Raw genomic sequence first — 72,089 nt, forward strand, 5'->3', positions numbered from 1 at the left:
TTCGAATACATGAAAGAACTGTGAGTTGCCCCACCATATTGTGATCTGATCGTGTTACTAATCATATCTTGAAGTTGTTGGACAGACAACGAAGCGATAGAGGGGGCGAAGTTGGTTTGGTTTGCCCCTTGTTCGGATGTGGTCGTATGGTGAGTCTTGTTTGCCATGGTTGCTTGTGGCGTGAAACCAGGAGGGTGCGTGGGTCCTTGACTTGACCCGACGGGCTTTTGTACTTCAAGCTTATTCATTAATGAAGTAATCTGCAAGTCTTTGTCTTTCACAGTCTTGGTGAGTTTCTTAATAGCACAGGCCATAGTCACCAGTTGTTCTTTTATTGATGCTGTGTCGGCCATCATGACTTGCATGTAAGTTAAATGTGAAGGATTCAGAGAATCAGCATACCTTGGTGAAGTCGCACCTCTTGGGGATACCGGGGATGAGGCTAACTGTGAGCCCGTGCTTGAACTGGAATCCAGAATGGACCGAGATAAATGCGGCGACATACTTCTCGAAGAGAAGCCTTCCATACCAGTAAGGTCTTCCTCAGGGCTCGTGGTGTTGATCTTCATGGCTCTCAATGATTCAATGGTGATGAACGGCTAGTTCTTTGTATTCGTAGGCTTCGTGGAGTTGACACGCACTGTGCTTGGTTTTTACGCCAAAGAAGTGGCTGCCATTGCTTTGCTGCGGGTCGTTGGTCCCGTGGAGGTGCTGCTATCACTTGATGGAGCGATGGTGTTCTTGGTGGCCTTCGAGGTGAGAGGCTTGTTAGTTGTTGTAACTGTGACATTCTTACCAGCATTCTTCGAGCCATGAGCGATTTGAATCTTCTTGGAGGCCATTGATGCGAGTAGGGGAAAGTGTTGATAAAGTGATTAAGGAGATAGAGATGAGAAGCAGAGGGGTCCCACCAGGTGTGCCAAAAATTTGTACACATAAATTTTGATTCCGAAAATTTTGGAACGAAAATAAATACGACAAAAATAATTTTATTAAATAAATGATATCAGAAAATAAATGAGTACAGTTCTCTGTGTTTGATTCTATTACAGTATAGAATCTTCCTCTGATTGAATCTCTTTGAAACATCAGCGCAAGGGCTTCTGAAGCTTGATCTTGGGCCAGTGGTTGGATTGTATTTGAGTTCTTCGAAATTAAAGAAAACTCGGATGGATTTCTGAACGAGGACCGGTAAGGCTTAATCCCGAACAGTGGATTTGATAGTCTTTGATGAAGAATGGCGTATGTGTGGCACGCTTGTTCTTCTTCTTCTTTAGAAATTTCGGAGTCTCTGTTGAGTCAGGGCTTTGGCAGAGCTTCGATGTTCTGTTTGTCTCTTTCTCTGTGTCTTCTGTGTCTGTGTAGGTGTGTCCTTAAAATGTGAGGGGTAGCCTTATATTTATAGGCCAAAGGGTGGGTTGTTCAATTTGGAAACTCCCCAATATTGTGCGATTTTTCCATAAATAAAGGATTCATTTCCTTTTATATGGAAATCAATTCAAATTCAAATTTGAATTGAATTTGAATTAAACCGCCATTTTCTTTAAAGGTATGCCCCTTTAGAATTTTGACATGTGTCCATTGATGGGACCCATGTTTGTAGAATTTACTTGATTAAGGAATATTTGACTTTTTGACCAATCCGACGGTGATTAGACCATCATAATTTTTTAAGTGTCTACAAAATTAATAATTAATAATTTAAAATATTAATTAATGTATTAAAATATGCCTTTAATTAACAAATTATGAGAATCACAAATAAGCTTATATGGAATTTCCAACTTAATTCCAGTAGCTTAAATTATCATCAACCATAGCCATCCTTAAACATAACCTACTGATCTAGTCATGTAATTTTATTTATATATATAGATATATATATATAGATATATAAAATGAATAATCATGTGGTTTAACGATCACAATCCAGAACACCTTACTCACTTTTTCCAACAAACATATATAATAAATTAACATCATACTAACATACAAACTCTATTGTTTAATGATACCTTGATATAACCCATCACATATAATTATGTTTAACTAATTAATTGTCATTCTTCTTCTTCTTCTTCTTTCTTCTTTTTTTTATTTTTTTATTTTTTTTATTTTTTTAATTTTTTTTTTATTATTTTTTTTTATAACAAGAGTGAATAAAAGATACTCAACAATTCTATTACTACAATAACTCTAAATTAATAAGAATTAACAGACGTATAACTATATATATTATATATATCAACTCTCAAAAAACCAATATAGAATCTATTTTAATTACTCAACCCATTAATCTGAAAATTAAAATATACGCGTTTATGGCCATTTATATCCAAGTCTTGATTCTATAACTAAAGGTGAAAGAAAGTGATTCCTTAAAAAGTATCCCTTCACAGTACCCATCATTGTAACCTAGCATAATAAAATGGGTACCTTCCTATTCACTTTAATGAATAATTTATTATAACAGTGGAAACAATTTAGGTTTCATGCCTTAACAGGGAACTTAGTACGTATCACATTAGAACTTTAAGGTAACTAAAATATACTAATTAATTAAATACAAAAGATCACGTTATACCAGTTCATGCAAATCTAATCTATGGCTTGTTCTCGCTTGATCTGTTCGTGATGCGGATCAATCTCCATGGCTTCTTCTTATCTAATCCGTTGGTGATCTAGATCCAAATGGACAGATCCTTCTCAGTTGACTGAAAAAAGTGATGTTTATAACTTAAAAAAATAAAAAAAATAAAAAGATTGTTAGGAATAACGGAGTTTAAAAATTAAACTAACTATAGTAAAATAATTAATTAAATACACGTTTTACCAGCAGTTATGTTTGCCAAGTTTCTTTATCAGTAGTAAAACTCTACCACAAATTACCTTTTATTATGAATTTTTTAATAAAAGAAAATCGAATCACCCCATTTGGGTTAGAAACAAAGAAGTTATGCCTATTTGAAGTTAGAACTTCAACTTCAAACGGCCATATCTTCTTCGTTTCTAATCTAAATGGGGTAATTCTTGAACCTAAATTCATGAATTTTGAGTCAGCTTTCCAATAGTACCTAACATATAATTTTTTTTTAACTATTTTTAATATAATTCCACATTGAGTTACGATTATATATAAAAATATAAAGCAAGATTAACTTGCCTAGAAACGCTAATCCCTTCTACTATACGAATCTCCGATCACCGACTCTCTTCCTAGAAACTGCAGGCAGGTACGCGACATCAGATCTCACTCACTCTATATAAACCCTATTATCTTTATCTTTCTTTGGATTTATAAAAAAAAATTGTAATTTGATATACTGAGCAAGATAAACTTATAAAGAGTAACAATAACTGGTAGGTGGGATAATTAGGAACCCTTTTTAAAATTTCAAACTTTTTAAAAGGAAACCTCTTATCACTAATATTCCTCAAAAAGTCAACTAGATAAAAAAAATATTCCTAATAATAATAATAATAAAAGAAATGTGGGTATTACACCCGCCACTGTTAATTTAAAACAATTTTGACTTGAACCTGACCTAAAAAAATTACCGAGCCTACGGTTAGCCTACAAGCGATGCTTAAATCTCCGACATTTTTGTTGGATTTACAAAGCACAACGTGACACTGATTTAATTATTAAGACCCACTAAGTCAAATTATAGGTTCCACATTCACGTTCCTCATGATACACTGAGGTTGCGCAACCTCTAGTTAAGTTTAGTTTAGCTACATTTAACTAGATCGGGTTTGCCTTAAGCTACACTAGGGATTAACATCTAACATGGCTTGGATTACTAATATTTTAATAAGAGTATTATTACCAAGGTGTAATTAATTCCTTGGAGGTGGGTGTGCGAGTTCCAAGTAAAAAAAAAAAATGCTGATTGAGTTGGGGTCAATTAAATTGTAGAACTCCTTTATCATAACCTAATATGAATCGAGGTTAAGTTGAAAAAAATAACTCTGTTATGGATTAAAGGAAATCCAAAATATTGTCCTTTTGCAAATGATCCTTAACCCTTAAACTGCTAAATGTTCCTTGAACTAATGAATGGTTGCAATTAAAGACAAGCCCATCAAAACACTATTTTACCTTTTCTAATTAATTTTGTCATTTCTTATTAAAGAATTTTTAGTACTTCTCTTTTATCTATATATTAATTATACTATTTTACTTTTATTTTATTATTAGTATCAATTTATCATAAAAATGGAATGTGGTAAGTAACATTTTCTAAAATAATTAAGTTATTATTAAAATTTTATTATTTATAATAAAACTTATTATTCTCGATTTAAATTTTTTTATCGTAAAAAAATACTTTTTTTTCATACAATATATTCATAAAGAAATAATAAATTACTTAAATAAAAAATGCCTCTGTGACGACCTTGATTTTTCAAGTCAGTGCGTCCTGTGATGACCCGTAAGATGACCCGAAACGGATCCAGAATGCAGAAGCAAAAATAGAAATAAGGTCTCTAGGGATATACGACATCCCTAAGACAACAAGGTGACCTTCCATGAAGTCACGAAACTCAAAAGAATTAAATGCGGAAGCTAAGATTATAAAATGGGAAGGGTACTTGACCAGGGGTAAAATGCTCTTTTTAAACTAAACTGGATGCAACTGAGCATATCATTATAAAGACAAGCAAAAATTAATAAATCTAGACTCAAGAATCACTTGATTTGGAGTCCGAATGAAGAAGATATGAAGCTCCAAAGTTAAAAAAAAAAAAAAAAAAACCAACTTTTGGGTTTAAAATCAGTGCGGCAAGGGTATTTGACAAGGGTAAAATGGTATTTTTAGATATAATTGAATGCAACCGTGCATGCCGTTGGATAGTCAAGAAAAATTTAATAAACTTAGACTCAAAAATCACTTGATTTGGAGTCCGGATGATAAAGATATGAAGCCTCAAAGTTTAAAAAAAATCAACTTATTTTCCGGATAAGAAATCTGGGCAGGAATAGTGTTTGTACAGCAAGCAACATTTAATTTTTTTCCCAGAACTGAGGCTAAAAACGGACCTTTAAACGAGTTTTTCTGGAAAAACACGAAGAAGAAACCCCCATAAAATCACGTTTTCTACCCGGTCATGTGGAAGAAACAAAAAAGAACACGCTGTAAAATCCCTAAAATGCCCCTAGATCAGCGTAGGTCAAGAGGGACCCAAAAAGCTGCTATCAAACGAATTTTTTCAGCATCAGTTCACAACTGAGAGTAAAAACGGGCTATCAAACAAATTTTTCTGGAAAAACGCAAAGAAGAAAACCCCCCTAAAATCATGTTTTCTACCCAGCCAAGCAGACAAAAATGAAAAAAACACAATATCAAATACCCAAAATGCCCCTAGATCAGAAAAGGGCAAGAAGGTTAAAAAGCTGCTACAAGCATAGCAGAAAGCTGAACTTTGCACGGGATTTTTGGCACCAATACGACATTTTCTGGAAAAACACAAAAAAGAAACCCCCCCTAAAATCATGTTTTCTAAGTGACCATGTCAAGACCGGAATTTATTTCGCGAAGGAAAACCCTAGAATGCCCTAAAATCAGATTATGCAATAAAAATGTAAAATGAGTCCATAGGAGGCTCAAACCACCAAGGATGAGGTTTTTCTTGAAAATGATCATGCACACAAACGTAACTTACCTATTTGGACGTGCTACAATGGTCCATGGCTTAAAAATACCGCCGATAAAAAATCCGACCCCCCAACGGCCAAAAAGGTGAAAATGAACTAGAAACGGGAAATTTGAAATCCAAAATTATAAAATGGTTTCAAATTACCATTTGGCCCTTGGCCACACTTCATGCATGATTAATGAGACCTTACGGAAGAATCAAAATGGAATTCCCACACCCGATGCAACCATGGTGAAACAATAACTCAACATTTTTCAATATTTTCATAATATTTCATGAAGTCAAAAGTTACATAGGATACAAATTAGATGTCATTGGCCTATGGCCTCATCTCATATATGTCAAATACATTGTAAAGAGTGTACTTATGTACACATTATATGATTAAAATCAAATATACACATTTTGACATATAAGGCTACAAGTGGCATTTCAAGCCAACGTTTACAAGAATTGAAACCTTCAAGGCTACAAATCATCCAAGCAATATGAGAATCTCGAACCTTGATTCCTGTACCTGAAAAATGTCCCCACTACGTGGGTGAGTAACATAAAGCTACTCGTAGGAGATGAGCATGCAAAGACCTAACGTTTTACAAACATATTAAGTTACTATAGTTTAACTCAAATGGTCATGCTACCTAGCGTCTATGTCAAAGGTGAGACTCGGGGAGCATCCTAAACTACCTTAGAGCATTTCTAGCATAAATCACATCATTCATGCAATTTAAACAACATAGGAGCATGCGGTACAACGCAACAAGACAATCAATTTACAAGTATACGTACATAAGTATACACTCAATATTGAAATGTACTTAAGACAAGTATACAAGACACAAGTATACTAGATTAACTCGAAAGTAAATGATCAATATACAAGTGTACACACCAGTATGCTAAGCAATATTGAAATGGAAATGCAACATATATATTTAAGTATACATTTCTAAGTATACTAAGCAATGTTGACATACATGGCATACAAGTATACAAATCCAAGTATACTAAGCATTTTTGGTACATAAGGCATACAAGTATACAAATCTAAGTATACTAAGCAAGAAATGAAGTATCATGCATCCAAACACTAGTTAAAAGTAATCCACGATTTCAACTAGAAATTGAATGCGAAATCAACAATTGGCGGAAAGACAAAGGACATATGGTCTCAATAACCAAACAAGTGGTTCCGGGTTACTAGCCTGCAAGGTACTACCTAGTGCGCAACTAAACCCGGAATAAAACCGTTATATTGGTGATTTTGGGTTACTAGCCCTCAGGGTACCACCCGGTGCGCACTATATGAAATAGAGGGAACTCTCATCCCCCGTACTAGAGCCACGCTATAGTCGTAACAATTTTTAATGTCCATACAAGCTTTCAAAAAATTATCAAGTTATGCAACAAGTATATCACATATACACAATGCACCAAAATCAATCACGACGCACAACCAAGTTATGGAATACACACAAGCCATGCCCTAGGCATTCAAGCTACAATGGCATATTAAATGTCATATAAGTAAAATGTGAACACTTACAAGTTAATCATAACTTCAACTCATGGAATACTATCATGTAATCATATAACAAGTTCCAAACTACAAATTAAGCAAGAATACAATATCAATGCCAAATTACCTCAATGGAAGCATAAAAGGGAATTTAATTATCTTTAGTAATTAATTCTCAGGATTACAAAGCAATTCCAAATATTCTACAAATTATATGTGTCAAAGGTCACATCAAGGCCTATTTTAATTTCAAGTTACAAACCAATTCTACCTTAATTACAACAAGGTAAATTAAGATCAATGCCGAGAAATAATTAAATAAATTTCTCAAAACTCATTTAAATATTCTCAATTTAATATATATGATAGAATATGTCAAGCTCATCAATAATATCAAGTCAAAAATCTAATTAAGTGATTAGAACACTTAGGGTAAAATTAATTAATCTAATTAAATAATTTTCTCTAGATTTTAAAACAATTCCAAATGTCCTCAAATTCACATATGTTAAAGAACATACTAAGGCCTAATTTAATATCACATTACAGGTTGATTCCATGCTAGTTACAACCATGTGAATTAAATTTTCATTCAAATGAAAGATTAATTAAAAGTTGCAATACTTATTCAAATCCTCCCAATTTAATATATGATAACAAGTATATCAAGGCTTAATTTAATAGCATGCTAAAATTTAATTCCAAGCTATATACAACCATGAGAATTAAATCTTAAACATAGAAAATAATTAAATTAAATTCTAGAATTAATACAAAAGCATGCTTACAAGTTGTATATGCTTATAAAACCATCAAGACAACACATATATAAACCTAAAACATCCCCTACCTCATTTTGTGATGAAATCATAAATCTCCACCGAAACGAAAACGCTCCGAATCTGACGATACTTCGGGAATTTGTCGGGGAAAACACGGTGAACAAAAATCCCCAAGAAGCCCCATGAAAATCACAACTTGACTTCAAACCCGAACTCAAAATTTGGCCAAAAATGGGTTCTAATAAGGGGGAAAGGTAGAGCACGTACAATAAATGTTAAGGCCGAAGACTTTCTACCAATGAAATCAAGTGGAGGAGAAGAAAGAGTGAAGGCAGCCCCTTGGGCTCCCATGGCTGCTGGCCAAGAGGAGGAAGAAGGTCTGAAAAATCTAACTTTAAAAATTAGGGCAACCTATTTATAGAAATCTCAAATAGTGCCCCGAAAGGGTCCCGCCGGGTCCGAAAAAGTGGAATTTGAGCAGACACATTCAAATGGAAAAACTCTGTGAACAAAAAAGATTCAAAATGAGAAAATATGAACAATGGAAGAAATAGCATCGAAAACCGAGTCCCAAGCAAAGAGATATGCCCCAAACAAGTTCGGCGCTAACTAGGGTCAGAAATCCCGAAATTAGAGAAAAATGATCAAAAGGAAATTCTAAGAGTACACGACTCGATGAAATGTGAAAATAAATCTTGTACGATGATCCAGGCTTAAAACGAGATATTTTTGTAACAACTTTCATTAATTGCACAATGGCCTCTCCAAAAAGTGAAAACTGCACTAATGACCTAAAATGAAAATATCTTCCAAAAATATTTTCTTAAAAACCCCTAAAATAAAATATCTTCAAAAGATATTTATGAAAAACACCCCAAGAAAAGAAAAAGATTCTGAAGAATTGTGCATCCATGCCCCTATAGACATTGGGAGCAATCAGAGTACTTTCTTTCAAAAGTAAAGATATATATTTCGTGGAAACCATTTCGAATAAAGATACGTGAATTCAAAAACCAACTCCGAGCACGAAAATTGAGGTTGTGCCAAAAAGTGACGAACGGGGAAAAGATGAAATAGGGAATAGGACGAAAAAGTAAATAGTGTCGAAAAACGAAAAATGTGGAAACGTCGCGGTCCTTTAAGGAAGTTGTCAATTTAAGGGAAAGAGTCTTGAAAACCATTTCCGAGGGCTCGAGACGATACTAAGTGATGAGTAACCGTACTCAGAAACGAAAAATCAACGGAAAAAATTTATCCGTAAAAATCTGAGAAAAAGGAAAGGAAGGAAAATGACCGGGTCATTACAGCCTCTCTTTTCATGCAATATATTCATGAAAAATTAAGAAATTACTTAAATTGTTTTAAATTTTCTATTTAAGATTTTATTTAAATAATTAATTTCAAGAATTAAAAGTTAATTTATGAAAATTTAATGGAGAATACGTAATCAAATTAGTATGATTTTTTTTTTTCATAATTTATTTTAATAAGAAAAATGGATTGGGTATAATTCAATAAAAAAGAACATTAGGGTCATTTAACGAAAAATAGCCTGAGCAATGCCGGCATGGTGACATTTTGCAACAAAATGTGATAAATCAGAAGGTATTATGCATATAATGACTTCAAAGAAGTTATATGCAAATTTGTACATAGTTTGGACATTTTTTTGCACTTTACTTATATAATATGTTAAAATATATTATCCCTTATGCTCTTGTAGAGTTCAACGCTCTATGTTTCACTTTGAAAGCATAGGATTGACATACTATCAGGTCGCCGACTTTCATTAAAATTTAAGATTTAATTTTTAAGAGTGAATCTTTAACACGATCCAGAATAATGGAGCTAAACTTTGTCATTCTTTATAGTTTGGTTCTTGTTTACTTCAACCATTCCAAAATTTGATATTGCACCGTGTTGTTGCGTTGTTTTATAAATTGGGTTGAAACTTAAAATATGTCTCAATGTAAATACATTTGGATCAAGTGCCCACTTGATCCTCCACTATATATCTTTATGTGCACAAATTTTGAAGGCATTAAGATCCTCCACATGGTAGCACTAAATTCCAAATCTGTATACAGCCCCTCTTTTGGCACGCGAACTTCTTTTTGTTTTCAAGTCCACGCAAGAGTTTCCCCATTACCTTCCTTCATCACCATTGAACATATTGTTTTTTTGGAAAGTATTTTTTTTAGGTTTAAAGATTATTTTATTTTTACTTTTTAATATTTGAAAAAGGTTTACTACGAAGTTGAAGTTGAAGTTTATTAGACGGCGAATATAAAATAACTTGTGAAAAATTGATAGATAAATTATTTTTGTTAAATTTTAATATATTTTTTTTCTAAATATTTTATGACAACTAAACACCAAAAAATAAAAAATAAAATATTTTACATCTAAACAAACGGAGCCTTAAACTCGCTTTAACTCTATTTTTTTTTTTTTTTTTTGATTCTTAAGAGATAATGGCTAACCATATGATTGGAACATAAATGCAATCTGCTATCCTTGAACTAAATTTGGAGTCCAGCAGTATTACTAATGTGCTCTAATTTCCTTCCATTTTTAACTTTTTTTTTTTTTTTTTTTTTTTCTTCCCTTGCTATACTTCTTTGTTTTGGTTTTTGGCTCTCTCTCATGGTTGATCATCTGAGGGTGTTCTAGCCTTTTTGATGTAGTGGAAACTAAAAGTTAACAAAGTAAAATCTTCAAACTCAAAAAGAGTTAATAATGTTTTTTACTCAACTCTTCATTTTTGGATTATTTTATTTTATTATTATTATTTTTTTTGAAAGTTAAAGCGACTGACATATATGGAATGGGGACTCGAACCTAGGCCATTTGGCTACAAACACCAAAACCCTACCAACTAGGCTATCACACCACCTCCTCATTTTCGGATATGTTTTCTCTTCAAACATAAACCTTTTTACATTTAGCAAAACAATAAATATTATTCACTTGAATCACTTTGCACACCTTTTATACTCACGATGCAAAATATTTTTACACAATTAATTTAATTAGTCACATATATAAGTGCCAACAACTTCAGTAAAATCTGCCTTCATTTACTGCCTAAAATCTGCCGCCACCCCATGCACACATCATTACACATTCACACAGTATGTGAGTGGACCCACAAATGTTGTCCTACATCACTTTTTGATATCAATGCAATCAATGTGATTTCTGAGGGCCATTCGGTCTCATTAAGCTGTTAATGATGAAGCATGGAGTTGATAGAAATCTAATACGCTACAAAAATGTTGTGGAAGAGAGTTTTTTTTTTATAAATAAATGTTGATTTTGAAATGATTATTTTGTATTGCCTATCTCTTGATGATATATAAGGCCATAAGGAGCAGTTTAATAATCATTTGATACATGAAAGTATAAGAACCCAAAGGGATTCCATTCTTTATTTTACTAATTTGAGGGTGGGCGAAGATTCTGTTAAGTTCTTAATGATCATAATATTAATTTTTTTCTTATATTAGACCAAATGGAGCATGCCTTAGGATCATCTCCTTTGGGTTGTTAATACTGAATTAGTAGAATTTGGTGCATTTGTATTGTGTTGACCAGGTGGATCTATGTTAGGCGCTGAATCTTATACATTTTAGTCCCTTTACTTGCATGTTTTATTCTCTTAATAATAGTTTTATTGTTTTTATTTATTTTAGGACTTTAATTGTAAAATCAGTCAAGACCAGTGATTCTGTGTTTTAAAAGATAACATTCCATGGGACCGAGCAATGTTGAAGATCCAAGTCTAATTATACTTAGAAAATAGTCCAAAAAAAGTCACAAGTTGATGAGAATGAAAAGAAAAAGAAAAGGAAAAATCCTTTTCCAAAAAGGAAACGTTCGTCAAAGTTGGTAATTTGAACCTGTTTTGGTAATCTGGCTATATCTCTTTGCTCGAGTGTCAAAACAACTAAATTCTCGCAAAGGTTGAAAGGAAATTTGAAGAGCTACAATTTTGTATTTCACGAGGATTCTATAAAATAGCTGTTTACCTTGTCAAAATTGGCCTAGAGTCTATACGAATTTTGGAATCCTTATTTGACAGAATTTTTATGTATGTCTTCTGTAAGAAAAAGGGAACTTTAGGGCTGATCTGAGATCATACTATGACGGTGAAGATGTCTTCCTCAACTATGAAGAATTTCACTTCAGTCATGCATGGCTAAATGCTTTGCTAGGGTTGTGATATAGCCCTAGCTTAGCACACTGGTTTGATTTTATTTAATTATTGGAGAAACGATTTTTATCATGCATGATTGTGTAATTTATAGGGTTTTTAATTGACTTTTCAATAAGAATCGGTTTTAGAGTTTTAATTTAATTACAAATATTTTTCTATCTTGTCTTAGATATTTTAATCTTGTGATTGAACACAACTCATTCACTTCTTGTAGTTGTGAATGAGATGATTACACAATGGTATTTATCTGAATATAATGTTAGAAATTTGATGGATTATGCTTAAAAAAGATAGATCATACTACACTCTAGAGTAAAGTAGTTAGGTAGATGGTTTATATCAATTGAAGATAATCCATACTTAGCTTTAAATTATATTATTTTATAGCTGAATTAATATGTGCTTGAAGCCATGATTAATTCCTTGTGCATGTTATATGATATATCTCCAATAATACAATGCAATTAACTGGTGGTGCGACGTTAGTGATGAAGTCATTCCCCTAGTTCTCTCTCTCTATTTTCTACATCCTATTTAATCATTGTTCTTTAGTTTATTTTATTTTTCAACTTATTTAATTTAGAATTAATTATCACAATTCGTTTATGCTACTTTTGTAATACCCCTAGTGTTCAAAAGGGTATAAATGGAAATTTAAATTTATTTTTCTTGTGAGTTTTAGTTGTTTACATGACTATGTGGTAATGTGGTTTCGTGTTTAGTGTTTAAATGAATTAACTGTTTAATTTTAAATGTGTGCTTATGTGGTTTCATGTATATGCTTTAAATGTTTTATTTGTTTACTTGGCTGGTGGTTAATTGTTAAATTGTTAAATTGATTTATTTATTTTAATTGAAATATATGCTTATGTGGTAATTAAATCTTAAATTAAATGTATTCGTTTTAGTTTTAAATGGAGTTTGGACTTGGGGAGGATCAATGGACTTTCTGGATCGTGTAAATAGGTATAGCTTTACCCACGGATGTATATGCATGTATTTATGGATATATATGTATATGTGGATTAATTTAATTATTATTAGTTATTAATATTTGAATTTGTAATTTATGTGGATTAATTTAATTATTATTAGTTATTAATATTTGAATTTGTAATTTTAGTCATCATTTAATGTATAAAATAATTCTAGGGTTTTATTTATATTTATAATATCACGAGGCTTGGGGTTGCCGACTAGTATTCATATATTTAATTTATATTAGAGTTTCTTTTATTTTCTCTTTTTCGTCTCCTCTTAAAAGTGGAGTTAGGGTTTTATAAACCTATATATATTCTTATGATGTCTGCAATAGGGTTTGGAAAAAAAAAAAACCCTAGTAGCAGCAGACAGAGGGACGAGAGAATACAATGAGTTTTAAGAGAGAAACTGAGAGAAGGGGATTAAGGTTTTGGCCAAAGGATTAGGCTAGACCAAGGAGGAAGGTTGAGGGCTGTTTGAGGGTTAGAACCAGAACAAAGGAGTCCATGATGGCAGTCACGATCGCCAGGAAAATTTAGGAAGACGACGACGAGGTTTTGATTCAAGACCATACATGCAAGTTCTTTTCTTTCTCTCTCCTATTGGCCTATGTTTTGTGCATACCTAGATGGTCTCTAGGATTTTAATTGAATATTAATTGAATCTGGCATGCGTAATATATGTCAAATTGATTATTTGTGTGTGTTTAAATTTGTCTGAAATAATTCTTGAAAGATTGGTGTTCATTGTCTGTTTTAAAGCTTACAAATTGGTACTGTTTTAATGGTTGAATTAATTTGCACTGTTATAAACAAGGGTCTGGGCTGATATTGAATTTATATTAGATTGTTAAGATCAGTTTTAAGGAAGAACAGGAGGGTAGGAAGAGGCCAGAGACGAAACAGATGATCAGAAACGGAGCAGAAGTGGAGTAGTGCTCTCAAAGAGGGAGAGAGACGGCTTCAGGAGGTTGGGAGCAGGCTCCCCTCTTCACAGAGCCGGCTCCAAGGGCTAGGAAGCCGGCCCCATGGTGCATTGAGCCTGCTCTGTGGTTTTGAGAGCAGGCTCCCTTGGTTGGCCTTGTTTGGACGCGTTCCGGAATTGTTTTGGGCACTATTTTGGACATGTTTGGTGTTCTGGATTGATTCAAAGACTGTACAGAGGATTTTAAATGTAATTTCATGGGAACTCTTTAATTGCATAATTTGTTCCTTAGTGCAAATAGAAGGAATAGTATAAAAATAAGCAATTTTGCATACTATTAACGGACAGAAAGGACTAAACTGTTTAATTTTGTTTTAACAATTTAACGGGTTGTAGCATGGATTCTAAACATGATATTATGCTGTATTAGAACCCACATTACATGATTAATGTTTTTGTACTCATGGATTTAACAGTAAGAAAGTTTAACTGATCTTGCTTAATATTAATGGATAGACAGGATTAAATTGTTAGTTTTGTTTTAACAACTTTATGGACTAGCGTATGATTTATAAAACATGTTTTGGAGGCATAATGGGGTCATTTAATTTTATGTTACTTTGGATTTTAATTGCTGAGATATTAAAAACTCTGTTTGCAATTACATGGATTAAATGTTTTGAATTCTAATTGCTGAACTATTAAATAATGTTCTAGCAATTACAGTGATGTTATTTTGGATTGTAGTTTGATGAACTATTTAAATTCTATTTTTATCAACTATATGGATTATGTGGATTTTATTTGATGTACTGTTTGAGATGTTGCATCATTTACGGATCATATGCATTATATGCAACGGTATGGGACGGTGGCATATTGGGGATGGATTATATCAAAACGTTAAATCCTACCTATTCATACATACGAAATGGATTAACTAAAACAGTTAAATCCTACATGGTTGCATGTCCTGTCAACTAAAACGGTTGAACGACATATTGGATGTTTGTTTATATTTCTGTATTAGGAAGGAAATGGGTTTAATTAAAACATTTAAATCCTAATTATATGTCGTGTCTGGACGACGAACCGTTGGTCGACACAACATTGTATTTGGATGGAATTTATATATATTTATGGTCCCACGATATGAGCTTGAGTCTCAGGATCGTTGGTTAGGGAGCGTATATGCATTGGGATGTGTAACTGGTTATGATGGTTGAGGTATACCCTGTTAGGTCTAGGTACTCATGCCCACCTATAGGTGCGTTTTTGCATGTTGCCTTCTATTCAGGTTGAGACCCCCACTGTAGTCCAGTGAAAGTCCTGTAGTGTGGATGTATATATATTTACGGACTATATAGATATGGTTAAGATATCTATGATGTATCTGCATATCTGGTCTCTGTTTGGATTGTAATTAGAATAGAACTTGTTCGTGAGCCTGACCTATTTTTATTTTTCAGGGATCGGACGGTTCCAGTTTTAGAGCTTATTCGTGTTGAGCAGAGACAGTCACTCACTCTTCCGGTTTCGTAGGACTGCTATTTATATTTAGTTTTGGAATTTCCTTATTTAGTTTAGTTTAACTTCAGTTGGGTTTTGAATAGGGGTCCACTAGATAGATTCTCGAGTTGTATTCATGGAGGATCAGTTGTATCAGAAGAGTTTATTTATTAATCGATTTTATTCTGAGGTTTCAGTTTTTTGATTATCATTTTAGTTTCTTTACAGAAATTTTATTTATTCCTGTTTATCTTAATTGTATTCTGTGTTCGTTTATTGCCATTTGTTTTCTATATCCTCGGGTGTTCGGGCGTGGGCCTGGCCAACCCGCATCTGGAAATCCGAGGGGATTACAACTTTCAAGTTAATTTGGAATTTAAGAAATTTGTTGATAAACTTATTTTACACAAGTCCCTTGGGTACGACACCCTTACAAGTAAACCCTATCTACAAAGATTCGTGCACTTGTGAGTGGTATATATAAATCTCACAACAAGTTTTTGGCGCCGTTGCCGGGAACTTGTTTTAGTTCTTGATAGATAATATTAAATTCTATAATTAATTTCAACTAGGATCTTAGTTTAGGATTTTAATTTAATTTAATTTATTTATTTATTTTGATACTGTTTTCTTTTAATTATTGCGGGTGACATTATATGCTTGGAAGACGTTCTTTGTCACTCCCTCAGCTTCTGTTAGACCCAAAAGTCGAAAGGACTCTCAGAAACTTGAAGAAAGATTTTGGAGGCCTTATAAAGGAAAAGATGGCGGATGATCCACCAGCTGCAAAAGCAGCTCGCTATTTAAAGGATCACTACAAACCAAGTGCATATAACTCTTCATATGCAGTTCGGTATCCTCAAGTGAGGACCCCTCACTACGAAATTAAGGCCAGTACTCTTCAGTTACTGCCTTCTTTTTACGGCCTATCAAAAGAGGATCCATACCGGTACTTGGATGACTTTACAGAGGTGTGCAGAAGAATAAAGATCTAGAACTTTGACGATGATGTGCTCAAGCTACACCTTTTTTCCTTTTCATTAAAGGACAAGGCGAAGGACTGGTTTAATTCATTACCAGTAGACTCTATCACTGCATAAGCTGAATTGCAACAGAAGTTTTTGAACAAGTACGTGAGAATTACTTAATATCGAGATGCTATTACTCATTTTGCTCAAGGGCCTGACGATCATTTTCATGAGGCTTGGGAAAGATTCAGAGACTTCCTTCGGAAGTGTCCTCATCATGACATGCCAAAATGGCAGCTTATCAACTTCTTCCATAAGGGGCTCAATGAGGCATAAAAGGTATGTGGTGGATGCCTCTTGTGGTGGAAATTTTATGTTGAAAAGTGTAGAGGAAGCATGATAGCTTTGCAAAAACATATATGATAATTCTACACAACATGTCTTACCTCCAGTAGCAAGACCTCATACCATATTAAGGAGAACAGAAAGTGTGAATGAAGTAGGAATAAATCAAGGGCTAGTGAGCCAAATGGAGGCATTAACCAAGAAGGGGGATTAATTGATGACTTCACAATCAAATTTTACTCCTTTGACTAATGCTCAAGGCTTTAAAGTGTGCTTTTCTGTTCTAGTCCAACTCACCATGTGTCTATTTGTCTAAGTGCAGCTCAATATTCAAAAATTCCATAAGAGCAAGTTAACGCTACCTATGGAAGTCCCGGAGGGAATAATATGTATTCAAACACTTACAATCTGGCTTGGAGAAACCATCCAAACTTCTTATGAAGAAATCTAGCCATAGGGACATCAGCTCCTCCACCTCAAGTACCTCATATGCAAGGCAATTTTCAATCTCTATTTCAGACTTCAAATCCTCAAGGGTTCACTCCTATGAATGTCTTCAGTTAACCTCAACAATTCTTATCAATGCTCGAGATAATGATAGCAAAGTAGTTAGAGCCTACTAATCAACTTGTGCAGTCTCATTCTCAATCCCTTGCCAAGTTAGAGACTCAAGTTGGCCAACTAGCTCAAGCCTTGAACAGAAGAGAGGATGGCAAGCTTCCTAGTCAACTAGTAGCTAATCCAAGAGGTGTGCGTATAATTGATGACATTACTGGCCAAGAAGTCCACCATGAACAAGTGCAAACAATTACTACTCTGAGAAGTGGTAAAAGAGTTGAAAACAAGGTGGAAGAAGAGGAAGCAAAACAGGATGAAAATTGGAAGAAAAGACTTGAAGAGAAAAATGAGCGTAATGAAAAAGTACAAGAAGTACCTCAAACTATTGAGCCATCTCTTGAGCAGAGGCATGTGATAAGCGCCGAATATTGTATATTCAAGCGCCCTAAAGTACATTAACAAAGTCCATTAATTGATTATTTTATGTAGATTAACTCCATTTGCATGTTTTTATGCATTTTCAGGTTAAAGTGCAAAAAGGAAGCAAAAAAAAATGCCTTGTGGAATTTTGAACAAAAAGGATGCCATTTCTGAATTTCTGGCAGCAGTGATCCTGACTTTTGTCGCCATTTACGACCTAGAAAACTCAAGAACTGGACTTCCCTCATAACATGAAAGATTTAGAGCTCTGAATCAGCTTTCCAAATCTTCAAACGGTTTGTCATTCAGAGCTCGGAGCAGAGAGTTATGGCCTTGTTACCAGAGGTGCACAGAACTGCCTGGCAGCAATGCAATTCTGCCTTGATCTTCATTTTCGACCAACCAGACTTGAGAATTGGGTCTTCATCAAAACATGAAGTTTTTAAAGCACTGAATCAGCTCTCCAAATCTTCAAACAGATCATCATTCGGAGTTCGGGGCACAAAGTTATAGCAGTTTTTCCAAAATAGGTCAGCGCTGAGCAAGAGGAGCATGTTGCACATTGCACTAAGTTAGAGTGCTCGAGATCACTTTTCGAGTGCTCGAGATCACTTTTCGAGTGCTCGAAAATCAGGCAGATTGCACTCGGAAATGGCTCAATTTCAGCCACTTGCACATTGGTTTCCTCAATGCCATCTTCCTTCTTTATGAAGTGGTTGGAGGTGTTCCTTGGAGGAGAGAGAGAGGGTGTTGTTGGAGAATAAAAAGCTACCAAAGGCCACACATTTGCAATCTTTGATTTTAGCAAGATAGAGGAGAGAGAAGAGAGCAAGGAGGAGGGTGTTCTTGAGTGCTACAGTAGGAGCTCGAAAATGGAGATGGAGTCTTCTTCTTCTTCTTCTTCCATTTTTGTATCCATGGATAGCTAAACCTCCATCTAGGGAGGTGATGAAACTCCTCCTTGTAAGCATATCTAGTTTTTGATTTATTTTGGGGAATGAAATGTGTATTTGACTAGTTCCATAATCTAGAGCATGTTACATAATGTAATGGATGTTTTAATGTTCTAAAGATCATGTTGCATTAAATACTCTTGTCTTAGATGATTTAATCTCATGGTTGTATGGCTTGTAGTTTCATAGTGACAATGGAGCTAAGACTATGGAATGGTTTTAATGGCATGATTTTGAGTAGCTTGTTAATTCATTGCTTAAGAATTTCTTTTGATGGATTAACCTTGTGACTTGTTATCATGTGCTCTCATCAATTGATTACTTGTTTGACAATCTCTAGCTTAGTGAGCATGTTGAGGATTGCACCATAGTTTAGGTAATTTAAGCATGTGGAGCTTTGATAGGTTGTTCTTACATTTTAATTAATTGAATTTCTTGAAGATGATATAGTAGTCATGAATTGCTATTCATCATGGTCATTTCTACATTAATTCCCCAAATCAATCATATAATTAGCTTGTGTAGAGGTTTGGAGTGGATTCACTTCCCTAGACTTCCTTCTCTAAATCTTCTCTTTTAATCTCCTTCAATTTATTGTTGTATGCATTCTGAATTTGTAGTTAAGTGACAACAAACACAACCTCTATGAACACCCCTTCATCATCCTAAGGATGACTCTAAACACTTAGGTTGCCTTAGACTAGCACAGTCCCAGTGGTTCGACTTACTCGACCAATAGCCCTATTTTACAATGATTCGTGCTATTGCGAAGGTTGATGTTTAGTTGATCAACCGATCAATTTTTGGCGCCGTTGCCGGGGACTGCAAACGGTTTAGCAACCAAAGTTTAGGGTTAAATTTAGTTTGATTGTGCATATTGTGTCTTGTGAATATTCCTTGTGTGTTTTGATCATCTTCATGTTGTAAGATTCTAGGGACTCGAAGCTCGCCGTGGGATTGCTAGCAAATTGTAAGTCTAGAGGACCCCAGGTAAGTCTCGTGACTTCTAGTTTCGAATTGTGAATATCGTGCATGTGTTAAGCTTAAAAGTAGATAAATTGCAAGCCCTTGTCGAGGCTATTTCAATTGTGTATTTTCAATTCCAAGCATCGGTCCTTGTCGTGGCCATTTATTTTCTGTCTTGATAATTGAGGAGAAAGGGAACATCGTATGTGGAGTTGATGATAAAGATTTGTTGTGATGATGTTGTTGTGAATTGTTGATGTTTGGCCGTAGGTCACTCTCTCTTCCCACACTTGACTCGCCTATTGATATAAATTCACTTGAAAGAACTCGTAGACGGAACCTTAGGGAACCCACTCTTACAAGGGACCTTGAAATTGAATTCAATATAATGGGGGATAACGTAGGAAATCCGGGGAATGAAAGGGCTGAAATTCCTAATGTAGAACCAATGACTCTTAGAGATCATTTCATTCCTACCACCTATGCTTCTCCTTCTTGTATAGTGATGCCAAACATCGATGCAGCTCAATATGAGATCAAGTCTAGTACCATTCAAATGCTTCCATCATTTCATGGCTTTGATAATGAAGATCCATATAAGCATCTTGATGAGTTCCTTGAAATCTGTTCGACCATCCGGTTGAGAGGTTTTCCGGACAATGCACTTCATCTCCATCTTTTCCCATTCTCCCTAAAGGATAGGGCAAAATATTGGTTGAACTCCCTCGCTCCCAACTCTATTACTTCTTGGGCTCAATTGCAACAAGAATTTCTTAAGAAGTATTATCCGGTGAGTAAAACCAACCAGATGAGGCGTTCCATTCTAAGTTTTTCTCAAGTTGATGGAGAACAACTCCACGAGACTTGGGAAAGGCTACAAGATCTTCTTCGAAAATGCCCTCATCATTTGATCCCAAAATGGCAATTAGTGCAAGCTTTCTATGCTGGCTTGACCAAAATCCATAGATTCATGGTTGATTCTTCTTGTGGTGGGATGTTCATGTCCAAGAATGCGGATGAGGCTTGGACCTTACTTGAGAATTTGAGTGAAAATTCACTTCAACACAATTCTCGTAGGGCTCCGACCGCAACCACTCCAAACAACACCAACCCTTGTCAACCAAAGTCAATAAGGGAGGAATCATCTCAAGTGGATGCCATCGCTCATAAATTCTACCAATTGATGGCACCACATCTTCCTCCTTCATTGTCTCAAAATTCGGCAAGTTCAGTTTGTGCTTCATGTACTAGTCCATTCCATCTCTCGGAAGATTGCCCCACACCGGAGCAATTTCCCAATCCCAACCAAGAGCAAGCTAATGCCATGTTCTCGCGGCCCGGGAACAATCCATATTCCAACACCTATAATCCGGGTTGGCGAGATCATCCGAATTTCTTGTGGCGGCAACAAGCCCCACAAAATTCCCAATTCCAAAACCAAGGGCGGCAAAATCAACCCTCTTCTCAATTTCAAGGTAGACCTTTCCAAGCCTCTTCAAGCTACCGTCCTCCTTACAATCCAAATGTCTCCAATCAACCTCCTGTGTGTCCAACTGACGAGATAGTAGCTGCCAACAAGCAAATGATGGAATCATTAAATAAGCAAATAATGGATGCCAACAAGCAACTCTTGACATCCTTGCAGCCTACTCTCCAAATGGTTCACTCTCATACTCAATCCATAGCTAATCTCGAAAATCAAGTGGGCCAAATAGCTAACTCGGTGAATCAATTGCTTCAAAAGGACAAGGGCAAGCTTCCCTCTCAACCTTTTGAAAATCCTAGAGGAATGCATGTGATTGACGAAACCCCTCCTCCGAGTGGGCCGACTCATGAACAAGTTCAAGCTATCACCACCCTTCGGAGTGGTAGAGTGGTTGACAACAAGGTCGATGGTGACAAAAGTGAGGAAGTTTCTCTTTTGAAAAATCCAAATTCAAGCTCTTCTAATCCAAATTCTTGTCCAAATACCATTCACGGAAATCCCACACATGTCACCCCAAATGTGGAAACTACTTATGAGCCAAAAGCTCCGTTTCCTCAACGTCTTCAAGAGTCGACACATTTTGGGAACAAGAATTGTAAAATTCAAGACATGTGGGAAGTTTTCAAGCAAGTGAAGATTAACTTGCCCCTCTTGGATGCTATCAAGCAAATCCCTCCCTACGCAAAATTTCTCAAAGATTTGTGCACTCAAATGCGCACTTCTAAAAATCATTTGCCAAAAAAAGTGAGGTTGACTGAAAATGTTAGTGCTATCATTCAGCACAGCACTCCCCCAAAGTATAAGGATTCGGGTGCCCCCACAATCTCTTGCGTCATTGGTGACAGCAAAATCGAGAGGGCCCTCCTTGACTTAGGAGCTAGTGTGAATTTAATTCCATACTCAGTCTACCTACAACTTGGTTTGGGAGATCTTAAGCCGACTTCCGTGGTTTTGCAGCTTGCCGATAGATCGGTCAAGCATCCACGAGGTATTCTCGAGGACGTTATCATCAAAGTGGACAAATTCTACTTCCCGGTAGATTTTGTGGTTCTTGATACGGAACACGTCCATGACCCAAAAAAGCACATTCCCGTGATCCTTGGTAGGCCATTTTTAGCCACGGCTAATGCATCAATTAATTGTCGAACCGGGGTGATGGACATCGCTTTTGGAAACATGCAAGTCAAACTCCACATCTTTCATGCAACTCAACATCCCTCCAATGAGGATGATTGTTTTCTTGTGGATGTCATTGATGAAGTGGTCGAAGAATCTCTCCCCTTCATTCTAGGCAAAGATCCTCTTGAAACTTGCATGTCCCATTTTGACTTCTCAAACTTTGATGTCGATCAGGCCATTCAAGAAGTCAATTCCTTGCTTGATATCAATGCTGTCATGGACGTACCTCCTTGGAAAATTCCAAAAGAACCACTTCCCCAACTTTCCACCACTCCTCCGGTCCCATCATTGCTATCTCCGCCACAACTTGAGCTTAAGCCGCTCCCGGCCCATCTCAAGTATGTGTTCCTTGGTCCAAAGCAAACCCTTCCGGTCATTATTGCCTCGGACCTTCAAAACGACCAAGAGACCAACCTTTTAGCGGTGCTCCAAGAGCATAAAGAAGCTATTGGTTGGACAGTGGCAGATTTGAAAGGAATTGACCCCTCCATTTGTATGCACCGCATTCATATGGAGGATGACGCAAAGCCTACTAGAGAGGTCCAGCGCCGGGTAAATGCAAACATGAAGGAAGTGGTCATGAAAGAGGTGATCAAATTGCTAGATGCGGGAATCATCTATCTTATCTCTGATAGTAAGTGGGTGAGCCCCATACAAGTTGTCCCCAAGAAATCCGGGCTCACCGTTGTTGAAAATTCAGCGGGCGAGCTCGTGCCACAACGAACCACCACCGGGTGGCGTGTGTGCATTGACTATCGTAAACTCAACTCATCAACTAGGAAGGATCATTTCCCACTCCCATTTATTGATCAAATCCTAGAAAGGTTAGCCGGCCAAAGCTTCTATTGTTTTCTTGATGGTTATTCCGGCTATAACCAAGTGGCAATCGCCCCCCAAGATCAAGAGAAAACAACATTCACATGTCCCTTTGGTACTTTTGCCTGTCGACGCATGCCTTTTGGTCTATGCAATGCACCGGTAACGTTCCAAAGGTGCATGATGTCCATATTCTCCGATATGGTTGAAAGGTTCTTGGAAGTTTTCATGGACGATTTTTCCGTATTTAGCTCCTCCTTTGACTCGTGTCTCAAAAATTTATCTCTTGTGCTCCAAAGATGCAAAGAGACGAATCTCATTCTAAGTTGGGAGAAAAGCCACTTTATGGTCCAAGAAGGCATTGTTTTAGGACATGTCATTTCTAAGCGGGGAATCGAGGTAGACAAGGCAAAAGTTGAGTTAATCTCTAATCTTCCTCCTCCGAATTCCGTCCGTCAAATCCGTTCTTTTCTTGGCCATGCCGGATTCTATCGTCGCTTCATCAAAGATTTTAGCAAAATCTCACGGCCCTTGTGTAATCTCTTAGCCAAGGATGTTCCGTTCAATTTTGATGACGCTTGCATGGAAGATTTCATCAAACTTCGCATTCTCCTCTCCTCTGCCCCGATCATGAAACCCCCTAATTGGTCTCTTCCCTTTGAGATCATGTGTGATGCATCCGACTGTGCATTAGGGGCGGTTTTGGGCCAACGTGTGGATAAACTTCCGCATGTCATTTATTATGCTAGCAAAACTCTCTGCGATGCCCAATTGAACTACACCACCACTGAAAAAGAATTGCTAGCTGTGGTGTACGCCTTGGATAAATTTCGCTCTTATCTTCTTGGCTCCAAGGTCATCGTCTTTTCAGATCATGCCGCTCTTAGGCATTTGTTAGCGAAAAAAGAGACAAAACCCCGTTTAATTCGATGGATCCTCTTACTTCAAGAGTTTGACATTGACATCCGGGACAAAAAAGGGACCGACAATGTTGTCGCCGATCATCTCTCTCGCTTACTTATTGAGAAATCTTCAGAATTCGCAGCCATCCGTGATTCCTTTCCGGATGAGCAACTTCTTCAAGTTTCACATTCTACTCTTCCATGGTTTGCGGATATTGTCAATTATCTTGCGGTTGGCAAAATTCCAGCCCATTGGTCCAAACAAGAGAGGGACCGGTTTTTCTCCCAAGTCAAGCATTTCTTTTGGGAAGATCCGGAACTATTCAAGTATTGCCCGGACCAAATCATCCGGCGATGTATTCCTGAAACCGAGGCCACAAGCATTTTAAATTTTTGCCATACTCTTGCTTGTGGAGGCCATTTCAGTGCCAAAAAGACCGCTAACAAAGTCCTTCAAAGCGGATTCTTATGGCCTACCTTGTTCCGGGATGCATACAATTTTTGCAAATCGTGTGAACGATGTCAAAAACTTGGATCCATGTCCCGAAGAGACATGATGCCCCTCACTAACATTTTAATTGTTGAAATTTTTGATGTGTGGGGGATTGACTTCATGGGACCATTTCCATCTTCTTATGGCTATGAGTACATCCTTGTAGCGGTGGATTATGTGTCTAAATGGGTTGAAGCCGCGGCTACCAAAACCGATGATCATAAAGTCGTGATCCATTTCATTCAGTTTCACATCTTTAGTCGTTTTGGTACGCCCCGAGCAATCATTAGTGATGGCGGATCTCATTTCCGAAATCGTTATCTCAAATCCATCCTTGCTAAGTATTCAGTCATTCATAAGGTTGCTACACCTTACCACCCTCAAACGAGTGGTCAAGTACAGATTTCTAACCGGGAGATTAAGCACATTTTAGAAAAAACGGTTAGACCGGAGCGCAAATATTGGTCATTAAGGCTAAACGATGAGCTTTGGGCTTACCGGACAGCTTATAAGACACCCATTGGCATGTCACCATATCGACTTGTCTTTGGCAAAGCATGTCATCTCCCGGTAGAATTAGAGCACCGTGCTTATTGGGCCATAAAAAGGTTCAATTTTGATCTCAAACAAGCCGGCTCTAATCGTGCGTTGCAATTAAATGAACTTGAGGAATTGCGTAATGACACGTATGAAAGCGCAAAAATTTACAAGGCAAAGACTAAAGTTTTTCATGACAAACACATCGTCAAAAAGTCTTTTGCCCCGGGACAAAAGGTCTGGCTTTTCAATTCCCGCTTGAAACTCTTTCCCGGTAAACTCCGGTCAAGATGGGATGGTCCATACATTGTCACTACCGTCTTTCCTCATGGAGCAATCAAACTTCATGATCCTGCAAGTGGATCACTCTTCAAGGTAAATGGCCAAAGGCTTAAGCCCTGCATTGACGGCACAATTCTAACCCGAAAAGTTGAGGAAGTCCTCTTGACGGATCTAATTTATGAGGATTAGTGCCTGCTCTAGCTTTGTCTAGCTATCGACATTAAATTTAGCAACTCAAGGGAAGAAATTCTTTCAATTTCCAAGCTTCCTTTTCTTTGAAATTGCTCGTGCCTTGCAAATTTTCTGGGAAACGGTGTAGAATTGCCAAAATTTAACTTTCTCTGGAATTATCTTGACGTGTGTTCCACATTTTTTAGACTGGCTTCTTAGACCTTCTCAACTCTTGTTTTCATTCCCGGAAGTTTCCGGCTCTATCAGGCAATTTTCTCGGACTCCCGACATGGCACTCACATGCATAGCCTCTCATCTTCAATGCATTGTTGAAATGTTTTTAAACTCATCCATGCATTGTGGGAAGTGCAAAGTTTGAAATTTTTTCCAATTTGATCAATGCAGTAGCAAGATGTTGCAAAGTCTGACAAATTATCCATCCATGCATTGAATTGGAATAATGTGCCAAGTTTCAAATTTTCCATGCATGGCTTGAATTTAGGACTGACATGCAAATTTTCAAAAATTCTCTATGCTTGAAATATTCATTTTTGAGAATTCCATCCATTTTGCATCATGTTGCAATGCTTTAAGCTTTAAATTTTCTTTTTGAAAAATTTCGTCCATTTTGCATCATGTTGCAATGTATCACGGCTTGGAAAGTTTTCCATTGGCATTTATAATAATAAAAAAAAAATAATAATAATAATAATAATAATAAAATAAATAATTAAATAAATAAATAATCATTAATCAACTCTTTCTATATATACATATGTTTTTCATCATCATAATCATAATATGATGCACAGTTTATTCATGCATGCAAAGGACCTTGCATTGTATTAAGTTCAGGTTCAAGATCTTGCATTGCATGAAATGGTCAAGAAATGTTAGAGTTCAGGTTCACATGTTGCATTAAGGCATCATTGCATTGCATTCATGCATTGTTTTAATCCTCATGCAAGCTTTGAGTGCTCCAGTTTTCCTCCCAAGCTTCATTCATCCGAACTCCTCCTCCCCAACACTCAAGCCACTGCATGCAACAGCTTGCTCGATCTTCAAATGCCCTCAGAAAGTTTGCACTCAAATGCACTCATCAGTTGAGCTCCCTGTCCAGGCTTCGAGCACTCGAAGTTGAACTTCGAGTGCTCGAACTTCTCTAAACCAAAGACCCCAACTCTCTGCCTTACTTTCGAGCAATCCCAACCCCATTCCGAGTGCCCCAGCTTCTTAACCCACCTCATTGCCCAAATTTCGAGCACTCGAAGACCAAGCTTCGAGTGCTCGACCTCCATCAACAAACCCCACCCCAACCCATGCAGCCCAACTTCCACAACCCACCAACCTCAAACCTCCAGCATCCAGCTCCATGCCCTGCATGCATGCTCCTCAACCAGCCACCTCTCCACTCTCCACCATCCACCCTCCAACCACAAACCACACCTCCCCACCCCAGCATGCAACCCATGCATGCTCCATCACCTCACACCATCATCCAACCATCCAAACCACCCTCGAACTTCACCACCCAAGGCATCCTTGCATGCATGTAAGCTCCATGCATGCATGCATGCAAACCACTCTTAACTCTCGCCCTCCCAACTCTCGGTTATCCCCAACCTCCATCCCTCCATGCACCCACATCCAACCACCCAACTCCCTAACCCAAGCACCCTAATCACACACCATGCCTGCATGCGACCATGCAGGTGTCACCACAAACCAACTACCAACCTCGCCACCTCACCTCTCAGCCACCATGGAGGTGCATGCGTGCATGCATGCAAGCCCCATGCATGCATGCACCACCTTTCTTCCTCCGGCATCCAACCCTCATACCCACTTCCACCCTCCCTTGCTCGAACCCCCTCTCAACCCCAACCCACACCAACTACAAAACCAACACACCACCTCACCCCATCAAGCTCACCACCCTAACCCACCACACTAACCTACACCCAACCCTCTCTGCCAAATTTTTGAGCACTCGAACCCAAGCTTCGAGTGCTCGCAACTGCTTGAGTCCTCTCACCCCTCGGCTCCCAACTCTCTGCCCATATTTCGAGCACTCGAAGTCCAACTTCGAGTGCTCGAACCAAGCTTACCCCCTCTCTTTTAAAAACCCCAACGCCCCACCAATCTCACTCAACCTCAACTCCTCTCCTCGACTGCCAACTCCCTCTCCTCCACTAACTCCACAACCAAACCACCCTCAAACCTCACCACCCCATGCAAACCCAACTTCACCTCCTCCACCTTTTTCCCCACTCTCCTCTAACCCAAGCACCATCACCCACCTCCCACCCATCCCCACCATTTATCCCACGCACACAGGGCCTTTGGTTCTCCATTGTGGGGTAAGTTTCTTCCTTCTTTTTCTCTTTCACATTTTTGGTATCAATGGAGGATGGGCTTGCATGCAATGGAGATTTGTGATTGTTTGGGAGTCGTTATTACAATTGCATGGCCAAAAATTTTTGGGTTTCATCCTTCACCCCACTCATTTTCACCTTTTCCTTTTTGTGGTGCACGCCAGGTGTTCGCTGAAATTCCTCAACCAAGTCCACCTCTCTAAATGTCTCGTGTCGGTCCTTCTCGCCCTCCTAGACCCTCTTCGGGTGCCCGTGCTGTCACTCGTGAGCAACCACGTGATCCTTGGGATCGCAAATAACTCAACTACGAACTCTCATTTCCGCTCACGGATGCCTTTGACATTCTACCCACAACTTCGTGGGCTGTAGCCGAATTGACTAACCGGCGTCTGCAACACATCTGCGCACCCCTTGCCAGGGTTGCCTACCCCCGTGTAGTGCGCCTCTTCTACCAGAATCTCCAATGCCCTGAAGAGCCACCCATTTCTCTCACTACATCCATTGATGGCACCACCTATGCTTTCACTATGACTGACATCATTCAGGTTTCTGGTTGCCCCATTGAGTGCCCCGATGACATTGTCAATCGTGAAAATCTCCCTTTATATGAGGAGCCGGATACATTAACTGTGGAGCAGATTGCGGCTGCCATTTGCACTATTGACGATCATACTAGGCTCCGGTCTTTTATCCGCAAAACCAATCTTCCGGAACGCCTATGGTTCATTGACATTGTCTTCAAGCACAATGTCTGCCCTTTGGTGCATAGCACCGAGCGTTGGGGCCTCCTTCTGCAAGCCTTATATGCCATGGACCAAGGCCAATGGTTCTCCATCCCCGAGCTCATTTGGACCACATTTATGAGGTTTTGGCATGATGCTCATAATACACGGGTTCCGCGAGTTGAAAATCGAAAATTGCCTTTGCCATTTTTCATCACTCGGCTCCTTCAGCACAAGGGTTTCGTTGTTCCTCCCTATGAACCAAAAGGCGAAAAGATTAAAATTTTTACCCAGCGCCGGTGGATCAATGTTCTTAGCCATTCTAGTACCCCTCAGCCTCCTGCTCCCCTGTTCATCCACGCTCCTCCTCCTCCTCCTTCTGAGGATGCTTCCACTGCAGCAGCCGCTGCAAGGGTAGAGCCTCCGGTCGACTCTCACTAGGACCAGGCTTTCATCCGGGCTAGCATTGCCGGTATTCATGAGCGACTGGATCGTTTTGAGAATTCTTTGTCCGCGTGCACTCAGACTCTGTGTGAGACTTCTTCACGTGCCGAAGAAGATCGTCGTCTTGCTGCTGAAGACCGTCGTGTCACAGCTGAGGAACATCGTTTGGCTTCCACTGAACGGCGTAAGACTCAATCTCTCCTCCATTCCATCCTCGCCCGTTTACCCTCTGGACCATAGCTTGTTGCGAGTGTGGACCTTATCTTTTTGTTTCATATGTAACTATTTCTCTTGTATCTTTTGTTTTCCTTTTGAACTGTAAGAATTTGCTATCTATAGGTTGCTCTAGTCGACATGATCCCTGTACAGCTCTTTTTGTAATCATGTAAACTCTTTTTGCAATGCAAATTCTTTCTGTTCTGTTAAACTTTCGGTACATTCTTTTTCTGTATTTATGCTTGTGCTATTAATTCTATTTGTGGTTGTTTCTTTTTGTTCTTCGTGATGCTCTCCAGGTTGCGCAGTCCAATTCAAGTTTGGGGGTTTTTGTATCAAAATGCCGTTTCCTCCCCCTGGGTATTGTTGTTCCTTTTTATACTCTTTGTCATTTTTGTCTCTAACTTACATTCATGTCCCACATTGAGGACACTGTGTAGTTTAAGTTTGGGGGTGCATCAAAGCATTCTTGGCATATTTTTGGTTTTAGAATTTTTGCTAAGCGATGATAGTATAACTTGACACTTGTCGGAGATGAAACATATATTTAATACCGTGTGTATAGAAGCAATTGAAATTTTTGAAAATAAAGAAAAATTTGAGTTGAAACGATCATGTAGATTCAAATTAGTCTGTATAAATGTTTCAATTAGATTCTTGCTGGATTTACACTCTTATAAGCTTCACAATGCACAGATGCACATTGGAAACTTAACTGTGAGGCATGCAACTTGATCAACCTTGACCTTGGCCTAGTTAATCTGATTTGATGAACCTAATAGATGAATATCTTTGGCATGATTTAAGTTGTCTAAAAAAAAAAAAAAAAAAAAAAAAAAAAAAAAACTGAGAAAGAAAGAAAAATGACCAGTTGACGTTCGTAGCCTTTCCAACTCGAGCTATTAAGCCCTAGGAGTGTCTCTACACTTAGCACCCTAAAGCCGTCTGGTTTGGGAGTTGTTGGCCTAACGCTTGCTACAAGGGTTGGTTAGAAAGCTTAAAGGACTTAAACATTGCACGGTCATTCAAAAAATTGTAATAAACATGGTTCGCTAGAGTTCGTAGCCTTTCCAACTTGAGCTATTAAGCCCTTTGGAGTGTCTCTACACTTAACACCCTAAAGCCGTCTGGTTTGGGAGTTGTTGGCCTAACGCTTGCTACATAGGTTGGTTAGAAAGCTTAAGGGACTTTAGCATTGCACAACCATTCTATGTTTCGCTTATGAGTTGCAATAAATTGTTACCAAGCAACAAAGGTTGTCTTGTAAATAAAATCATGCCTTAGGGACCTCATTTAAAGGGGAATTCAATGATTTGAAAACTTGTGCTTTGGAATTGGAAAAGAAAGTAAAAGCCGCATGTTGAGAATCCAATTCACTTTCACTGGAGTTTGAGTTATTTCCATTTAAGAGATGACAATTGAATTATTTATATGGACTATGATGTTGATGCATGCATGTTGAAATGGTTTTTCCCATTTTTTGTATCAATGCTTCATATATGCAAGGTAGTTTTCCCAATGACCCCATCTCCAGTTTTTGTCTGTTTCAAGTTGTATTTGAGCTATGTATCTATCTCATTTTACCATGGATGATATTTTTGTAGTAGCATGCCCATGGTTGTCTTTTCATAATGTTTTTCATTGTAGTTTTGCTAAGGGACTAGCAAAATGTAAGTTTGGGGGTGTGATAAGCGCCGAATATTGTATATTCAAGCGCCCTAAAGTACATTAACAAAGTCCATTAATTGATTATTTTATGTAGATTAACTCCATTTGCATGTTTTTATGCATTTTCAGGTTAAAGTGCAAAAAGGAAGCAAAAAATGATGCCTTGTGGAATTTTGAACAACAAGGATGCCATTTCTGAATTTCTGGCAGCAGTGATCCTGACTTTTGTTGCCATTTTCGACCTAGTAAACTCAAGAACTGGACTTCCCTCATAACATGAAAGATTTATAGCTCTGAATCAGCTTTCCAAATCTTCAAATGGTTTGTCATTCGGAGCTCGGAGCAGAGAGTTATGGCCTTGTTACCAGAGGTACGCAGAACTGCCTGGCAGCAATGCAATTCTGCCTTGATCTTCATTTTCGACCAACCAGACTTGAGAATTGGGTCTTCATCAAAACATGAAGTTTTTAAAGCACTGAATCAGCTCTCCAAATCTTCAAACAGATCATCATTTGGAGTTCAGGACACAAAGTTATAGCAGTTTTCCCAAAATAGGTCAGCGCTGAGCAAGAGGAGCATGTTGCACATTGCACTAAGTTAGAGTGCTCGAGATCACTTTTCGAGTGCTCGAAAATGAGGCAGATTGCACTCGGAAATGGCTCAATTTCAGCCACTTGCACATTGGTTTCCTTAATGCCATCTTCCTTCTTTATGAAGTGGTTGGAGGTGTTCCTTGGAGGAGAGAGAGAGGGTGTTGTTGGAGAATAAAAAGCTACCAAAGGCCACACATTTGCAATCTTTGATTTTAGCAAGATAGAGGAGAGAGAAGAGAGCAAGGAGGAGGGTGTTCTTGAGTGCTACAGTAGGAGCTCGAAAATGGAGATGGAGTCTTCTTCTTCTTCTTCCATTTTTGTATCCATGGATAGCTAAACCTCCATCTAGGGAGGTGATGAAACTCCTCCTTGTAAGCATATCTAGTTTTTGATTTATTTTGGGGAATGAAATGTGTATTTGACTAGTTCCATAATCTAGATCATGTTACATAATGTAATGGATGTTTTAATGTTCTAAAGATCATGTTGCATTAAATACTCTTGTCTTAGATGATTTAATCTCATGGTTGTATGGCTTGTAGTTTCATAGTGACAATGGAGCTAAGACTATGGAATGGTTTTAATGGCATGATTTTGAGTAGCTTGTTAATTCATTGCTTAAGAATTTCTTTTGATGGATTAACCTTGTGACTTGTTATCATGTGCTCTCATCAATTGATTACTTGTTTGACAATCTCTAGCTTAGTGAGCATGTTGAGGATTGCACCATAGTTTAGGTAATTTAAGCATGTGGAGCTTTGATAGGTTGTTCTTACATTTTAATTAATTGAATTTCTTGAAGATGATATAGTAGTCATGAATTGCTATTCATCATGGTCATTTCTACATTAATTCCCCAAATCAATCATATAATTAGCTTGTGTAGAGGTTTGGAGTGGATTCACTTCCCTAGACTTCCTTCTCTAAATCTTCTCTTTTAATCTCCTTCAATTTATTGGTGTATGCATTCTGAATTTGTAGTTAAGTGACAACAAACACAACCTCTATGAACACCCCTTCATCATCCTAAGGATGACTCTAAACACTTAGGTTGCCTTAGACTAGCACAGTCCCAGTGATTCGACTTACCCGACCAATAGCCCTATTTTACAATGATTCGTGTTATTGTGAAGGTTGATGTTTAGTTGATCAACCGATCAGCATGCAGTTGTGCCATTCCCTCAGAGACTACAAGAAACATCAAAGCCAACAAAGCAAGGAAGCAAACTTCAAGACATAATGGAGATGTTCAAACAAGTGAAAATTAATCTCCCATTGCTTAATGCAATTCAGCAAATTCCAGCTTACGCCAAATTTCTGAAAGATATGTGTACTCAAAAGAGGCGTTCAAAAAGTCATTCCCCTAGTTCTATCTCTCTATTTTCTACATCATATTTAATCATTGTTCTTTAGTTTATTTTATTTTTTGAATTAGTTAATTTAGAATTAATTATCACAATTCGTTTATCCTGCTTTCAAGTTAATTTGGAATTTAAGAAATCTATTGACAAACTTATTTTACACAAGTCCCTTGGGTACGACACTCTTACAAATAAACCCTATCTGCAAAGATTTGTACACTTGCGAGTGGTACATATAAATCTCATAACAATCTATATAGGAGATCATGAATAAGAAAATGTATCAATTCTTATTCACACTGGGAATAACACAACATGAGCACTAAAAAACAACAAAAGAGATGCACTATACTGAACCAATACGAAAGATATTGGATAAAATTTAAGCTTTGATACAAAACGATACCCATAAACACTTTAAAAAATATGTACAGAGTATTTCTCATCATGATTAGCTTACACAAAATGGAAAATAATATAAATGACAATAAAATATTATTACTGATCATGATTTCTTAAACACCAGAAGTAGGATAAACTTTAAGTGATTATATACTATTATTCAAACAAGAACATTTAATATATGGAAAAAGAAAACCGTAACCATCATATTTACTTAGACAATAGATATTGGACATCGGATGATGAAGATACACCTGTCGAAGTTGAAGCAACATCCCAAAGCCTAGTGAGTTCAGCTACCGAAAACTCAACCTCTTCATAGTTTTGTTGGATAGTACATGCTCCATGTGACATTCTAATCTTTTCCAACTCCATTGCAACTTCTTTCATTGTAGGCCTTTTTCTCCCATCCAAGTTCAAGCATCTTTTTGCAAGATTAGCAACTAGTATAATCTCTTCTTTCCTATCATCTTTCTCAACTCGAGCATCAACAATATCAAATAGATGATCTTCCTCCATTGTTAATATGAAATATGTTGCTAAGCTTCAACATTCTTCAGATATGGTTGATAAGATCGGTTTTTGTCTCGTTAAGAGCTCAACAAAAACTACTCCAAAGTTATAAACATCACTTTTCTCTGTAAACTGACTTAATTGGAAATATTAAGGATCCAAGTATCCAAAGGTGCCCAGTACTTTTGTGGTCAAATGAGTTTGATCAATTGTAATTGATCTTGAAGTTCCAAAATCGGATACTTTTGCTCTGTATTTATCATCCAACAATATGTTTGTGGACTTGATGTCTCGAGGATAAATGGGTATGGAAGCTGCTAAGTGTAGATAGGAAAGAGCTCCTGCAACTTCAACGGCAATCTGAACACGCATGTCCCAAGAAAGAGGGAACTCTTCATTTTGGTCATAGATATACTGAAAAAAGGGTTCCATTTGGGATAAATTCATAAACAAGCAGAGGCATATCTGTCTCCAAACAACATCCATGTAGCTTGACTACATTTCTATAGTTAATTTGTGATAAAATGACCACCTCATTGATAAATTGCTCAAGTTTGCCTTCATTGACTATTTTGGACTTCTTAACCGCTACAATTTTACCATCTGTCAACATGTCTTTGTAGACAGTACCTTGGCCTCCTTGACCCAGTATTCGATTCTCATTAAAGTGGTCAGTTGCTTTTTCCAACTCTTTTGAAGTGAAGAGTTTGGTTTTCTCAACATTACTTTTACCTGAAGACAATTGTTGTTGCAGTAACAAACCCCCAATTTGGTTAAAGAGTTTTTGCTTTAGCTTAATTTCCCTTCTTCTTTTCACTAGTTTAATCATCCACCATATACCAATAAGTAAAAATAGTATTCCGAGACTCGTGCTAGTACCTACAAAACTCAATAAGAAAGAATCACCTTTTCAGTCTAAAAATTTTATGCTTGAGTGCAAAAAATACTTGTATGTTTTTATAATTTCCTAGGCTAGTTCATATCTCATAAGAAAGATAAGTCCAGTATTCTAATGTTGAGAACGGTAGCCAGTTGTTAGGTTAGAGTATTGCAGTGGGACTATATCCTTGCTACATAGTTTTAGTCTGAGTGCAGAACTACCCGACTAAAAACTATCGATAGTAAATACTTGACCTGACCTTGAGTTGAAGCTATTAGTCCACAAATTTGATCTTAGACTATATAGTTACTTTTTGGAGTAACATTAATTGCTACCATGTTTCCTATAGTAGTTGTACTGTTAGAAGAGATTCAAGGTTTGCAAACCTGAATCTATTTATCTTAAAAAATAATGTTGACAAATTAAAAAATTTAGCGTTTTTTTTTTTTTTTTTTTTTTTTTCTCTTATGCGTCGTTTTCTTCCTCTTCAGTTTGGCTCAAATTTTAGGTTTTTATTTTTTTATTTTTACTTATTTTTAATTATATATTACTCAAACTGAATCCATCAATTGTCCTGATTCTGGTCAAGCAATAATTAGTACCTCTAATTTTGTGCTTTTTATCTCAGTGCATGTGCTTACGTGATCGAGGTGTGGGGAGTACGTACCTATAATAATGATCCCATTTCTTCTGTTGCCTAACTTGCCTTGAATGTCCTGGAGTTTATAGCAATAGGATCCATTAAATCCATAAGGTAAGAGCATCTCCAATCCAATGCTATATTGGCTGCTATTTCTACAATATAATAGGAGATGGTAAAAATGAGTTCTCCAATGCAATGCTATATGGGCTGCCAAATTTTAACTTTGCCAAGATTTATGCCAATTATAGCACAAGAAATAACTACTGCTATTTCAAAAAAAGAGAACGGTAGAGGGAGAGAGAGAAAGAGGGGGCGATGGAAACTAAAAGATATGGGTTTTGATTTTTTGAACAATCTGAAATGATATGCCGATATAGATTCATATATATATATATACACACACACACATATAAAAGGTCATAAAAAATTTCACCAAATAGGATTTAGTTTGCAAAAAAAGAATTACAGACCTTGATTAGTTGATTTAGAAAAAAAAAAAAAAAAAAAAAAAAAGAACCCATACGTACAAGTTAGTGTGATCTCCTTCCAACAACACTTCCAAGCACGCAACACCGATCTGATCATAGTCACTATCCCCAGATCAGGCACCACTTGGTCCAAGGCCCTTGTCTTCACCATCGATCATGAACCGGACTCTTTATGGTCCAAATGACAACCCATTGCTCACTGTCAATCCTCATGATCTCTTACCCTTCATGGAGTACTTGAATCTCTACTTTGACAAAACCAACCTCCCGAACCTTGAGGATCGAAGTGACCCGAGAGTTTTCTAAAAAATATATAGAAAAGCAGATGAGAGGGGGCAATGGAAACTGAAAGATATGGGTTTTGAACTTCTGATTCTTATTGATTTTGTAGTTTGTAGTTGCACAGAGAGAGACATAAGGGGCAATTTCAGAGTTGAGAACGAGAATAGAGAATGAGATGATTGGGGAGGCTGAAATGATTTGCCCTAAAAATATATATGGCGATTGGGGAGGCTAAAATGATTTACCCTAAAATTATATATATATTTTAAAAATAATATAATCAAATATATATAATATACATATATATATAAATATCCGAAAAAGAAAAAAAAAATTATATAATAATATAATCAAATATATAAATTTATATATATATATATATTTATTTATTTTTGGGTCCTTTTTTTATGAGATATTTTAGATTTTTTGTTTCTTTTTAATTAAGTTTAATTTTAGTTTCCTTCTAGTGTCTACAACTTGAGTTGGAATGTACTTAATATTAATATTACTGATGCGAATATGAATGGTGGGAATGGTAGTTGAAAAAGAATGGTGGTTGTGTCAAAAAATAGTATTTTGCATGAAATGCACCATTGGAGCAGAATTGCTACAATGTAGCATTTTGACACTGTAGCACATGTCAAAATATAGATTTGGCAGCTGAAAATAGATTTTAGCATTGGAGATGCTCTAAGTACCCAGGTGGACAATAGCACTTGTAACTCCCAGCCGTATTTGAACAGTTCATCTGACAGTGATAGGTACCTCTCGCACATTCATTAATATCTGACATGCACAGGACTATATACAGAGTAGCTGAGGCATATGTTATGCATATGTTGTGTCATATGCAGAAGAGACCAAGGTTGGCTCGACCTTAAGGCGACTTAGGCTATCACCTAAGGCCTCAGCCAATAGGAAAGTCCCTAAAAGTATTATTTTCTTATTGTAGTAGACTTCTTAAAATTTTTATTTCCTTTATCAGTTACGCACTAAAATTATTATTTTTATTTCCAAAAATTTTTATTTCCTTACATTATTAGATAGTCGAGCCAATAAGAAGACCCTAAAATTATTATTTTCTTGCTTTATTAGACTTCTTAAAAAATTTATTTCCCCTATAAGGCCCTAAAATTACTACTTCCTTACTGTATATTATTACTATTTACAATATATATCGGGTTAACAATTATTATAGACTTCTTTATTTTATTTTATTATTATACTCCTCATAGCTAAAGAATTTGATTAATTCTAAAATTTTCATTTCAGTTTCTATCAAAATTCACAATTCTATCCTAATCTAAATTTTTTCCCTCCTCCCCTTCTTCCACGTTTCTATTGAATATATATATAACTAATAGTAAAGCTAAAACAATTAACTAATAATTGTGAAAATTAATTTTAAATAATTTAAAAATAATACAATAGTGAAAAAAAAATATTATTCATTTAGATTTGTGTTGCCCTACTCTCAAACAATTTTATTAAAATAATATTATTAATATATTAAGAGATCACTTTTATAATTTTTGCCTAAGGCCTCAAATTATATTGAGCCACCCCTGAGAGTGATAATATATTATTACTTGTGTAGATGGTGTTGAAAGTTAATACAGACAAGTGGCTAGGTATTTGTTGTTCTTGGTAATCAAGTGATGAAGATATGTTCCAGTATTGTATAACTAAGCTAATAACTGGCAGTGCAAATTTATTAATTAATTGCAGAACTTTACCTTGGCATCCATGAGGCAGATATGGATTTCCTTCATAGCCGCGGTCACATTGGCATTGATAGCTTGAGCTTTGATTGGTATTGGAACTGCAGGAAGCATTAGTACCGCATAATGAGCTATTAGACACTTGTGAGCTGTAAGACACTTCGGCAGGGCGGCATTTGTTAAAGGGATTGCCGCCGTCACATTGGTGAATTGGTTCGAATGATTTGCGCATCCCATATGTACGCCAACTCAGCACAGTAGGGACCACCTCCCTTTTCAACACGACATAGGGGTCGGTCAGCTTATTGAACCAATCTTGGTCCACCATAAAGGCACATTTGCACTTTCTATCATTGTTTGAATCTATGCTTCCAAATGATGCATTGATATACGTGAGTGATGGTGGGATTGTGGTTTGGCAGCAGTTGATGCCATAGTAGCTTTTATCTCATGAAGTAAAATTGCAGTTGGACACGCACCCAATGGCCATTCCTTGGCGCCAGTCGTCGGTTAAGGTGTGGTTGTCACAACCCATGGCCGTGAATCGGTTGTTGGTGTCTGAGAAGTAAAAAGGAGTATCGATCAAGTCCACAACTTGATCATTAACCCTGTTATCACAATTAGAAGTGATAACCGGGTTGTTGACACGAACAGTGCCTTCTGTTAATGAGATTTCAAGCACCTCAAGGTTCATGCTAGTGATGAATGGTTTGGGTGGGGTGAATGATTTGTTGCAGATTATCTCAAATGAGTAATAGGGCTGATCATTAAAAATACAATGAGGGGTTCAATAACCTTGAGTTCATAGCAACTATGTCCACCAACTCCAGGTGAGTACCAAGGTGGACAATAGCACTTGTAACTTCCAGTTGTATTCTCACAAATCTTCTGACAGCGATTGGTCTCTCTCCTCGCACATTCATCAACATCTGACGTACAAAATCAAATAAAATAAGTTATTAACATGTTTGTCTACGAACCTGCACAGGACTACATACAGAGTAATTGAGGCATACACAGAAAAGTGGCAATAGATAACTTTAACTTGTGTTCATACTACATATTGTTAAAACTAGGGTAAATTTGCAGAACCTTACCTTGGCATCCATGAAGCAAATATGGGTTTCCTTCATAGCCATGGTCATAATGGCATAGGTCGTAAGTTGAGCTTTGATTAAAACTGCAAGAAGCATTAGTGCCGCATAATGAACTATTAGAAGCAGTAGAATTGTCGTAATCGAATGTATTGCATCTCCTATATGTACCCCAACTCAGCACAACAGGGACCTTATCCATTTCCCGCACGGCATAAGGGTTGGTGAGGTTAGTGAACCATTCTAGGTCCACCATAAACGCATATTTGCACCCTTTTGTATCATTGTTTGAATCTATGCTTCTGAAAGATGCATTGATTGAGTCAGATGATGGAGGGATTGTGGTTTGGCAGCAGTCGATGCCATAGCAACCGTTAATTGTTGAATTACCACTGCAGATGGACATGCAGCCCCTTATGACCGTATCTTGGTAGGTGATTAAGGCGAGGTTGTCATAACCCATGGCCGTGAATCGGGTGTAGGTGTCTGAGAAGTAAAAAGGAGTATCATTCAAGTTCACAAATTGATTATTAACCCTGTTATAACAATTAGAAGTGATTACCGGGTTGTTGACACGAACAATTTGGGTGGGGTGAAAGATTTCAAGCACCTCAAGGTCAATGCCAGTGATGAATGGTTTGGGTGGGGTGAAAGATTTGTTGCAGATTATCCCAAACGAGTAATAGGGCTCAACATTAACAAAACAATTGGCTCCAATACCAAATGGGTATGGAATGGTAATATTTTCGCATTTGTCTGGACAACCAGGCTTTGCTAGTGATGCTGCTAATGCTTGTGTTAGTGTTAGCCACGCGATTTGCAGCACCAATGGAATAATCATTCTCTCTCTCATCTTTTTCTGTTTTTGGAAGAATGAAAGGAAAGAAAGAAGAGGACGACTACTATTATGTTAGTATTAGTCATTGACTCATTAGTCAATGCCAGAGTCATTAAACAGTTATTCCAAAGTTGCAGCGTACCATAGTTTACCATTATTTTGTAGTTGGGTTGGATTGATCATTGAGTACTGAGCCAGTCGTCCATTTTGCTTCTCAAATGAGAAAAATTACTCAAACCATATTTTGAGTCGCCTTGTCAAATTTGATACTCCCTCCATTTCATATTAAATGTTCCTTGCAATAAATTTAGGTTGATGAATAATATTGACATCGACGTTCTGGTATTCTCTTGATATTTTTTTTTTTGTCTTTGAAAAGATTGTTTTTTAATATTATTTCTTTATTTATTTTATCAGGTAAATTAGAATTCTTAACCTCAAAATATTTTCATATAGGTGCCTTCATGTGAAAACTTTTGCAATAAAATTATAAGTTCAGGACAATGTTGCAAAGGAGGGTGCAATTAAAATGATGTCAAGTCCTCCTGTTTCTACCTTCAATATGCTTGTTTTCTTAACTCTTCCATCTTTTACAACATTTGCATTTAAATTAATTAATCATAATATATATTATTAATAAATGGGGTAAAATGCTTTGACTATTCAGAACTTTTATTTTTATTTTTTTTAGATTAAACTTTTAAAAAAATTGCTTTGATACTCTTGTCACAATTGACAACAATTAGTTTTTAACGAAAAAGACATATTCCCTTTCTTTATTGAATCGGTTACATGCATAATTACTCATGATATGATTAATAAATCTCACAAAATCCAATATTCTTAAAACAAATCCACACTCTTAGAGAAGGAGACCGACACTATACCCAAAGACCCACCCCACCAAACCAAAACCCTCGAGCACTTTACTCAGATAAACGTCATCATTATTGAACTTCGCCGCAACACCACAAGACTATTATTTGATTGTCATTATATGATCCTTTTATTTTTTGGACCAGTCATAACTTATTGCTTATTATTTTTTGGACTTAGTCTTAACTTATTGCTTAGTTTTATTCTCGAGTTAATTTGTACTCATATTAACGTAACACACCTTACCCAAAATAATAATAATAATAATAATAATAATAATAATAATAACCCTCCATACCAAAATAATATCATTCTGATATTGTTTTGCAAATTATAGTAAATTCAAAAATTTAGGTTACAAACTTCAATTGGATTAGATAATTTTTTTTTTTCGGTAAATTACACTTACCTCCCTGAGATTTGGACAAATTATACACCGTAGAGTGTTTGGTCATTATTATTTTGACCTCACTAAAAATGTTAAATGTTTTTTATACTCTTGTTTAATTTAGGACTGATAGGTTTGAACAAGAACCAATAATATGGTATCAAGAAAATATTGCCTTATTTTTAGAGTCCATTAATGCTCATGAGAGAGACATTCATGAGACTAATAGGTCTTATGAACCAAGAATAAGATATTAAGAAAATATCTCTTAATTTTTGAGTCCCAGTGATGTTCATGAGACAAACATTCATGAAACTATTCTTTGATTGTCATTATATAATCTTTTTATATTTTGGACTTAGTTATAATCTTATGGCTTAGTTTTGTTCTTGAGTTCAAATTAAAATTTATACTAATATTATCCTAACACAGCTTACCAAAAACAAAAGCCTCCTTACCGAAAACATATCGTTCTAACATTGTTGTTGCAAAATAGAGTTAATTCAAAAATTTAGGTTACAAACTTCAATTGGACTAGATAAAATAATAGCAACTCCTCACCTTCTTTTGAATATTCAAAACCATGAACTTTCAACTTTTTACGGTCTTTGTCTGAATCAATCTTACTTTTCTTCTTCGAATTATTTCCATTTTCTAAAGAAGCAGTGACAAATTTGGATGGGCAAGGCCCTAGAAAGAGACCCGAGTCTACTAGTCGATTTACTGGTCAATGGTAGGGATGGAAATGGTCCAGTGAGACATGCTCCATTTAAAACGGTTTTAGAGTTTTGTTTAATTGATTTGTCCGCCCTTACATTGTTTAGAATACAAAAATAAATGTGTGGTGGTGTTGCCTTATTGATAAAAAACCATATCTTAAGTTATGCATTCACATCATTCCTGCCTCATAGCGGGATACGAGTCTCAATTGTCTTAAGTTAACTAAATTGCTCGGGAGAGAAACAGTTATGAGATTAATAGGTCTCATGAATCAAGAATAAGATATTACGAAAATATCTCTTATTTTTGGAGTCCGAGTGATGCTCATGAGAGAAACATTAATGAGACTATTCTGCAATTGTTGTTATATGGTCTGTTTATTTTTTGGACTTAGTCATAATCTTATTGCTTAATTTTGTTATCGAGTTCTAACTAAAATCTATACTAATATTATCCTAACACAACTTACAAAAAAAAAAAAAAAAAAAAAAAAAAAAAAGAGCCTCCTTACCAAAAAAATGTTGTTCTAACATTGTTGTTGCAAAATAGAAAATTTAGGTTACAAACTTCAATTGGACTTAGATATATATATTTTTTTCTTTTTCAAATGAATTAAAGAAACATAAAGAATTTCAAATGAATTAAAGAATAGAACGCTGGAGTAGTAATAGAAGTAATAAAGTATGTATAATTTAAATTTTATAATGTTTTGAGTTTGTGTTTGTTAAGTTTTTTTTTTTTTTTTAATCATTTGAATTTGTTAAGTTTACAATGTATGGATATTTATGTTGGTAAAATATATGCCTCATGTAACATTTAAGATATAACAAACCTTATACTAATATGTCATGAGATAATTAACAATATGCTAAGAAATCATTAATTAAATATGCAACTCTATATTTAATTAAATATGCAAAATAAATTAATAAAATAATAATAATAAATAAAGAACCTGGACCGAGGCTAGTATTGAATACTATGTCCTTAAGACAGATTCGTCCCGCTATGGTGCTAACGGACTTAGTGGCGTCTATCTCCCAGTATACAACAGTCTACAACCACCAGTAGCAGCACTACAAACTCGTGGATACGGCAAACCTTCTCCGTGTAATACTCTCTCTGACTCAAAAATGCATCTATACTATATAAATGTTGAATTGGGTGCAATACGAATCAAATGGTTCGGACCAATCTTAATATGGCTCGATGAAATTGGATTAGCGTCTAAGTGGTTCGGACCACTTAACCTATGGTTTGAACCCACTTGGGTTGGATTCAAGTCTAGAGAGGGAGATAGAAGAAAATGAAAAAATGAACCACTTGCAATTGATCCAAAGGGGGTTATTTATAGAAACAGAAATGCCTTTTCAGATTGGGTGTATCTCTTCATTATTGGACATAACCATTGCAACCTATTGCAATGGTTCACATGGTGTCTGTTCACCACTAGACACATTTATTCCAATAGGTTGCAATGGTTCACATGGTGTCTGTTCACCAATAGACAAATCCATTCCAATAGGCTGCAATGTGCCTTTTCTAGTGGGTGCAACCATGGGTTATGATGGTTCGGAAAAAGGTGTAACCCTTTGGAAAAACTAAAAAGTGATTTTTTAATTTAAAAGGTGTAACCATTTAGAAAAACTAAAATATGGTTTTTTAATTTAAAAGGTGTAACCTTTTAGAAAAACTAAAAAGTAGTTTTTTAATTCAAAAAATCAACCACCCAACAAACCCATCCATTTGTGAAACCCATTTAAATAAGCCCAGCCCAAAATTACGCCCAATCCAAAATTCCAAAAAAGAATAATCTGGACTTTACAATTAGGCCCAAGCCCAAGCCCAAATCCTAAACTCAGCTTATTTAAATTTCAATTTGTTTCAACATTTTTTCCATGTGGGACAAACACTTTCCACATTTTGCATACCCATTTAGGCTTATCAAAATACCATACTTTGGAACTAATTTCTCATTCACCCGGAAACTGATTTAAGAAAGTAAACATACCACGTTCATCTTCTTGCGGAGAAAAACAAGCTCGTCTAGAGATCCGCAAAAAATTCTTAGTGGAATCTATTCCAAATCTTATCCAAAGTTTATGTTTTTAATGCCCCCGTTTTCAACAATCCCCCACATGAATGGAAATTTGCGTAAAATGCAACAGATGATCATGCAGACACTAGAGAGAGTATAGTCAAAAATTTACTGCATCAGGATAGGTAGCTTTTGGCTTTGAACCTTCCCTAGTGTATTGCTATCGGATTTACTGGCTAACCAGTGAACGTGATGTCTTGAACTGTTCAGCCGTTTGTGTAAACCAAGATAATAACAAACACACAGTACCTTTCCTCACAAAGTTGTTTCTCATTGTTGTGTTCATTTTGGCCCTGAATAATTCCTGGTATTCAATGAGTGCTCCAGAAAACTTAGCCTTTATAGTTCTTATAGAAGCGGCCCCACTTCACACTCATATAAGTGACTTCTTAGTAAGAGTATCCTACCATACCCCACTTGAATTTTCAAGGTATAAGAGTCATTAAAAGCATAGCTTATCCTAATCCTCGCTTTAGGTAGCACTGTCTCATCATAGAAATGGGCAGAAGATTTATATCTTCCCAGTGCTTCTAGTGAGTCACTCAGAATTTCTATTGTCCCTTTGAACCTAGATCTTGGGATCTTCAGTTAACTAGATTGGGTTTCCATTAAGGTGACTCGTTAGCTTTCAGCTTTTAATCTCATTTCCCTCGATGATCTGTACAATTTCTCTCTATTACAACCCTCAATTTTATATGTGGCCACAAGGTTGTGTTTAGAAATATTACACTTTGCAGAGATTTCTCCAAGTGAGAGCAACTGTATACTTTGTGCCCTAAAATTGTTTATTGTTAGTAATATCATTTTCTTTAATGGCACATGTGTAGACTTACTTTGAAATGTCCTCTAGGTGAAGTCTATTGACTTTCCTATTTGATTTATTCAAAGTTTCTAACTTTGAGTTATATTAAGAACATACAACTACAACTTTAATATAAAAGACATCCATTCTTGGATTTGAAGTCTTTAATATCCCATATACAGATTGCATCACTGTTACACCTCCAATTTAGTTAGATACCTCGATCTATGCAATATTGGATTTAGGGTGTATCTCAACTACCCAATTTATTATTTTTCAGTGATCCGATCGTGGATTAAAAATGTGTAATTAAATACAGTTATTAAGATGCCTTGCAATCTTAACCAATGATATACTTTGACTAGTATTTATATTTGAGATTTATATCTACAAAAGTTAGCTAATCTTTTGTTATCATAACTAGTATTATCTCAATCTCACTCTATTGAGAATATAGTATGTTATCAGATGTTAAATCTTTCATATCAAATATACTAATTAGTATATCATTAATTTTTGTAAGGCATACAATGACTTATACATCACGTTTATGTCATTGTCTTGGTACCAGCTTTAATCCACTCAAGGACTTATAAGCTTGCACACTTTACTCTTTAACTAGAACAAATAACTCAGCTATTCCATTGGAAAAAGAACCCTTCTAGTTGTTCCATAATATTTTCCTTATAGGAAACAACATACACTATTGTTATAATATTATAAATGATTTTTGGTTCTATCCAAAATCTCTTAGAATTAAGAACCCTACATTTATAATTATATCTTATCTGGTGAGGTAACTCATAGTAAATTTCATCTATGGACAGTATTCCCCCACAACTTTGGGATAATCTTGAAATTTTATATATGATATATTTTTATGGTTTTCCAACTCTTGAAATACCAAATATTAAATATTTCACCTCATCTACCTTTTCAAGGTTCTATATTCGCTTCTCAACAAATATGTATACCAGTCTCTAATGCATATGTATTAACTTTATCTCTAGTTTATTCTTATAATATGTCAGAGATGTTACAATGAATTAATGCTAGAGATATTAATTACAATGGGCTCTAATTAATATTTGCTTCTACATCTCTTGTATTTATAAATTAAGTTATTCATGTTTAGGTTCATGTTAAGTCAGTCATATTAACATATCATAACCTTTCATGTGTCACATATCACATAACTCAATCATTTAAGCAAATAATTGTCATATTATTTAAGTTTTGGATACAATCACCACAGAGTGAGCATTCATTTCTCAGCTATCATCACTAGCTTGAAGTTAAGTCTATTTAGCTATCAATTCTAGTAGCTCATAACTTTAGTACACACTTATCTAAGTAGTCTACCTTGGTAGTAGAGTAATTTGTTTTGAAAAATATTCTTCAAAAACTACTACTTTACAAGTAGTATTATTCACTCCTACATGAGCAGATATGATGTATAGCTCAAATAACTTATGGCTAAAATGGCTACTCATCACCCTCATGTTTTTTACTATCAAGTTGAGAGCTAGAACCAACTAACAATATTTCATCTTCCTCTTAGGTTCTGTGCACCTCATTAATCATTTTAGCTTATAGCTGAGCTAATTAGTTTGCAACTCAATAATATTTTAGTTTTTAGCTAAATTGTACATTAGAGCTAACTAGCTTAATTTAGCTTGTCTCGGTGTACTTGCTTAGTGTATCTATAACATTTTCCATTAAACTCTTTAGAGTTATTGGAAAATCTTCTCTTAGTCAGCCCATTCACAGCTATACGTGTCTTAAACACTAATATAGATCTTTTCCTTTGACTATCGGGAGAATTGACATAATTGGATTAGTCAATTTTTGTTTGTTGTATTAATACACAAACTAGTCATGAACTCATATACAAAGTTAATAATATCACACAATAACTATATTGTAAAATTGAATTACTATGCACACTAAGTAAATCAACTACATAGTTCAATATTATAGTATCAAATAAAAGTAAACATTTATAAAAATAATATTGAACTTGCATAACAATATAGGTTCATATTATATCACATGATTAATTATATCACATAATTAATTTAAGAAATAATAATAATCAGGAGAAGACTTTGCTTCCTTAAAGTTTTGTGGCTCATTCTCCAATAAACATGTTAGAAAATAACGACCAAAGTATTTAGACGTTCTAGCCCACCTGGTATGTCTAAGTTCATCTTTATTTTCATTGTATAATTTATGCACAAGAAAATGATATGTACTGATATTATGAGCATAACATATCAAATGTTATATGTAATGAACCACTCCAACACATGGTATGATATTGTTTGTTTTGAGCTTTATCCCACAGTGCCACATACCAATTGGAGATAACACTATCACATAAAAGCATTTTACATTTTCCTTCCCTAAGTGATGTGGGACTGTGCACCTATAGCTCATCCAGTGTGGTAGCCTATCGGTGCCTCTTGCACTCACCCACGGCACACCCATACACAAGGTTGCCACATTTTAGGTCCTACTTTAACTTTCTTAGGAATAGGAACTGCAACTTTAGTTAGACACCCCCCACACTTTTAAGAATTTATAGAAAGGTTTTCAACCTTTCCATAATTCATATGGTGTCACATTCGTTTTCTTTAGAGGTATTTTATTGAGTAAAATAATTTGCAGCAAACAAAACTTCCCTCCACAAATTCTGAGTTAAACGAGAACTTATCAATATATCAATATACCATATTTTAAACAAATATCAGCACATGATGTTTTGTATTCACAAATTCTCAACCTCACTTTTGTAATGTTTAAACATTTCTAAGGTTTATTTTTATTTCGTAACAAATATACATAACATCATCTTATGCAATCATTGATAAAAATAACAAAGTACATTTTTTTTCACCTCTAGTTGGCATATATTTAAGATAATATAATATACTACATAATATCATATTACAGAATTAAAATAATTCAACCAATATTGAATTATATAAATAATTCAATAATCTACTTATATAACATGTTTCAATTTCACATAATATTGAACATATCAATATTTAGTATATTATCATATAATAATGTATATAATATTATTTTATTATATCTCAATTATTAATATAATTTCTATTTCTTTATATCTTAAATAGAAGCATATAATAAAATCTACGCAATGAATGAATCTGTCTTAAGATTGTTGGTAAAATATATGTTTCATGTGACATTTAAGATATAACAAACCTTATACTAATATGTTATGAGATAATTAACAATATGCTAAAAAATCATTAATTAAATATGCAACTCTATATTTAATTAAATATGCAAAATAAATTAATAAAATCATAATAATAAATAAAGAACCTGGACCGAGGCTAGTATTGGATACTATGTCCTTAAGACAGATTCGCCCCGCTATGGTGCTAACGGACTCAGTGGTATCTATCTCCCATGATACAACAGTTTACATCCACCAGTAGCAGCACTACAAACTCGTGGATACGGCGAACCTTCTCCGTGTAATACTCTCTCTGACTCAAAAATGCATCTATACTATATAAATGCTGAATTGGGTGCAATCCGAATCAAATGGTTCGGACCAATCTTAATATGGCTCAATGAAATTGGATTAGGGTCTAAGTGGTTCGGACCACTTAACCTATGGTTTGAACCCACTTGGGTTGGATTCAAGTCTAGAGAGGGAGATAAAAGAAAATGAAAAAATGAACCACTTGCAAATGATCCAAATGGGGGTATTTATAGAAATAGAAATACCTTTTCGGGTTGGGTGTATCTCTTCATTATTGGCACAACCATTGCAATAGGTTGCAATGGTTCACATGGTGTCTGTTCACCACTAGACACATCTATTCCAATAGGTTATAATGGTTCACATGGTGTCTGTTCACCAATAGACACATCCATTCCAATAGGTTGCAATGTGCCTTTTCGAGTGGGTGCAACCATGGGTTATGATGGTTTGGAAAAAGGTGTAACCCTTTGAAAAAAACTAAAAAGTGGTTTTTTAATTTAAAAGGTGTAACCCTTTAGAAAAACTAAAATATGGTTTTTTAATTAAAAAGGTATAACCTTTTAGAAAAATTAAAATATAGTTTTTTAATTTAAAAGGTGTAACCTTTTAGAAAAACTAAAAAGTAGTTTTTTAATTCAAAAAACCAACCACCCAAAAAACCCACCCATTTGTGAAACCTATTTAAATAAGCCCAGCCCAAAATTAGGCCCAATCCAAAATTCCAAAAAGGAATAATTTGGACTTTACAATTAGGCCCAAGCCCAAGCCCAAATCCTAAACTCAGCTTATTTAAATTTCAATTTGTTTCAACATTTTTTCCATGTGGGACAAACACTTCCCACATTTTGCATACCCATTTAGGCTTATCAAAATACCATACTTTGGAGCTAATTTCTCATTCACTCGGAAACGGATTTAAGAAAGTAAATATACCATGTTCATCTCCTTGTGGAGAGAAACATGCTCGTCTAGAGATCCGCAAAAAATTCTTAGCAGAATCTATTCCAAATCTCATCCAAAGTTTATGTTTTTAATGCCCCCGTTTCCAACAATTAACCTCAAGAGTCATTCTCAAGTAGGGGCTTAGCCATTGCCCCAATGTCAATTGACCCGCCCTACTTTGTAAATAAATATTAGATAAGTCGAGCACATCAGTCATTATTATACTTATTCAATCAAATATAACATATTATCTTATTATAAATAATTTTATAAGTAAGTAGACTAACTTTTTTTGAAATGATATATTGCCATTAAATAAATATACTAATTATGCGACGTGCAGAACGCACCCAATATCTACTCCTGCTTTAGACACCCAGAAAAAGAGAAAATGACATCCATATGCCTCATTACAATAGTCATCAGCAAGGAATTGTTTCCTTGTCACTTAACTTTCTCCCCCACCACTAAAACCCAAAAAAGATAGCCAAATAATAGCGACTCGTCACCTCCTTTTGAATATTCAAAACCTTGAACTTTCAACTTTTTACGGCCTTGTCTAAATCAATCTTACTTTTCTTCTTTGAATCATTTCCATTCTCTAAAGAAGCAGTGACAGATTTGGATGGGCAAGGCCCTAGAAAGAGACCCGAGTCTACCAGTCCATTTACTAGGCCAATGGTAGGGATGGAATTGGTCCATCCAGTGAGACATGCTCCATAAAATGGTTTAATTGATTTGTCAACCCCGCATTGTTGAATATATTGTAATATATATGTATATATATATATATACGGATGAATATATGAAGTGAGAGAAAGGTAGTTAAGTGAATGTATCAAAAGTCACGTCTCTTGGGTTTTTACCAAGAGACATGCCTATTGGATTTCAATGAATAGACATACCTTTTGGATTTCTATGAAGAGACATGTCTATTGGATTTCTACGAAGAGACATGTCTATGGATTTCTACGAAGTGACATGACTTTTGGAACTAAAAGTCATAACCTCAGCACCAAGAGTCATGTCTGTTGTATACACCCCTACATACTTTATAAATAGAGGTGGCTAATTCAGATTTGATATACAAAAAATATAATCCATACTATATTCTCTCCTATTCTATATTCAGTTATTCTTACAATAGTTTCAACAGAGTGTTTAAGGTAATTCTTCCATATTACTAATGGCAGATTCTAGCTTTGTTGTATCCTGGAAGTGTTTCGCTACAGAACCCGTTAGTAAACTTAATTTGAGTGGGGGCAAATAACACTTTAAGGAAAGTGAATACACGCCTCAAAGTCTGTATTTTGTGTAACATCAGTGTGCTTGAGAAGGTCTGGTTATCTCCAACAAATTCTAGATCAATTATTTCAACAATCTTAAAGTGTTATTTGGATGGAGACTATATCAGACAATACTACGTTCAAGGTTATGAATCAAGACTTTGTGAAGTTGGATCGATTTGATAGATCTAACTTTACCCGTTGGAAGGATAAATTAATGTTCTTACTCATTGTTCTTAAAATCTCATATGTTCTGGATCCAAATCTCCAACCATTCCCAGAGCCAACAGATAAAGATACTGAGAAAATGATTGAAGATAGGAAGAAACGAGATGAAGATGAATTGGTTTGCAGAGGTCACATTCTGAACACACTTTCAGACTGACTCTACGATCTCAATACTTCTATGAAGTCTCCTCGGGAAATTTGAAATGCACCAGAATTCAAGTACAAAACTGAGAAACTAGGTACGGATAAATTTTTAATATTTAAGTACTTTGAATTTTCAATGGTTGATAAGCTGTCAGTTTTAGATCAAGATCATGAATTACAAGTTCTAGTCATAAAGCTTCGTGAAGTGAAAATTGTACTTCTTGAATGATTATAGAAAGAAACTTCTGCATAAGGCAGAAGAATTTACTTTGGAAGAAATACAGAAGCATTTGCGAATTAAAGAAGAAACTCGAATTCGTGATAAGAAATATTATGTTGAAGATTCTTCCAAAGTGAATTATGTGGATAGAGGCAAATCAAATAAATATCAGAAAAGCCTCAAGTTGAAAAATAAAGGGACTTTCAAAAGGAATCATCCTTATAAGAATAAAAATCCTTCTAGACCATGTTTCCATTGTGGAAAGAAAGGACATTTTATTCGTGATTGCAAGTACAAAAAGTACGAAAAGAAAGAGAATGCCAACAATCCAAACAATGCTAATGTAATGGAAGAGAAGATTTTAGATCTTGTTGCTATAGTGTCTACCATGCAAATTGGCATAATAACTAAATTGAACATGGCAACAACAACCAAATCTTTAGATTGGTGGCTTGATTCTTGGGTTACTATTCATGTTTGTAATGATAAATCACATTACAAAACTTATGAATCTGTAGATGATCAAGAAGTTCTGATGCGAAATCACAACTCTGCCAAAGTCCAAAGTTTTGGGAATAGGGAAAGTTGAAATTCAATTTACTTCAGGAAAGAAGTTGACATTACAGAATGTTCTTCATGTCTCATAAATTAAAAGAATCTTGTATCTACAAATTTATCGTGTAAGAGTGGCGTTAAAGTTGTGTTAGAGGCTGATAAGTTAATTCTGTCTAAGAACGGAATTTTTGTTGGGAAGGGTTATACTTGTGATGGAATGATTAAACTAAGTATTAATAAAATAAGTCATTCTGCTTATATTGTTTGTTCTTCTTCTATTTGGCATGCACGTTTAGCACATTTAAATTTTAGATCTTTAAAGTATATGTCAAAGCATGATTTTATTTCTTGTAGTGATGATTGCAATGATAAATGTGAACTTTGCATTGAATCAAAAATGACTAAGAAACCTTTTCCTAAAGCTAATCAAAATTTACAACTGTTAGAAATAATTCATTTTGATATTTGTGAATTAAATGGAAAATTAACTAGAGCAGGAAAAAGATATTTTATAACTTTTATTGACGATTGTTCTAGATTTACTTATGTATATCTAATGGCTAGTAAAGATCAAGGTTTTGACATGTTTAAACGCTATAAGGTTGAGATTGAAAATCGAAAGGAAAAGAAAATAAAAATTCTTCGTAATGATAGGGGTAGTGAATATTTTTCTAACGATTTTTCTGCTTATTGTGAAGAACATGGAATAATACATCAGAAAAGTGCACCTTACACTCCACAACAGAATGGTTTGGCTGAAAGAAAAAATAATACACTTGTTGATATGGTTAATTCCATATTGCTGAATGCTAAATTACCTATAAATCTATGGGGTGAAGCTTTACTTACTGCTTGTCATGTGCATAATAGAATTCCATCTAGAAAAACACATATTTCACCTTATGAGATTTGGAAAGGAAGTAAACCAAACTTAGAATATCTTAGAGTGTGGGGGTGTTTAGCTTTTTATAGAATTCCTGATCCAAAGAAAACTAAATTAGGTCCAAGAGGAATAAAAAGTATTTTTGTAGGTTATACTGAAAATTCTAAATCTTATAGACTATTAGACTTAAATTCTAATGCCATTGTTGAATCTAGAGATGTTGATTTTTTGTCTGAACCTATTCAAGGAAAATCTAATAATTTGGAATCGAATACATCTCTTAGAGACAAAATGAAAATAAATGATGAATTGACTGAACCTAGGAAAAGTCAAAGAATTAGAAAAGAAAAGGCTTTAGATCTTGATTTTTTTTTTATCTCAAGTTATAATATTTCTATTAGAAGGAGATAGAAATAAAGTTCTTAAAAAAATACCCATTTTATTGAATATAGAAGATGATCCTAAAACATTTTCTAAAGCAATGGCTTCAAGAGATGCAGTTTTTTGGAAAGAAGCTATAAATGATGAAATGGATTCATTGTTGTCAAACCAAACTTGAATTTTGGTTGACTTATCACAAGGATCAAAACCGGTGAGTTGTAAATGGGTATTTAGGAGAAAATATAACACCGATCTATTTAAACCTTTAAAGATAGATTAGTAGCCAAGGGTTTTAAACAGAAGAAAAGTATTGATTATTTTGATACTTATGCCCCTGTGGCTATAATTGCATCTATCAGAGTTCTTATGGCTTTGGCTTCTATTTATCATTTACATGTGCATCAAATGGATGTAAAAACTGCTTTTTTAAATGGTGATCTTGAGGAAGAAGTATATATGGAACAACCAGAAGGTTTTGTTCTACCTGGAAATGAAAGGAAATTTTGCAAATTAGTAAAGTCAATATATGGTTTAAAATAAACACCAAAGCAATGGCATGCGAAATTTGATTCTGTGATACTATCATTGGATTTTAAGCATAATAATGCTGATAAATGCATTTATTCTAAATTCACAAATGATTATGGTGTTATATTTGTCTATATGTTGATGACTTGCTATTTTTTGGAACAAATATGAGAGGTGTTTCTGAAACTAAGAAGTATCTAACTTCATGCTTTAAAATGAAAGATCTTAATGAAGTAGATACTATCTTAGGAATTAAAGTAAAGAAATATGAAAAGGGGTATGCATTGTGTCAATCTCATTATATTGAAAAGATGCTTCTTAAATATAATTACTTGGGAATTAAAGAAGCTAGTACCTCTTATGATTCAAGTATTAAAATGCTTAAAAATTCTGGCAGAGCAATTGCACAGCTTGAGTATGCTAGTGTTATAGGTAGTATAATGTATGCTATACATTATACAAGGCCAGATATAGCATTTGCTGTGTGCAAACTTTCTAAGTACACAAGTAATCCTAGTACAGTTCATTGGAAAACAATTATTAGAATCCTTGGATATCTTAAGGGAACAGTGGACCAAGGACTGTTTTATTATGATTTTCCAGTAGTACTAGAAAGATACTCAGATGCTAGTTGGATTACTAGTGCGAGTGATAATAAGTTCACGTCTCGATGGATATTTACAATTGGTGGAGGAGCCATTTCTTGGGCATCTAAGAAACAGATGTGCATAACACATTCAACAATGGAATCTGAGTTTATTGCATTAGCAGCAGTCGGCAAGGAAGCAGAATGGTTGAGAAATTTTTTATTAGATATAAAGTTGTGGCCACAACCGATGCCATCTATTTCTTTGCCCTGCGATAGTGAGGCAACTATGTCTAGAGCATATAATAAAATATATAATGGAAAGTCTAGACATTTCAATTTAAGACATGAGTATGTTAGACAATTAATAACTGAAAGAGTTATTAACATAATATATGTTAAGTCAAGTAATAACTTAGCAGATCCTCTTACTAAGGGACTCTCGAGAGATTTGGTAAAAATTACATCTAGTGGAATGGGGCTGAAATCTTTTCTTAAAAATCACCAGTAATGGTAACCCGACTTTGTACTAGAATACCATTAGTCCAAAGTTTAATGGGTAATAACAAGTTACTGATATGTGGTTGTATAAGCACTGAAATATATATATATATATATAAACTGTCCCTTCCAGGATGTTCAGTGCAGACTGCTATGTTTTGAGGATGAGTTATATATTTTTAAAGAAGTTCAAAATTTTGAAGTGTCTATAGTAGCAGGGACTCATATTAGAACTTCTCCTATATGAATATAAGAAGTGGTGCCGCTTCTAGCAAGGGTTATTAAGGTTTACTCTTGTAAATGTTCATAAAACCAGGATGAGCATAGGGCCATAATAGTGCTAAAGAAATTATGAACATCTCATAGAAACTGGATATGATCATTTGTGTGGTATTTCCGGTTTTAACATTAAGGAGACTTGGTTTAAGCCGCGACCACCATTGTTTTTCGTTAAAACTTTGAAGTACTTACACTAATTGAAGGTTTAAATCGGGAGATACCTTCTTGTATACGTGGTGATATTATTGTACTTTTGACTAGTAGTTATATATTACAATATAGTGGGGGATTGTTGAATATATTGTAATATATATATATATACACGGATAAATATATGGAGTGAAAGAAAGGTAGTTAAGTGAATGTATCAAAAGTCACGTCTCTTGGGTTTTTACCAAGAGACATGCCTATTGGATTTCAATAAATAGACATACCTTTTGGATTTCTACAAAGAGACATGCCTATTGGATTTCTACGAAGAGACATGTCTATTGGATTTCTACGAAGTGACATGTAATACCCCCTAACTTTAAAAGGATAGTCTCGGCATTTTCATTATTATGTTATTGGGTTTTTATTTGTTTAATTGTTAATTATTTGATTAATTTCTACTTTTGATTGTTTAATTATTTATTTGTGGTTATTAATTGATATTTGAATTAAATTGGTTTTATGTGCATTATTTGGTCTATTTAAATTATTAATTGTTGTGTTTTTTTTTTTCGTAAATTATTAATTGTATTATTTGTAATTCACTGTTTTAAGCTTAGGTAATTAAATTGCTATAATTCTTGTAATGTTAAAATTAAGTTAGTTTATTTAAGTTACAGTTATAGCTTTGGATAACAATTCACGTATAGACAGCTGAGTATTATAAGCTAGGTTACTATATGGCCGACTAAGGTTTATGTTAGGGCTTTCGCTCTAATTAAATAAGGATTAGGGTCTAGTGTTTTACGTCTATAAATACAGTGATCACATTGGTTTAGGGTTTGGGAAAAATAAAGTGTTGGTTCTGTAAAGAGAGAGTTGAGTGAACAGAGCACCGTAAAGATCTATCATGGAGAAGAATAGGGAGGACCAAAGGGGTGTGGTGGTGGACTATCTAGATCCAGAGGAGGCTTTATAGTAGCTCGTGTTGCCGGAACAGTGGACACGATGCCGGGATCTCATAATTGAAATCACAAGCAAGTTCTTTTCTTTCTCTTTCTCTTTGGCTCATGTTCTGTGCACCTAGATAGTCTCTAAGGTTTAATCAATCAGTAGCTGGAATTTACGTGTTTAATATATGCTATATTGATGATCTGTTTGTGTTGAAATCAAATCTGTTACTGTTCATGCATGTCTCGTTTCAGTTTTCTGTTCTTTAAGCATGTTGTTTCTGTTACAACTTTAGTCTCTATAATTGATTTCATCTACTGTAAATGAACCATGGGAATGTTACTAAGGTGTTATAAGACTCTTAAGATGAGTTTTAGAAACCAACAGAGTGGTAGGAATGGTCCAGAGAAAGAGCAGACGAACTGAAGCAAAGCAGGAACGGACTAAAGCACTCAGAGGGGGAGAGAGCTGGCTCTATGGAAGGAGGAGCCGGCTCCCCCATGTGCAGAGCCACCTCTAGAGGGACAAGAGCAGGCTCTACCTCAACAAAAGTTGGCTCCAGGCTCAAAAGAGGCGGCTCTCCAAGAATTAGAGCAGGCTCTCTTCAATAATACATATTCTGATTTTTTTTCTACGAACTGTTTGATACTGTTGGAGCATGGGTATGATTCTGTTGATTCTGGGGTTTCACAGAAGGATTAGAAGGCTGGTTTAGGGTGTTATTAAATCCTTAAATGGAGTAAGGTTGACCTCTTAGTGAATGGAATTAACAGTGCGCTATTTAACAACTTTGCGTGTGGTTAACGGCTGGAAGGAGATTTATTGTCTAGTTTTAATTTGACAATTTAAGGTGCTATAACATGATTCTAAATTAATTTTTAGATGCATGGTGAAGCCTTTTAATTAACAAATTGGACTTGTGGCATAATGTATGGCTTTGTGTTAAAAAGAATAAAATAGAATACAAGTATACAACTTAGTACGTGGTTACCGGATGGAAAGAACTAAATTGCTTAAATTAATTTAGCAATTATTTGGACTATAATATGATTATAAAACTTATTTAAATACATGATAGAGTTGTTGATTTATTAAAACTTGTGACGGCCCTGGTTTTTAGGCCAGTGCATCCTAATAATAAACCGAATGAAATCCATCACTGAACCCAGAATGCGGAAGCCAAAGTGAAACATGGCCTCTAGAGATGTATATCATCCCTAAGACACATAGGTGGCTTCCTAAATAGTCCTAAGACGCAATGGAAGCAAGAAGGTAACAAAGGTTTTAAAATCCTACAAGAAGTGGACCAAGGGTAAAATGGTCATTTCACCTAGAAATGAGTGCTTTTGGGCACACCATTGGAAATACAACAAAAAATTAATGAATTTAGACTCAAGAATCACCTAATTTGGAGTCCAGAAGAAAAAGATATGAATTTTAGAACAAGAGGCATTCTCCGGTTTGGAGATTCCATGAACCTATCTCACTAAAATAGTCATAACTTTCACCACAATTGTAGGTTTTGAGTTTTATTGGTATCATTGGAAAGCTAACTTCAAGTTATTGAGGTTAGGTTTAATAATGACCTAATTTGGATCAGGAATGAAGGAGTTATGGCCCTCTGAAGTTGACCCAAGAATTTTGTCTGAGATGCTGAGAGTGAACCATGCTTCAGGGAGGATCAGTCAGCTGAACCTCCATCATCAGTCGACCAAAATTCAATCATCAGCCGGCTGAACCCCAATCATCAGCCAACTGATAGTCCATTTTTTCCTCAAATGGCTACTGGAATTCTACGAGACATTCATCAGTCGACTGATGATTGCCGTCAGCCGACCGATGGACCCTGCTGCTGCTAAAAATGTCTGCTATACTCATTGTAATCCAAGGGAAAGATGCTAGGATCATTTCTAAGGTTATGCATGCTTTCTAATTGATTCAAACAAGTTTCAAAACATCATTGGACCTTAATTGAACAACCATTACATGCTAATTCATAAGGTTACCTTGAATAATGCTCAATGCATGAGTTTTTCATGAAAATTCAAAATTTCCTCCAAAAATAGTTCAAAAGTTGGAATCAATGTATTTTTCAAGATGTGAACATGCACGCATGTGTAAAATGATGATTTAGACGCGCTAGAATGGCCTACGGCCTCATGGCATGTCATATGCAAAATATGACCCTTCAATGGATGGAATTTTCATATATTCACAAACAAAGTATGAAAATGAAGTAGTATACATGGCATAAAATGTCTTTGGCCCTTGGCCTCATTACAATACATATATAAAGAGTAACAAGTGGTGCACTTAAGTGCACATTACAAAGTTAAGACAACAAAAACAAGTTATTATACAATACACCAAAAAGATCATGATATGCTAACAAGTGCATATTCAATGACACCAAAAATACTTCAAGACTTCTAGCATGTCTAAGAGTGTTGTGTATCCCACAACAAAGCTTCTTTACCTGCAAAACACCTAGTAACTTTGGGGTGAATAAACAAGACTAACAAGTTTACTCGTAGGGGATGAGCATGCACATGATTAACTTATTACAAAGTTTGCAATTTAATAGTGTTTGGTCCATGCTATCAAAATAAAATTGAGACTTTATAATGGCACATTGAAATACAATATCACAAGATTATCAAGTCTAAGGATTAAAGAGTGAAATCAAATTAAGGTTGATACTTGGATATCGCCCGGACTAAAACTGTACTTTTGAGATCACTTTAGGGCTATTAACCCATGGGTACCTTTCCCCTAGTGCGCACTATAGTTTAGGAGGACAATCCCCCATACAAGAACCAAGTTCTAGCCATGTCAAGTTCTTCATGATATCCCAAGTGTTGGCCTAAGGATTTTATCTAAAGGTCAATCTTATGTTTTGATGATTACAATCCATTAATGATGTTTATGTACTAATATTTTCATTGAGTGAAGTATAGTTGATCAATCATTCCATCCTCAATGATGAGCTAGAAGTTCAATCTCAAGCATTCCAGACACTCAAGCAATCATTTCAAAGAAGCATCAAAGTGCAAGAAATTAAAGAAGAACTCGGACTTCAAAGATCATTCAAGCTTTCCAGCAAATCTTCATCAAGCCTAGACAATCATGGTCAAGAAATGAAGAAAAGGGTAGATAGGATGGTGAGAGCTTAAGGTTCAATGTCAAAGTTTAGTTGAATATATTTTGAAGCTCAAAATTACAATTCATGCAGATCATTCTCATTTCATCTTTCAAAGAACATAAAATTAGCTCATTAAGTTTTTGAACACATTCATATGAGCCTTACATCATACTGGAATTCATTTTAAGTCTCCTACTGAAAGTAGAGAAGGCTCTACAAAATTAGAAAAGGCTCAGGGGAAAGTAGAGAAGGCTCTACGAAAGTAGAGAAGGCTCTAAAAATCTAGAGAAGGCTCAGAAAATTAGAGCAGTCTACATTCTAAATAGAGACGACTCTAAAAGCTATTTTTCAACGAAAAATGAAGTTTCCATCCAAAGAGCAGGCTCCCGAAAAGGAGAGCCGGCTCTCAAGGCTAGGGAGCCGCTTCCTCTTGTTTACAAGAGCCGGCTCCTTCTAGGGTTTTGATCTACAACGAAAACTTTTTCATTTATTGTTTTCCAACCACCTACAACAGCTATATCGACCATTGTTTATCTATAAATACAGAGGTTGGTCTACATCAAAATTTACACTATTACAGAGAGCATTCTACCATTCCTAAAAAGCATTAAAGAAGCATTCGTTGAGCTTTCATTCCCTGTGCTTTCATTTCCTCTCTTACATTTCATTCTACTGTAGTAATTCTGGGCTTCAGATATATATTCATCTTTACTATAGTCGTGAGCAGAACTGTGTACTTCTATCTTTGAGAGATTTATTGTACAATTCATTTCTATTCTAAGTTATTGTAAAAGGGTTAGTGTGGCCCAAAAGAAAGTCTAGGAGAAGGGTGTTCTCTTAGCAAGGAAGAGAAGCAAGGTCTTGCTTAAATTGAAGGTTTGCTCTCCACCATTAAGGAAAAGCTCTAGTGATTTTGGGAAGTCTCAAGGGGGACCTTGAGCCGAGGAGTAGGAGTTTCTGAACCTCGCTAAATCGCAGAGCCATAGTTTGCAATCTCTCATCTCTATCTCTCTTATACTTATGCCATACACTGCTTGAATATTTCAATTTCTTTATGCTTAATAGTTTGTTAGATTTAATATTTTTAAATTGCAAAAAATTGGCCCTTGACTCTATTCACCCCCCCCCCTCTAGAGTCAATTAGTGACTAATAATTGGTATCAGAGCCTAATCTCTAAAAAAAGATCTAACCATCTTAGAGAACGACCATGGCCAATGCAAATTTTCATCAAGAAGGTCAATCTAACAATAGACCTCCTTGGTTTGACAAAAATGACTATAACTATTGGAAGATCAAAATGAGAGCATTCCTAAGAGGTGTTGATATAGATGTCTGGAAAGCCACAGAAAAAGAAGACCATGTTCCAACCAAAATAGTAAATGGTGAAACTGTTCCAACACCTGATATTGAATGGACCCTAAATGACCGTAGACTTGTACAATGTAATGTCAAGGCTATCACTAATCTCTATTGTGCTTTAAGCAAAGACGAATTCAATAGAATTTCGGATTGCGAAACAGCCAAAGAAATTTGGGATAAACTTGAAGTTACCTATGTAGGGACCAGTCATATAAAGGAATCCAAAATGAATATGTTTGTCCATAAATATGAACTTTTCACTATGAACAACAGAGAAACTATTAGTGAAATCTATTCTCGTTTTACTAACATTGTGAATCCTTTAAAGGCTCTTGAAAGATCATATACATCGTCCGACAATGTGAGAAAAATTCTTAGGTCTCCGCCTAAAAATTGGGAAGCCAAGAAGACCGCCATCCAAGTGGCCAAGGATCTCAATACACTCCCCATAGATGAACTCATTGGCTCATTAATGGCCTATGAGTTAGAGATAAATGATAGAGATGAAGACAAAGAAGCTCAAAAGAAGGATATAGCTCTTCAAGCTACTGCCAAAGAAGTCACAATTGATAAAGCTCCTAATGATGAAGAAGAAGAATAAGTTGCTTTCATTACCAAGACCGTGAGAAGAGTTCTTCAAATGAAAAAATTCCAAAAGAGTAACAACTTCAAAAGAAATGGTGCATCAAGTGAGTAAGGAAAAAGATAAGCACCTACATGTTTTCATTGTGGAAAACCAGGACATTTCAAATCCGATTGTTATGCCTACAAAAATGAAAAGGAAAGGAAAAAGAAAGGCAAAGCGATGCGAGCTACATGGGAAGATGATGATTCAAATGGATCCGAAAGTGACGATGAACTCAATGAATTGGTCAATTTTTGTCTCATGCCCGATGAAGATGAGGTAAATTCTAATCATGACTCATTTGATTTAGAAACTTCATATGATGAATTTGTTGATGCACACAATTATTTGCTAGATGCTTTTAAAGAATTACATGTTGAATTAGGCAAAATGGTTCAAAAGTGTACTAGCCTTAGAAGAGAAAAGCTTATCATCTCTCAAAACCTTGAAAAATCTCAACTTGAAAATGAAACCTTGAAAAAGGAAAAAGAATTAGCTAAAGAAGCGGCCTCAATTGAGTTAATTTCTGAAAATGAATCATTGAAAGTCATTATTGAGGATCAAGTTGAAACCTTAGCCAAATTCACAAAAGGCAGAGAGAATTTAAGCATCATTCTTGGAAAGCAATGAAATGCTTATGCTAAGGATGGGCTTGGATTTGATCCTCATAACAAAGATTCATGTTTATTGAAAAGGAGAAATCCCTTGAACAATTACTTTGTTAAAAATTCCTCCTTTAGTCCAACATGCAATTATTGTAAAAAGATAGGACATAAGATCAATCATTGTCCTATTAGGCCATGTAGGACAAAAGAAGTTTGGGTTGTTAAAGGGACTTATGTGCTTCTTCATAACTCTCATGGACCCAAAAGAATGTGGGTGCCAAAAGAAGATTACTCAAATTCATTTTGTAGGTTTGTGTGAAGTCTTCATATTCATCCAAGGATAAATGGTTCCTTGATAGTGGATGCTCAAGACATATGACAGGAGATCAATCAAAATTTTGCTCTATTAAACCTCACAAAGGAGGAAATGTTACATTCGGCGATAACTCAAAAGGCAAGGTTATTGGCATTGGAACTATCGGTATCTCCTCTTCCTTATCTATTGATGACGTTTTACTTGTTAAAGGCTTAAAACACAACTTATTTAGTATTAGCCAACTATGTGATAAATGATATGATGTTTTGTTTAAATCGGATAAATGCATTGTCAAAAAGGATAATAATGAAGTTTTTCATGCTCCAAGAAATGGTAATGTGTACACTTTGCTTTTGTGTGAATTACATGATCAAGATGTCAAGTGCTTTGTATCCTCAAATGAAAATTGTTGGTTGTGGCATAGAAGGTTAGGTCATGCTAGTACGGATTTGATTTCAAAGCTATCTAGAAATGAATTAGTCAAAGGCCTCCCAAAGACTAATTTTTCTAAAGATAAAACTTGTAGCGCATGCCAAATAGGCAAGCAAATTAAGACATCATTTAAAAGAAAAAAGGACATAACACCTACAAGGCGACTTATTCGGTCCGGAGAGAATTGCTAGTCTTGGTGGAAAACTCTATGCATTTGTCATTGTTGATGATTACTCTAGATTCTCTTGGGTATTTTTCCTTACACACAAAAATGAGGCTCATGCAATCTTTGCTAAATTTTGTAAGAGAGTCGAGAACGAGAAAGAGTGTAAGATTAAGTCCATTAGAAGTGATAGAAGAAGAGAGTTCGATAACCAAGATGTAGAAAGATTTTGTGATGAAAATGGATACAATCATAATCTTTCTACTCCTAGAACACCTCAACAAAATGGAGTTGTTGAAAGGAAAAATAGGTCTCTCCAAGAAATGGCTAGGACTATGTTAAATGAACATAAATCTCCTAGAACTCTATGGGCCGAAGCCGTTAGTACCTCATGCTATGTCATAAATAGAGTAATCATTAGAAAACTTCTTAATAAGACTCCTTATGAACTTTGGAACAAAAGGAAGCCAAATATTGGATACTTTAAAGTTTTTGGGTGTAAATGCTTCGTGTTAAATGACAAAGATAGTCTAGGAAAATTTGATCCTAAATCAGATGAAGGTATTTTTCTAGGTTATTCAACTCGTAGCAAAGCATTTAGAGTGTTCAATAAAAGAACACAAGTGGTTGTGGAATCTATACACGTCGTATTTGATGAATCACCATTACCCACTCTTAGGTGCTCATTGGATGATAATGAAGATGTGATTGAGATTGAAAAGAACATTGAAAATCTTGATTTAAATGGTTCGTCTATTGAAGATCACTCCAAAGATGTTCCAAAAGATCGTCACTCTCATGAAGATACTCTTCCTAAGGCTTGGAAGCAAGTGTCTAATCATCCAATAAATCAAATTATTGGCGATCTATCTAAATGAGTAAGCACTAGATCTCAAATAAGTAATGTTTGCAACTATGTAGCTTTTGTTTCCCAACTTGAACCAAAGAATATTCTTGAAGCCGAAAATGATGAATCTTGGCTCTTGGCCATGCAAGAAGAACTTAATCAATTTGAAAGAAATGATGTTTGGCATTTGGTTCCAAGACCTAAAGATAAAACTGTCATTGGCACAAAGTGGGTGTTTAGAAATAAAAAGGATGAATCGGGAACAATTGTGAGAAATAAGGCAAGGCTTGTTGCTTAAGGTTATAATCAAGAAGAATGAATTGATTATGAGGAAACTTTTGCCCCCGTAGCTCGACTTGAAGCTATAAGAATGCTCCTTGCATTTGCATCTCATAAAAACTTTAAGTTATATCAAATGGATGTAAAAAGCGCTTTCTTAAATGGCTTCATTGAAGAAGAAGTGTATGTTGAACAACCACCTGGTTTTGAAAGCTATAATTGTCCAAACCATGTTTTCAAATTGACAAAAGCATTGTATGGTTTGAAACAAGCTCCAAGAGCTTGGTATGAAAGACTAAGTGGTTTTTTACTTGCTAATGGGTTCATTCGAGGAAAAATTGACAATACTCTTTTCACTAAAACCATTGACTGCAACTTGTTGGTCAATTAAATTTACATTGATGATATTATCTTTGGATCAACCAATAGAGTATTATGTGAAAAGTTTGCCTCTTGTATGCAAAATGAATTTGAAATGAGCATGATGGGTGAACTAACCTTCTTCTTAGGGTTGCAAATCAAATAAACACTTGATGGTATTTTTGTTTGCCAATCTAAGTATGTTAAGGATTTGCTAAAGAAATTTGGCTTGGAGGAAGTCAAACATGCCATTACTCCAATGAGCTCTTCTTTGAAACTTGACAAGGATGAAAATGGAATTAATGGGATATTAAAAAATATAGAGGTATGATTGGTAGTCTCTTATATTTAACTGCAAGTATACCGGACATCATGTTTAGTGTATGCTTATGTGCTCGTTTTCAATCTTGCCCTAAAGAATCTCATCTATGTGCTGTTAAACACATCTTTCGCTATTTAAGTTATACTACATTCTTAGGTCTTTGGTATCTTAGACATACATCATTTGAACTTGTTGGTTACTCGGATGCTAACTTTGGAGGATGCAAAGTTGATAGAAAAAGCACTAGCGGGACTTGTCACTTCATTGGACAATCACTGGGTCCTGTAAGAAACAAAACTCTGTCGCTCTATCAACGGCGGAAGCCGAGTATATTACAGCCGGTAGTTGTTGCGCTCAAACGCTTTACATTAAGCAACAACTTGAGGACTTTGGATTTCATTTTGATCATGTTCCTATAATATGGGATAATACAAGTGTAATTTGTATTTCAAAAAATCCGATTCAGCATTCTAAGACAAAGCATATAGAAATTAGGTACCACTTTCTTAGGGATCATGTCTCTAAGTGCGACATTGAACTTATGTTTGTCAATACGGAGAAACAATTAGCTGATATTTTTACAAAACCACTCCAAGAAAATAGGTTTTGCTTGCTTAGAAGAGAAATTGGAATGTGCTCAGAAGAAGAAATACAGCAGTAAAGCAAAGCAGCAGCAGAGCCAGCTCCATTCAGAAAAAGAGTCGTCTCTTTGAAGAAAAAGAGCCGTCTCTACACAAGGCAGAGCAGTCTCCACAGATGATATCAAATTGCTTGCTCTCGGGATCTCAAAAATTTTAAGAAAGAGCCTGCTCTATAAAAACAAGAGTCGGCTCTCAAACCTGCATACAAATTGGAATAGGAAGATCCGTCTCTAGAAAAAGGCAGAGCTGGCTCCTTCAATGCTAAATTTTTTCCAACTCTCGGGATCTCCTCTGCAAACAATTGAGCCTGCTCAACAAAAAGGAAGAGCCGGCTCCTAAAATGCCTTAAACATACATCTCTCATCATCTCTGAAAAAGCCCAAAAGAGCCGACTCTACAAATTAATTGAGCCGTCTCCAAAAATTGGGTTGAGCCGTCTCCACATTTCTTCTTGAGCCGGCTGTTCATTTTTTTTTTTGCTTGGCAAGGAGCCGGCTCTAAAAATTCTGAGAGCCGGCTCCATCTTTTTTTTAGAGCCGGCTGCCAATGGCCAAAGAGCCGGCTCAACAATCTAAGAGCCGGCTCCATTAAACTCCAAGAGCCGGCTCCATTTGCTAAATATAGACCTCACGAAATGCTTCTGCCTTTGGTTTTTTATTCTATTCACTTTTAGGTATTATCTCATCCACTTCCAGAGAGCTTCTCGGCTAGGGCATTGTTCTTTCTCTTCCAATTTCTTCACAAGTAAGTGAATTTCCATCTAATTCTTTCCACATTTCATTAATTCATTGGTTGTTACTTGAATTTTCAGTCATTAATTTTTATTTTCATCCTTTGAATCCATCATTCTATGAATCCCTTAACTATATGCATAACTTTTCTCTTCCATGTGAAATTTGCTTGTTTATGTTCTGTAATTTCAAATTTTATTCCACAAACTTCCATTTGTACTTTAATCAATTTGTTGATCCATCATACTTGGATCAAATCTTAAGTTCTTGCATAAATTTTGTTATCAAACCCATTCTTTTTTGTGTTTTTGTTTTATTATCTGATTTTTTTTATAAATATGATATCTTTGGTTCATTTGAGCAGTACATTTCAATATGATGACTTTGGTTCACAAATCTGTCGAATTCCTACTCTTAAGATGAAGTTATATATATCTCAATTCCTAGAGGATGTTATATAAATTTTTTTTGGGTTTATCAAGCTCACATTTTAGGATTGTTCCATGCACTATCCTATCAAAATTCCATATGCTTCCATTTAAGTTCAAATTTAAATGATTGACTGCAACTTGTTGGTCATTCAAATTTACGTTGATGATATTGATTGGTTGATCAACTATACATCAACCTTCGCAATAGCACGAATCATTATAAAATAGGGCTATTGGTCGGGTAAGTCGAACCACTGGGACTGCGCTAGTCTTAAGGCAACCTAAGTGTCTAAAGTCATTTTAGAGTGATAAGGGGTGTTCATAGAGGGTTTGTTTGTTGTCACTTAAATTAGGAATTCAAAGTGCATAAAATAATAGTGTTAGTAAATGAGAGTTAGAGATAATAAAAGGGGAAACTAGAGAAGTGAATCCACCTACGCCCTAAATACATGCTAAATCAAGACTAAATTGGGGATAAACACTATATAAGCAATGATCAAGAATTATGTAGCAACACATAGTTGCTTCATAACCAATAAGAAGTTCATGAGATTAAAACAAGAATGGTCTATCAAAAGACAACACATTTGGACTACCTAGACTAGGGTGTAGTATCAAATACATTAACTTAAGCAAAAGACCATCAAGCATTCAATCAAATGATGAAGCACATGAAGGTAAGAATCAAGCATAATCCATCAAAGGAGGTACCTAAGCAATGGAATATCAAGTTTCAAAATCAACATGCCTTGAAAACCATTCATAGTTAATATCTTCATTGTCACTATGAAAATAAAAGCAATAAGACTAATGTAAGAATCATCAAGACAAGCTAAATAACTCACATCAATCATTTAAACATGAATATTCATTACAAGAAGTAATAAGCTCTTAAACTATGAAAAGACCAAAGTTTATACATTATAATCCCCAAAATAGAACCTAATCTAGAACATGAACAAAAGGGGAGGCTTCATCACCTCCCTAGATGAGGTTTAGTTACCCATGAGTGAGCTAGAAGAAGGAAGAAGCTTGCCCTTTTCCTCCATTTTCGAGCTCCCTTCCTTTTGCTCCAAGAACCCTCTTCTTCTTGCTCTCTTCTCTCTCCTCTATCTTGTAGAATATAGGATAATGATATGTGTGGCCTTCCTTGCCTTATCTCCTTCAACAAAGCTCTCTCTCTCCTCCAAAAAAAACATCCCCAACCACCTCATAAAGAAGTAAGTAGAAAATGAGGAAACCAATGCACAAGTGGCTGCCAAAATGAGAATTCCTGAAGGCAATTCTGCCCCAAATTCGAGCACTCTAAGCAAGGCCTCGAGCGCTCGAATTTAGTGTAAAAATGCCCATGCTTCACTTGCTCCGCCCAGACCTACTTTGGTTAAACAGCCATAACTTTGTCCTCCGAACTCCGAATGACAAACCGTTTAAAGATTTGGAGAGCTGATTCAGAGCTTTAAAAACTTCGTGTTTTGATGAAGACCCAAATCTCAAGTCTGGTTGGTCGAAAATGGGGAGAAAGGCAGTACTTCAGTGCTGCCAGGCAGTTCTGCGTACCTCTGGTAACAAGGCCATAACTCTCTGCTCCGAGCTCCGAATGATGAACCGTTTGAAGATTTAGAAAGCTAATTCAGAGCTCTAAATCTTTCATGTTATGATGGAAGTCCAGTTCTCGAGCTTTCTGGGTCAAAATGGCGAGCAAAGTCCTAACTCCACTGCTGATCTCGTGAAGCAATCTGCCCTAATTTCGAGCACTCGAAATTAGGCCTCGAGCACTCGAAAATTGGCCAGAATGCCCTATGCTTGGTTTGCTCATCCCGGACCTACTTTGGTAAAACGGCCATAACTTTGTGCTCTAAACTCCAAATGATGAACTGTTTGAAGATTTAGAAAGCTAATTCAGAGCTCTAAAAACTTCATGTTTTGGTGGAGATCCAATTCTCAAGGATGATTGGTCGAAAATGAAGATCAAGGCAGAATTTCATTGCTGCCAGGCAGTTCTGCGCACCTCTGGTAACAAGGCCATAACTCTCTGGTCTGAGCTCTGAATGATGAACTTCTTGAAGATTTAGAAAGCTGATTCAGAGCTCTAAATATGCCATTTTATAATGGAAGTCCAGTTCTCGAGTTTGCAAGGTCAAAATGGTGAGCAAAGTCCTGACTCCACTGCTGCCAGAAATTCAGAATTGTGCCTTTTGATGGCCAAAACTCCACAAAGCCTTGATTTTGCTCCTTTTTTGGCAAATGGACCTGAAAATGCATAAAAACATAGAAATGAAGATAATCTACATAAATTAACATACAACGGACTTTACTAATGCAATTTAGGGCGCTTGAATATATAATATTCGGCGCTTATCACACCCCCAAACTTACATTTTGCTAGTCCCTTAGCAAAACTACAATGAAAAATTTAATGAAAAGACAACCATGGGCTTGCTACAGCAAAAATATCATCCATGGTAACATAAGATATATACATTGCTCAAAAAATAACTTGAAATAGAAAAAGAGCTGGAGATGGGGTCATTGGGAAGACTACCTTGCATATATGAAGCGTTGATACAAAAATTGGCTAAATACATTTCCACATACGTGCATCAACATCAAAGTCTATATAAATAACTCAATTATCATCTCTTGAATGGAAATCAACTCTAGCTTCAGTGAAAGTGAATTAGATTCTCAACATGCGGCTTTTACTTTCTTTTCCAATTCCAAAGCGCAAGTTTTCAAATCATTGAATTCCCCTTTAAATGAGGTCCCTAAGGCATGATTTTATTTACAAGACAACTTTTGTTGCTTGTTGACAATTTATTGTAACTCAAGCGAAACATAGAATGGTTGTGCAATGCTGAAGTCCCTTAAGCTTTCTAACCAACCCTTGTAGCAAGCGTTATGCCAACAACTCCCAAACCAGATGGCTTTAGGGTGTTAAGTGTAGAGACACTCCATAGGGCTTAATAGCTCAAGTTGGAAAGGCTACGAACTCCAACGAACCATGTTTATTACCAGTTTATTTTTTTGAATGACCGTGCAATGTTTAAGTCCCTTAAGCTTTCTAACCAACCCCTGTAGCAAGCGTTAGGCCAACAACTCCCAAACCAGACGGTTTTAGGGTGCTAAGTGTAGAGACACTCCTAGGGCTTAATAACTCGAGTTGGAAAGGCTACGAACGTCAACTGATCATTATTTTCTTTCTTTCTAAGTTGTTTTTTTTTTTAGATTCATGCCAAAAGTATTCATCCATTAGGTTCATCAAATTAGATTAACTAGGGCAAGGTCAAGGTCAATCAAGTTGCATGCCTCACAGTTAAGTTTCCAATGTGCATCTGTGCATTGTGAAGCTTAAAAGAGTGTCAAATCCAGCGAGAATTTAATTGAGACATTTATACAGACTAATTTGAATCTACATGATCATTTCAACTCAAATTTTCTTTATTTTCAAAAATATCAGCTGTTTCTATACACAAAGTTTTAAACATATGCTTTCATCTCCAACAGGTTTCAAATTCCATTATCATTGCTTAGCAAAAATGTAAAACCAAAAATACATAAATGCACCCCCAAACTTGAATGTCACATTGTCCTTAATGTGAGAAGACAAATAAATCAAAATAAGCGCAAAGAGGGTAAAAGAACAATAATACCAAGTGGAGTGACGACGACGTAGATGTTCAGCCATGTGAGTGCGCAACGGCGTCCCCCAAACTTGGACATGAAGACCTATCAAGACAGAACTAATGTACACAGGTGAAAGCATAGGTCTCTTAAGAAAAAAAATCAAAACAGAAATGAAAACACTAAGATGAATGTGATTGCAAGGTAAAAATCCATACAAAATACAAATTGGCACACATGAGTCATAAGTGTAAAATGGAAAACAAAATAATGCCAAAAGCCGTGCATTTAGAGAGATAAAGTTGGCTTAGGCAATTCGTCAAACACGTGGTGTGCAAGACAAAAAGGAAGAGGGCCAAAGGTTGATTAGAGATGAGAAAATCCAAAAATTTGGCCCTGCAAATGCAATACACAACTCCCAAACAATCACAAATCCTTCACACAAGCATTCCCATCCTCCATTGATCAAAAATTGAAAGAAAAAGAGGGTAGACACTTACCCAACAATGGAGAACACAAGGCCCATTATTTGTGGTTAATGGAAGATGTGGATGAGAGGTTGATGATGGTGCTTGGGTTAGAGGAGAGTGGGGAAAAAGGTGGAGGAGGTGAAGGTGGGTTTGCATGGGGTGGTGAGGTTGAGGGTGGTTGGGTTGTGAAGTTGGTGGAGGAGAGGGGTTGGCAGTCGAGGAGAGGAGATGAGGTTGAGTGAGAGTGGTGGGCTGGGGTTTTAAAAGGGAGAGAGAGAGAGAGGCTTGGTTCGAGCACTCAAAGGGTGCCTTCGAGTGCTCGAAATAGGGGCAGTGGCCTCGGCTGGTTGTTGTGTGAGAACTCAAGCAAGTGCGAGCACTCGAAGCTTGGCTTCGAGTGCTCGAAAATATGGCAGAGAGGTGAGGGGAGCTTTGTGCATGAAAATGTAGGTTGTGGGGTGGCTTGGGGTTGGCATGGAGTGGGTTGTTAGAGAGTTGGGGTGGTGGATGGAGATGCCGAGAGGGTGGGTTTGATGGGTTGAGGTTTGCCGAGAGAGATGAGGAAGGTTGGGGGGTTGATGGGGGTGAGGTATGGGTTGCATGCATGGTGGGATGAGATGAGGGTGGTGAAGTGAGGTTGATGGTGGTTGAATGGTATGAGGCCGAGAGGGATGGTGGTTCACATTTAGAGCACTCCAAATGGGAGCTAGAGTGCTCTAAATGAAGGCAGTAGCTTGGGATGAGATTGGTTCACATTTAGAGCACTCTAAAATGGAATTAGAGTGCTCTAAATACAAGCAGCAGCCTCGGAATGATGGTGGAGAAGTTTGGAGCAATCCAAATGGAAGCTAGAGCGCTCTAAACTTGGGCAGTGAGCATGCAAAATTGGTGTGGTAATTTGGAGCAATCTGAATGAGATTTGGAGGGCACGAAATTGGCTCAGTAGGCTAGGGGGTGAGCTCGGCTGTGAGGACTGAAACAAGGAGTGAAAGGGAAAACATGCAAGACAGTGAGCACCATGGAAGTTGAATTTGTTGCAATGGAATATGGAATATGAGCAACATGGAAATGGAAGCTGTTCAAAATGGAGTCCATGCATGGAAATTCCATGCATTTGCATTTGCAATCTTATTCCATGGGAGACAGTGAGCACTATTGCATGCACTTTCATGCATTTTGATGCATTTGCAACATCATTCCAGGAATTTTGCAAGTTGGCGACTTGGAAACAAAAAAATTTTGCATGTCATTCCCATGGAATGGAAGAATTTCTGAAAATTTTCAAATTGTCTCATAATGCTTGAATGAACTGAAGAAAATTTTCAAATTGCATCATCTTTGGAAAATTTCCAGACTTTGAATGAATTTGAAAATTTTGGAATTTTTGAATATCTCTTCAATGCAACATCACACAATTCATGGAAAATTTTTAAAACTTAGCACTTATCTCTAAAGCATGGAAAAAATTTTAAAATTTGCAAATTCAGTCCATTCCACTGCATGGATGGAAAATTTTTGGAAAAATTGTCGAATTGCTCAACATTTCTAATGCCTAGATGAAAAATTTTTAAACTTTGCATTTCATCTCCAATGCATGGAAAATTTTGGGGAACCATGATCCAACAATGCGTTGAAAATGAGAGGTTGTGCACATGAGTTGCATGCCAAAGATCCTATGAACTTGCTCGAAAGCGATGGAAATTTCCGGGAATGAAAATTAGAGCTGAGAAGGTCTAAGAGGCCAGTCTAAAATTGCAGAACGCAACTGAAGATCATTTCAGAAAAATCA

At 35.9% G+C, this 72,089-nt stretch overlaps 1 protein-coding gene and 1 pseudogene across 1 annotated transcript; one reads left to right on the plus strand and one right to left on the minus strand.

Annotated features, from left to right (window-relative positions):
• Positions 1–16,251: 16,251 nt before the first annotated feature.
• On the plus strand, positions 16,252–25,242 carry LOC132275118 (uncharacterized; the record flags this gene model as incomplete). The annotated part of the gene is made up of 5 exons (XM_059776520.1): positions 16,252–16,566; positions 17,545–17,877; positions 23,410–23,655; positions 23,770–24,472; positions 24,770–25,242. Coding segments are annotated over exons 1-5 (2,070 nt in total), but the record flags the coding sequence as incomplete, so codon positions are not given.
• Positions 25,243–33,662: 8,420 nt separating this feature from the next.
• LOC132275126 (wall-associated receptor kinase-like 3) lies at positions 33,663–39,926 on the minus strand (annotated as a pseudogene).
• Positions 39,927–72,089: the final 32,163 nt, after the last annotated feature.

This window comes from Cornus florida, unplaced genomic scaffold (genome assembly GCF_030987335.1).
Source record: "Cornus florida cultivar Cherokee Brave unplaced genomic scaffold, ASM3098733v1 CherokeeBrave_3.0.0_Hap2_Chr01, whole genome shotgun sequence".
Taxonomy (NCBI): domain Eukaryota; kingdom Viridiplantae; phylum Streptophyta; class Magnoliopsida; order Cornales; family Cornaceae; genus Cornus; species Cornus florida.